The following is a 72,089-nucleotide window of genomic DNA, read 5'->3' on the forward strand; positions in this document are numbered from 1 at the left end:
GCATGAACAAATACAAAGTGGAGTTGTGTCTTAAATATATATATGGAGGATAATTGAAATAATGAAATGGAAAAACTAATTCTATTGAGAGTATAAATGTTATAGCAGTAAGTTTCACTATCTTGTGCAACTCATGCAACAACATAAAGAGAGGATGCCAATGGTGCAAGGTCTTCAATCCAAACAAAAGGTATGTGTTTGTACCATGTGAGACACTGATTTGGTGATGAACATGGGAGGAACTATTTCATTATCAATCAAAACCATAGACAAATTCAATACAACCCATTGATAAATGATAGTTGACATCAAGGTGGCTAGTACATTATAACAAGTGTTAACAGATCTGTTTTCATCTAAACTTGTAGGATCTATTGATTAGGGGACACTGATATATTCTTGTTGTCAACAACAATGGATCATGCTACTAATGAACACAAGTGTGAACACCACAAATTAACTTATATTTATGTATGCAATGTAAGCATTATGATAAAAAGGAAAAATGGGCTGAGTAATGGGACAATGATTCCAGAGGGATGGGGTTATTACTTGTTGAAAATAATATTAATGTACAAAAATTAAAATGAGGGAATTTAAAAGTTCAAGGGAATTTGAACAGTCAGGAAGAGGAAAAAACTAGAATTGTTGGAAAAGATGGGAACAACAACAAAAAGAAACAAGGAAGATAAAGAAACAAATGGGAGAGATGGAAAAGGAGAGGAGAGAGTACACATAACAAGAGGATAGATAAATTTTAATACTAAGAGAGGAATAACAATAGAAAGGAATGAAGTTTTCAGTTGGCAAGGAGCAGGAAGAAATCACCAAGTGAGGAATTGATTGCCTCTCGAGTCCTTGATGACCTAGAGGGTGGAGATGGTGTTTCTTAGGAAATCCCTAAGGATTGGGGTGGAGGAATTAGTCCTGGAAAATTCAAGGAGGATTTTTGGATGCTTCCTTGTTATCTTTTGATTTTACTATGAGTTTTGGAATCCCTGGCTGATCAGGTGCTCAAAATTATGCTCAAAAATCAAAGTGTTAGAATATTGATAATTTTAGCTTTAGATTAAAGAGCTTATCATTCTGAATCCAATGGTGTGAACGACACTCATATCCGAGTTCGTATGCAAAAGTTAGAGCAAGTCAAAGTTCAAGTTTGACTTGTCTACAGGGCAGGATTGGATGACGTGGCAAAACCCTTCACAGATTGAAGAGGCACTAAGTGGAAGCCCTCCATTGGCCCTCGCATATTAAAAATCACAAGTCATAATCAGAAAGGTGTTACAAATCGGCTGAGGCAGGTTCAGGGTTGCGATGCGATAAGGCAATCACAAATTGCAATCACACATCGACAAGGGGAGAACAAGTTAGAATTGGCCCTTGGAAGTTACCAAGTTGTGATGTGATAAATAGAAGATCGAAAATCGCATGTCGCAGGAAAAAAAAATCCACTTATGAATGCCACTGGTTCTCCTCTGAGCTGTGGAATGTGATAAAGTACCTGGACGCGAGGTGTTTATAAATTCCAGTGAAAACTACCGTTAGGTCTGTTGATATTGCAATCGCAGTGTTCCACCATGTTAACAAGACCTTCAACCCACTAAACTTGACCGATTGTGATTTTCAATATGACCGACAGGTTATGGCCCGTGGCGTGGCTAAATATTCACCCAATTAGCGGATTTTCGAGAAAAAATGGGGGTTTCTGCCAGTTTTGGAGCAATTTGTGGAACAAATAGTGGGAGAACTAGGAGAAGTCATAACTTCTTCAGTTCTTATCCAAATTGGATGCAAAACGAGGCTAGATAGCCATTTTTTATGATTGTGAACTTAATGAGAAAGGTTTCAGAGGCATATGGGCATTGTAAACACAATTTTGTTGTAATTTGAGCATAATAGAGAGGCCCAAGCATTGGAAGTTGGACCAAGGAGACGTAGCCCAAGATGGGTCAACTCCTCATCAAATATTTTTGTTGTGTGTTGTTTTTTGATGTTCTTTGCTATTATTTTGTTGTTGTCCAACATCTGTTTTATGTTAAATTGTTTCTAACATTTACATAAGAAAATCTCATGGGAATCAATTAATTAAGGAAACATGGTGAATCCTTAAGCACTTGATAATCAAATGATAAGAAACTTGGGTTTTATTCTGAATGACGAATTAGAAATACATTACTAATCTTCTCCATTTCATATCAAGTTGGTATTAGAGCAATGGTTTTTGCTTTTTAGATTTTCTTTGTGAAAGAAGTATTTATTTTTTTTCAAGTTTATGTCATGCTTACAAGGTTAAAACTCAAAAGAGGAGAAGGGAAGTTGGTTGGAAGCCTTGAAGTTGGGTGAAGTGGAAGAAGAGCAAGGTTGCCAAGGTATTCTACATCAGTAGATCCTCAAGTTGCAAAATTTGCAGTTGAGTTTTCAGAGACCATCTCTCATGAAGGAGAACCTACAAACATGATCGAAGATGAGAAGACCTTCAGAAAGGCTTTCTTTGATATGACAAAGATGGTGAAGGTCCTCTATGAAGAGAGGAATAACAGATTGCAAGGAGAAATTTCCAAACCTCCCAAAGGAGAAGGTTCTTTAGGAGGAGGTAATGGAAAAGGAGGTAATGGGAATAGAGACAAACCTCCACCCTCTCCACCATCTTCTTCATCTTCTAATTCACAAGCATCTTGACACTCTTCCACTACGACAACCCATACTCATACTCATCACCATTTTGCAAAAGGAACTTGTAAATCACCTTTTCTAAAGCTTGATTTTAAATTATAGTTGCCTATGTACAATGCTAAAGTAAATGCAAAGAAGCTGGATAACTGGATTTGTCAGTGGGAGGTGTATTGTAGAATTCAGAACCTTCAAGAGGATGATATCAAAATTCAGTTGGTCTAATTGAGAATGGAGGGTGCATCACTCATTAGGTGGGAAGCAAGGACTCAAGAAGAGATCAAAAACATGGTAAGATCTCTATTACTTGGTCTAATTGATTTTCCGCTATGAAAATACAATTCTACCCTTTAGCCCATATGAAAAAATTTATCATGAATCAGAAAAATTTCAAATAGTTAAAAGGTCAAAATGTGCATGAGTATACTCAAGAGTTTAGGAGAAGAGCTCTTATGCTAGGAGTAGACTTACAATCACAAGACACTCTATTGAAATACATAGGAGTCTTTGTTTCTAGGAAAACTAGTGTCTTTTCGATCTACTAGCCCTCTAGGATTGGCAACTACCCTAGAAACAAACAGGTTAAAGTAATTTACGATTTCCTCTATGTATGATAAATAAGAGAGAGGCAAAGGAACCAACCTAGATCTTCTGCTTAACTCCTTGCTTGATCTCTCTCCCCCTTGACAGAGCTTGCAACTCCTCTCCATACTTATCCTGCTTAGAGAGTACCCGTAGAAACACAGTAACAAAGAACTATCAAAGCATCTCGATCTATTATATCATAAGCATTGCAGAATCAGAAATACAATTAACATACAATGGCATTCACAAATAACAACATTCACAAATACACAATTGTATGGAGGAAAACTCAAAGAACTTTATTAAATAGAAGGGAGAATTACAACCCAGCTGTTTGATCCAGCATCATCCTTCCAGCATCAAAGCCCTCTTCACCTCATAAAAAGCAAGATCACCCAACAATACAATGCTTCTTTCTCAGACACAAACTATCAACACTTCCTTACAAATTACAAAATTCCAGCCTCTAGATCCCTCAGATGAGGGGTCCATTTATAGATGTATGCAAGGGTGTGAGTCATCTCTGGGTTTTTGATTAGTGTCATTCCACTTATTGTTTTTGGTTCCACTTGGAGATTTCTTGGATCTCTTACTCATCCTTGAGCGAATTCAGAGAGGCAAGTGTCATAGGAGAAGTTTCTAGAATATTCCATGAGCATCCACTTAGCAAACTATCTCAGACATTTTTCCATTCTCTCTCATCGCACCCCACAGAAGGCCTCTTCAGTTTGCATCGCACCTGGCTAGTGTAGAAGTCAGTATGCATCGCACCCTGATAGTGGAGCTTTCAGTATGGTCCAGTTTAGGCCAATTCTGGATGGTTTTTCAGGTGGAACTTTTGGGGAATGATGTAATCAATTGACCATGATCTTTTAGGGTATGAAACAACACTTTTAGGGTTTAAAGAGCCCTAGTTTATCGACATATAAGTTTGGGGTTGCAGTGCCCAAATATGTCTATAACAGTTGCCCCCTAAAGCATGAAGTCGTAAATCTTTGATGTCGGGTGAAATGCTTTATCATGAGGATCCGAGGTTTTCGAAATTGGAAGTTGACTTGTATAAGGTACAATACAATACATCATAAAAATATATTTTTTCATGATCTAGTTGAGGCGGGCATTCCCATGCTCAACTTTATAAATTCATTTCATGTACATAGAACAGATAATCGTTTGCAGTTGCAGACTAGTGATTCTTCATATGTAGGGTCATCATCCCTGGCTTAGATGACCATCTGTGTAGCTTATGTGTACATTGATGTATTTATATCCTTGAATATATTCAAACCTGGATGGATGAAACTAGATCCAGGGTCTTCAAACTCGTTCAATCTTCGCTCAATGTACAAGTCGATCCATGTGAAAAGATGTTCTGAAGTCGAACATGGAAAGACATCGCCTGATTACCAGCCAATAATGTGAATTGTTAACAAACGTGAGAGGAATCACCGATAATGATGATGACCCTCAAGGTAGTACAATACAATTCACGTGGTGTGAATATATGATCCGATGTCGAACACCACGCAAAAGCTTTCAGTCGAAGGCCATTGATGTCAACTTGTCACCGGAAGTGAGAAACTTGCCATTGAGGCATGCAAGTTTCAAAGTACTGAAAGAGTTGTTTCTAAGTCGACTGCTTGGATAATGAGCTGATGTTGACAAGAAGTGACTCGTCGTAGGAGGGCCTTAATGTATCCCACATCTACGACATGAAATGAAGCAAATTATTTTCTGGAGGTGAAAACGATCAACGACACAAGGTTCAGGAATGGCGGCCATGAAAAATGGAGGTTGAAGGTATTACAGTGGATGAGGCATTGACTGGATGGTGAATTCTTGACTGAATGATTTCTCTTAAACATATTGGTGACACTGAGATGGATTGGTAGCGTTAACCCTAAAAATGGATGGTGCGAAAGACCAATGGTGAAATGACCGGTGAACGGAATAACCCAACCCGACTCAATCATGGTGATGGAGTGAAAGTGTCATGTTTAAGAGCGACCTGCTACCATAAAATTCTTCAAGTTTTCTTCCCTTTTTCCCCAGTCATTACTGACCAGTACCTCTTTATTTTTGTCAAGCTTGAGGAGGATAACATATGCTTGTTCTATAATCTTCCCTTCAGGAAAACCTATTGCTATGTTTTTAGCGAGTCTAGCGACAGTGAAACTCGTTCTTTTTTGTGTGGACAAGTTTGTCGCTATTGTTTTAACAAGTTTAACGACAAAGATAACTCGATCCTTTTCATGTTTAGAGAGTTTGAAAAGGGACGAAAAGGAAACTCCAGAAGTTCTTTTTCGTAGCACAATCCCTTAGGTCCGAAAAAGGTTAAAATAATACAAAAGGGATGACTTTTTGATCACTTTAGCGAGCCGAAAAAGACAAGTGCTCAAATTTTTTCGTGAGATAATCCCTTAGGTCTGAAAAAAGATTAGAATATATAGGAAGGATGGCATTTCTGACCACTTTAACGAGATGAAAGGCCAATTGCTCGACAATCTTTTCATATTTAACGAGTCTGAAATGGGTTTAAAGAGGACTCATTTTTGAGGAACGAGTGGTGTCTAGGGTAGCAACTGGTTCCAAGTAGGTTTGGAACTTCTCAAAACATGGTGATGTGAAGAGGTTGGCTAATAAGACCACTCGTCGCAGCTGTTCCTCAAAATGGTAAACAATCAAGTGGGAGTGTATGATCGGCCAAAAGGATGGAGGTGATGGAAGGAACACAACCAAGGATCAAAAGGCTGATGGCATGGAAATCACAAAGGTTTCTTACCGAAGGCAGGTTACCTTGCGGAAACTATGCTCAGTGGTAGGCGGGTTCATTTTTTAACGAGCTTGAACCTTGCGGAAACTATGCTCAGGGGTAGGTTTATTTTTTAACGAGCTTGAACCATGCGAAAACGTATGCTCAGTGTTAGTGCGGGTTCATTTTTTAATGTTATCAAGACTAAAAAAACTCATATGTGTATGCAGATATTGGGCCGGTGCGACAAGCGGCACGTCCACGGGCAGCAGCTGATGCTCCAGCAGGAGAGGCTGTAGGGAGGACCGTCCTTTAGGATCTGGACTTATCGAAGACCCTGGCAGTGTTGCAGGATCAGGTCGAGGGCCTCACTCTCGGTATTCAGGATGTCAGGACCGATGAGTTACCTTTGAGGTTATGGCGCCATACTACTTTTGTGCCGAGTCGATGAACCAGGCTTTTTCGCATGATCGCACAGACGATGATATGTTATCACTAACATCATTAGTCTAGGATGCTTCCCTTCATTCATTTTTGAGTTTCTTGCCACGTGACCGATTTTGTCTTGGACACAAAATATTTTGTAAAAACTATAAACACTTATATATTTTGATTTTCAAAGTTTTATTTTGGTTAAGTTGTGCAATCCTGATGCAAATGTTAATGTAAAATTCCTTCTTTACAAATGTTACAAATTTCTATCTAACACATAGTTTTCTAATGAATCAATTAATGTGTTTAAGTTTCTGGAAATGTGTTGATATTGAATGGAATCAAACTGTCTTTCCAAAATCCTGACTCTTAGGAACATACGATAAATAGCTGGGTACCGAACGAAATAAATGCTAGTAAGCTGTAGAATGACGAGCTGTGAATCTAGCCTGACAATAAATCTGCATATGCCACGTGAAATGGCATCAGAGAGAAGTTCAATCAATGCGCTATATTCAATGATGTTGTTTGTCGATCGGCCAATACATATCCCCCTGAAACTCACTAACTCACCGCTAGGAGCAAAAATGGCCTAGGCTACATAATATAGGTTATGCATACTACGACTAGCTCTGTCGACGTACCCAACAAATGGTTCCAAAAATTTTGACATCTGCAACAAATGTGAAGTGGATTACCTAACCAAAATGACAACTCTAATAGAAAAAAAATGCAATAAAAACATATTTACAATGAGTTTACTACACTTAATCAAGCATAGTAACATTTAATATACAACCCTTTTCGGGGCTGTGATAGTGGAATCCCATCATAATCGACCAGCTCATAGGCTCCTTTTGTCAATACTTGTTTAACAATGTAGGGGCCCATCCATAATGGTTCGACTTTACCTGCTCCTAATTTGTCAGAGTCCTGATCGTAAAGCAAGACCAGGTCACCTTCTAAGAAGACACGAGGCTTGACATTTTTGTCAAATTGTGCCTTGATATTTTTCTTATGTGCTTCATTAGCTAATGCGGCATCACGATGGGTTTCATCTAGGTGGATTAGTTCCAAGAAACGAGCCTCTTCCTCAGAAGTTTCGGGAAGTAGACCGATTGCAAGCTTGAGGGATGAGATTTCGCATTGAATTGGTAAGACAGCTTCCAGACCATACACCAACTGAAAAGGCGTAAATCCGTTCGCATTTCTCACCAAAGTCCTAGATGCCTATAGAGCTGAGTACAGGATTAAATGCCAATTTCGTTTGTGGACTCCAATCATTCTCTCCAACATGCGCTTTAGGACCTTGTTGATATGGAGTAGAACTATCGTGGGAAAGTCCTAATTTGGCACTCAATTCAATCATCATATGATTGCGAAAATGAGACCCATGATCTGTGATTATATCCTGTGGAACACCAAATTTAGAAACTACATGATTAAAAAAGAAAAGAGCAGCTATTTTGCTGCTGTTGTTTAATGTAGGCATTGCCTCGGCCCATTTTGTAAAATAGTAGATAGCAACTATAATATACCCATGCCCCCCGACCGAGGTGGGGTTACATGTCATGAAATCAATGCCCCATTTAGCAAATGGCCCAATAGCAACTACTGGATGTAGTGGTGCAGGTGGTAATCTAGTTTTGCAATCAAAAATATGACAAGCATGGCAACTTCTGACTACAGTTATGCAATCTTTGAATATGGTGGGCTAGAATTAACCTGCTCGTAAGATCTTTTGTGCAGTAGCGTAACCAAATATATGTCCCCCACAAGCACCTGAATGACAATCATTCAAAACTTTTTCGGCTCCTCATGCGTGAGGCACCTTCGTAGAACTGTATCGACACCACGATGATAAAGCGTATCGCTAATGATTAGGTAGTCTTTGGCTTGGTATCGAGTATGTCGTTGTTCAGAACGAGAGGTGTTATGCCTAAATGTTTGGGTTTGGAGATAGACCAGTATATCCCCATACCATGGATCGCTTGACGATATCCGAAACAGAGTCTCATCCATGATCGATGCTTTGGATGTTAAATCGTTGGATGACGAGGGAAAGTCACAAAGTAACTCCGCAAAGATGAGAGATTTATTTGATTTGGATTTAGTGAATTCTAGATCAAACTCCTGCAAAATATCTATCCATTTGGAATATTTCCCCCGCCAACAATTGACGTGACAGAATGTAGGTCATAGGGTTGCAATCTAACACAATGGTAGTTTTGCGAAAGAGAACGTAGTGTCGGAATCTCTGTACTTTTTGAACGGCTGCTAAAGCCAATTTTTCAACATAAGAGTACTTGTTTTCTGTATAATTAAGATTTCGACTTAAATAAGATATAGGATGTTCGATTCCATTATCTTCTTGCACTAAAACCATGGCGATGGTCGTATCTGCAGCGGCGAGATACAGGTTAAAGTCTTTTTGATAATAAGGAGTGCCATAATGATGCTTTTATCAGGGAATCTTTTAAAGCATCAAAGGAAGCTTGCGCAAACTGATCCCAGTGGAAGGGTACTCATTTTTTCAAAAGACGCGTATAACCTTTAGTGAGTTCAACATAATGTGGAATGAACCTCCTGAAAAAGTTTGCTTTGCCTCAGAGTCTGTGAATCTAAAGTAAATTTGAAGGTGGAGGCATGTCAAGGATTGCCTAAACCTTATATGGGTCAAGTCGAATTCCGTCCTTAGAAACCACGAAACCAAGTAGTCGACCAGAACCAACACAAAACACACACTTGTGCGGATTGAGTCATATCTTGTAGTGTCAGCAACGTAGAAATATGGCTCTCAAATGCTGTGGATGATCAGTTTGCTTTCGCGAATGAGCCAGTAGATTGTCGAGATACGGTTGAATGATTTGTTTGATGTCATGTAAGGCGTAGTTCATTGTTCTCTGAAAAGTTTCCCTTGTGTTCTTCAAACCGAAAGGTAATTTCTGATACGCGAATGTGCCCCACGGACATATAAAAGCAGTCTTCGACTGGTCTGGTGGGCGGATATTGATTTTATTGTATTCGGAAAATCCATCCATGAATGAAAAGATTTCACATCTGGCACATTCATCAATTATCTGGTCGATGAAGTGTGTAGGATAGTTGTCTTTCAGACACGCTTGATTTACATCCATATAATCGACGCACACTCTAATTGTTCTTTGTTTTTTCATTACAGGAACAATGTTCGATACCCAATCAGTAAGAGGAACAGGGTAAATGAAACCAGCATGTAAAAGTTTTTCAACTTCTGCCTTAATGGCAGTGGCTTTCTTTTGATGGACAGGTCAAAGTTGTTGTCATACTGGTTTGACATCTGGATACATCTTAATTTCATGTTCAACAATTCTCGAGTCAATGCCTGGAATTTATTCATATGACCATGCAGAGACATCTCTGAATTCGGGAAAGAGAGAGAAATAATTTTCCAATTCTGTTGGAGAACAAGATTTGCCAACATGAATATTCTCTACAACATTAGGTTTGGTCAAGATATTAATGGTGATAGTTTCTTCAATATTGGACAGATTTCGCTCAGAATCCATTGTATTTACAGTATTTGATAGAAAATAAAAAACTGAAGGATGATTAAGGTCGCTTGAATAATCTTCATTGTTATCTTGAAGGTGGGAATGATGGTGGTAATCTTCCCATGGCGTCTCTCCTATCATCATTGACTGGATGATTCCTTTGTCTGTAGAATGTACTAGAGACCAAGGATCGGAAGAGGTACCATACTCTAGAGACCTATCTATCCAAACACTCGTTGAGTGTTGATTTGGGTTCGCTGCCCAAGCCCAGAATATTGATTGCTACAAATATTCTATGGGGCTTGGGGGCAACACCTCGCAGTGATCCACACTATCAAAATGGTCAGAGTTCTTATTAATCTTAGATGATGTAGAAGATATCATATGATAGGTTTCCATTGTGGCCACTTCTGCAAGTCCAGGTGGAGGCGGGAGGGCAAAAGTACCCATTAAGTAAGGGTCTTTTAAGAGACCTACTCCGAAATTTTGAAGTGATTGAGAGTTTCCATGGATCAATGGAATGCTTCCAGTAGCTTGTGAACTGTTAGGAAAAAGGCTAATTGGTCAACGATTGTAATTCTGCCTTGGAAGGGAAATGCAATCTTTCTAAAATATGTAGACACAACGGCAGCCATAGCATAAATCCAGGGTCTTCCCAGTAAGATATTGTAATCAAGGTTTCCATCAATGACCTCGACTTCAATCTCTACTGTCTTGCCCCCCAGTTCAACTTGCAAGTTACTTAAAATCCCATATGGCGTGTATGTTCTTCCATAGAATGCCTTTAATGTCTTTGATGATTGCGACAAGGGTGGTGAACCTAAATTTTTCCAGCAACTCATTGAAATAATACAGGTAGATGCCCCCTCATCAATGATTGTTTGATGAACAGTTTTATTGAGGGCTTTTACCTGTATAAGGAAAGTGAGTTGGGCTGGTAACTGAGTTGTATATCCTTTATGATTAAAGGCCACAAGATTGGAATCTGTTGGGTCAATCCCACCTATTGCTGATAACAAATCTTGCTTTTGGGAGGGGCAATTTTGCAGTACTTCAAGTGTCGACATAGCGGATGGCGATTGAGCCAGATCCTCCACTATATTATAATTCTATGTAGCTCGTGCATGAGGATTAAATGTTGATTTATGAACGACTCCCTTTGGTGGCTTTACTATTAATTTAGGAATGATGGGCGGAACAACTTCAAGCGAAGTGGTTGTCGAACTACTGGGTTGATCTGTAGCCTTGTTGTTTGACGACAGTGGATTCCCGCAATCTTTATTCCTTGTTGATATCAAAGCATCATTTTGTTGTTTTGAGATGGATATCATAAGCACTTGGGATGGGGAAGCTTGATTGATAGCAACCAGATTGGTTTCTGGGTTCAGAAACGGATCATTCAACACTACTGAGGTATTTGAAGTCTTTAAAAATTTCACAACCTTAGCTCGATGTGGACAATATTTCATGAAATGCTCATTGTCGCATATGAAACATGGATAATGAGGTTTCTTTTGCCCAGTAGGGTTTCCAGAAGATTTTTTAGGAGTTGCATTCTCATGTTTCTTCTTATTATTTTTCCTTTTCTTCTTTCCCCCTGGTTGCTTTGGATTTTTGCCCTTGTCAGATGACATGACATTAATCTCCGAGGCAAGAGGTTTTTCATTTGTTTTTTGACTAGAAACTACAAGGGATTTTTTAGATGAAGCCTTTGCGGTTTGCGTTCTTGTGTCACCTATCACACCATCACCAGTGTGAGAGTCCCTGTTTGATTTAGGAGGGGGTAGAATGGAAAATTCTTGTCTAGAAGCGTCAGGAATTTTGTCTTAGAGTGTGCCAGACTGATAGATCAAGTATAAATATTGGGCACGAACAATGACTTGCTCTTCAGTGACAACTCCTCCTTTTGCCATGTCCTCAACTATAGAAGGAAATAAGGACTTAATAAACCACTCGACTAAAAGCTGATCAGGAACATACGTCTTTACCATTCGACGACGACATCGCCACTCATGAATATGATTGGATATGTGAGTGGCCGTGGTCTATTTAAAATTGGTAAAGAGTTCTGTTCCTGTTTCGTACCTTATGGGTAACTGAAAGTAGGTTAGAAAAGTAGTGGCAAGGATGCTGAAGTTATCGAATGAAGCTCTAGGCAATTTAATGTACCATTTTGCTGCCAGACGAGTGAGCGTTCTCTGAAAAAGGTGAAGCCTAATCGAATCATCATTGAGGGTGTTAGATGAGCACCACAAATGAAAAGTCATTACGTGAATCGATGGATCTTCACCTGATTTCCATTGAATTTAGGAATATCGGAGGGAAGTTTATGAGGAATCGTTGGCCACCAAGGGGCGTATGCAATTGGATCATTAGTCAGCTGATTCAAATCTGGTAATTCTAGAGTTGCTACAAAAGGCAATTGTTGATTCAGGTTAGGCGAATCATACCCAGGATAAGATGGAATCTCATTTTGTTGTTTTGAGATGGATATCATAAGCACTTGGGATGGGGAAGCTTGATTGATAGCAACCAGATTGGTTTCTGGGTTCGGAAACGGATCATTCAACATTGCTGAGGTATTTGAAGTCTTTAAAAATTTCACAACCTTAGCTCGATGTGGACAATATTTCATGAAATGCTCATTGTCGCATATGAAACATGGGTAATGAGGTTTCTTTTGCCCAATAGGGTTTCCAGAAGATTTTTTAGGAGTTGCATTCTCCTGTTTCTTCTTATTATTTTTCCTTTTCTTCTTTCCCCCTGGTTGCTTTGGATTTTTTCCCTTGTCAGATGACATGACATTAATCTCCGAGGCAAGAGGTTTTTCATTTGCTTTTTGACTAGAAACTACAAGGGATTTTTTAGATGAAGCCTTTGCGGTTTGCGTTCTTGTGTCACCTATCACACCATCACCAGTGTGAGAGTCCCTGTTTGATTTAGGAGGGGGTGGAATGGAAAATTCTTGTCTAGAAGCGTCAGGAATTTTGTCTTAGAGTGTGCCAGACTGATAGATCAAGTATAAATATTGGGCACGAACAATGACTTGCTCTTCAGTGACAACTCCTCCTTTTGCCATGTCCTCAACTATAGAAGGAAATAAGGACTTAATAAACCACTCAGCTAAAAGCTGATCAGGAACATACGTCTTTACCATTCGACGATGACATCGCCACTCATGAATATGATTGGATATGTGAGTGGCCGTGGTCTATTTAAAATTGGTAAAGAGTTCTGTTCCTGTTTTGTACCTTATGGGTAACTGAAAGTGGGTTAGAAAAGTAGTGGCAAGGATGCTGAAGTTATCGAACAAAGCTCTAGGCAATTTAATGTACCATTTTGCTGCCAGACGAGTGAGCGTTCTCTGAAAAAGGTGAAGCCTAATTGAATCATCATTGAGGGTGTTAGATGAGCACCACAAATGAAAAGTCATTACGTGATTCGATGGATCTTCACCTGATTTCCATTGAATTTAGGAATATTGGAGGGAAGTTTATGAGGAATCGTTGGCCACCAAGGGGCGTATGCAATTGGATCATTAGTCAGCTGATTCAAATCTGGTAATTCTAGAGTTGCTACAAAAGGCAACTGTTGATTCAGGTTAGGCGAATCATACCTAGGATAAGATGGAATCGCCTGAGCAGTAGGTCTTTGCATATTAGCATAATGTATTTTATGCTGGTAATTTTGATAAGGTTGTTGGACATAACCATTATAGTATGGTTGTTGATAACCGTTTTGAAAATGCGGTTGTCCATTACCTACAAAGCCTTGTTGCTGAGGTCCTTGATAGGTTTGCTAGAATTGCGGTTGTTGGTATTGTACCAGCTATGGTTGTTGGACCATTTGTTGTTGCCCAATACTGGAAGATTGACCAAGATGCAGAGTGATTATACTTGTTATAGCCTGAGTCATCCCAAGTAAGGAAGCACTAACCTGAGGTTGTGATTGAGCCATAGAGACAAGAGGTTGTTGTATTGCAACCTAAGAGACTTGAAGTTGACACACAACAGGCAGTTCTTGTACTTGCGACACAGTCACAATAGCAGGTGTAGTGGGAATATTTGACACAGGTTGGATCAGTTGCATTGAATATACAACCCTTGGTTGTTGAGGTAGTATTGGTACCCATCCGCTGGATGTAATTCCAGTTTGACCTGAATTTTGTTGTAAACTCTCATATGGTTGTTCTCTAGGAGGGAACAATGAAAAATCATATTGCCCTCCATATGGTGGTAGTCCAGTGTTCAAAAGATATATCAGTCTTTGAAGACTGGTCTTCCCAAATTGATACTGGCATGCCGGATCAACATGCTGAGTTTCAACATAATAAATACCAGACGAGACTCCTTATGAACAAATAGGAACAGACCATGTTGTCGAAACAACCCCTGAATGGACTCCAGCTAGTGATTGGTAACTAGCCGGGACAGATGGTATACCAACAAACATTGTAGGAATGGCAGCAGGAAGCTCTGCCGTAGCTGTATCAGATGACACATTCCTAGATGTTGATGGTTGCTCAGACATATTTAGTCTATCCAAAAGATTTTCTAGCAATTTGACAAGAACTTGCGATGAAGGATGATTAAAAGAACCAAACTCAGGAGTAGAAGGATACAGATGAATCCCAGTTCCAAAATGTAATGGGGTACTGGTTTGAGGATCCTCTACTATCTCCTCTATAGCAATCAGACCAGGAGGAAGAGGTAGTCCGTCAGGTCTGTAAGATATTTCTGGGGCCGATGAAGGTATAGCTTCTGCAGTGACAGATACTGGAGGGGTGACACCTTTTGAATTTTGGAACTCAACTTCCAGATGTTCAGCCAAGTGAACTTCAATTTCTGGATCAACTTTAGATGGAGTTGTTTTAGGTATAGAAGTGTCTACCATTACACTAGGATCGGTTCGAATGTCCTCTTGTAACTGCGGAACTTCTTCACTAAAGGCAGATTTACTAGAAATGATCGGAGTAATTGTAGTCTCTGATGATGTTGAAACAAAAGTTTCAAATAAACCAGATGAATTTGACTCGCTAGTCTGCGTGAACGACGGGGTTTTGATTGACTTTCTTCCATGATTGCGATTACTTGATTAACTCAAAATTAATGGGGAAAAGATGTTATTCCAAATTAAACAAATTTTAATGATGCTTTGACACAACTTTGCTTTTTCAATTTTTAAGAGTCGAGAAAAAGCTAAAGATTACTCTAGTCCCCTTCTATTTTTAATGAGCTTGAAGTGATAAGTGCTCAGATGGACCTTTTCTTTTAAAGAGTCAAAAAGGAACGAAAGTGACTACTCTGGAAATCTAGACAAAGGGATTACAAAACCAATCGCAAAACTGCAAAATACACCTTGGTGATAAATTAAAGAGAAAATACCAAGTACTTATGTACGACAGTCAATCTTCTCGAATGTTGTGTTCAGTGCATTGCTATTGATAGGGTGGCAAACATGACTTCTTATGTATAAAGGATATAAGCCTATTGTGGTTTCCCAATATATACTCAACGATACGGGGAGCACAAGTTCGTGCTAGCATGTCGTATCAAGGAGGAGGAATCACCCAACCTTCAATGAAAACGATAGCACTAGATTTTACGACGCCGGAACACGTCTCTAGCCTAGACCTCTAGATGTGTTGCATTAAGTTCCAAAGCATTGTTAAGTTCATTAAATTTTATTTTAGAGTTGTTTAAAAGTTTTCCTTTGAATGGTTCACCACGTGATGTTGATTTGAAATTCCTAAAAATGCAATATACAATGACAAACAATCGTTGTTTATTTTGATCAATCAAAATCCTAGCTACTAAGGAAAGAAGATTACAATTCTTTCAAACAAAGAGCAAAGAACACACACTAAATGCACTTTTCCTAAATCATTTTTCACACACAGTCTAAATGCAAATGCAAATGCATGTATTTGTTTTTCATTCCCCTTAATGTGAAAAATGTGAAAAAAGGAAAAATAAGTAGAGCAAAGATCTGAAATATTTTTACTCAAAGCGATATTTTGACAATTTCTTTTTCAAAATAGAAAGGAAGACTAAACGACACTTTTCAATTTCGAATAGAAAATGCTTTCGACACTTCAAATATCAAAAAATCAAATCAAATACATGACAAAAAGTTCAATTAAATATCCAGGGAAGGAAGACTCAACGACACTTCTCTTTTTGACACAAAACGACAGTTACAACACTTTTTGTACCAAAACGACATATCGATTTAAGAAACTTTTCGACAAAGGACTGTAAATGATGGACAAATACATAAAAACATTTACTAATCCTAATCAATGGAGGCTGATCTATCTGATGCAAGGAGGCTTCAGTAATGAGGTACTGTTCATAAGCAGCAAAACAACTAAACAGAGCTGAAAACAAGGACAAAAACCCCAAATTTCAAGAATGGAAATAGGTTCAGTTAGTCATCGCACCTAGGCTTCACAGAAACAGTGATGCATCTCACCTTTTAGACTCGAGAGGTGCGATGCATACTGGTAGACAGTGATAGACAATGCGATGGGCCAGGGAGCGCAACTGAATTGGGTTTTGGCTCAAATTTGCAACTAATTTTAGTGAGTTACGCTGAGCTATGATGGACAGTAAAGAGAAAAGTACAAAGGAATGATCTTGAGAGGTTACTGAGCTACCAAAAGGGCATCTAGAATGCTTGTAAGTCAACTGTTCAGTTCATAAACTAAACCGGAGATTGACTGAAGCAACATTCATCTACTATGCAATTGTAGAGCAAGGGCAGTTTGAAGGCTATCTAGCTAACTTCAGGCTTCTTCTATAGTTTAGAAAACAAACAATAATAACAAACAAACATCTATTCGCTCCCCAGTGGAGTTGCCATTTTGTTTCTGGGAAAACTAGTGTCTCTTTGATCAACTATCCCTCTAGGATTGGCAGCTACCATAGAAACAAACAGTTTAAAGTAATTTCCTATTTCCTCTATGTATGATAGATAAGAGAGAGGCAAAGGAACCAACCTGGATCTTCTGCTTAACTCCTTGCTTGATCTCTCTCCCCATTGACAGAGCTTGCAACTCCTCTCCGTACTTATCCCGCTTGGAGAGTACCTGTAGAAACATAATAACAAAGAACTATCAAAGCATCTCGATCTATTATATCATAAGCATTGCATAATAAAAAATACAATGAACATACAATGGCATTCACAAATAACAACATTCACAAATACACAATTGTATGGAGGAAAACTCAAAGAACTTTATTAAATAGAAGGGAGAATTACAACCCAGCTATCTGATCCAGCATCATCCTCCTAGCATCAAAGCCCTCTTCACCTCATAAAAAGCAAGATCACCCAACAATACAATGCTTCTTTCTCGGACACAAACTATCAGCACTACCTTACAAATTACAAAATTCCAGCCTCCAGATCTCTTAGATGAGGGGTCCATTTATAGATTTATGCAAGGGTGTGAGTCATCTCTAGGTTTTTGATTTGTGTCATTCCACTTGTTGTTTTTGGTTCCACTTGAAGATTTCTTGGATCTTTTACTCATCCTTTGGCGAATTCAGAGAGGCAAGTGTCATAGGAGAAATTTCTAGAAGATTCCATGAGCATCCACTTAGCAAACTATCTCGGACATTTGTCCATTCTCGCTCATTGCACCCCACAAAAGGCCTCTTCAGTATGCATCACACCTGGCTAGTGTAGAAGTTAATATGCATCGCACCCTGACAGTGGAGCTTTCAGTATGGTCCAGTTTAGGCCAACTCTGGATGGTTTTTCAGGTGGAACTTTTGGGGAATGATGTAATTAGTTGACCATCATCTTTTAGGGTATGAAAAACACTTTTAGGGTTTAAAGAGCCCTAGTTTATCGACATATAAGTTTGGGGTTACAGTGCCCAAATATGTCTATAATAGTCTTGCATAGCTATCTTTGTCATACCATTATTATGTTTAATCCCATGAATCTTGATGAGGTCTATGTTCAAGCTACACACCTCGAAGCAAGAAGGAAAAATGTATAAGAATAAGGTAATAAGAAGCCATTCCAGAGTGGTGAAAAAGGGAAGAAATTTAGAGGAAAGTAGAAGAAAAATGATTTTGTTAAGATATAAGGGGAGAAACCCATGTGAAAGAATTGTTCCAAAGAGGGCCATGATGAAGCGCATTGCTGGAAGCTTAATCCAGAATTACGACCAAAGAAATCTAACAATAAAAGGAAATAGAGGACAAACATTGTTGTACACAAGACTTGGGTTCAGACTCAAGAGATGAAACAAAAATCACAGCCACAGTCACTAAGGGAAAATCCATGGAAAAAACAAGCAAAGAGGAAGTTGTTGAAAGCACTAGCGCAGCACATAACTGCAATAGTGATTCAAATGAGGAAAATTGAATAGAGTTGTTCCATATCCGAGTTATTTCCAAACACACAAAAATCGATATGCTGTTTGACAGTGGATCTCATGCAAATTTAATCTCTACAGATTTGGTCAAGAACATAAATCTAGAAACTGTGCCTCATCATAAACCGTATCCGTTGGATGGATAACCAAGGAGGCCAATTTGCAGGTAACACATAAATGTGTTTTTAGGTTTGCAATCACTACCAATTTTGTTGATGAAGTCGAATTAGACATTGTGCCAATGGACATTTCTGGAATTGTGTTGGGAAGCCCGTATTTGTATGATAGGAAGGTCGTTTTCCATTGATTTGAGAACATATATAATCCGTTCAAAGGAAAATTGGAGTACATTGTAAGAGCCCATCACAGGAAGTGTAATATGTCTTTGGCAAGCATAAGGCAAATGAAACGACTGGTCAATTCTAGCAAGTGTCTCATTCTCCCTATGATCAAGAAGAAGAATGACACGGAGCTTGAATCCTTTGCAAGTTGTGATGTAAAGTTGAAATATGAACTGGTTGATGTGGTCAATCAATATTAAGACATGTTGCAAGAACCAAAAGGATTGCCGCCGAAAAGGGGAATTCAAAATGAAATTCACCTACAACAAGATTGTCCACTCCCAAACATCAGTATGTATCAAATTTCAATTATGGAAAGTTTAGAAATTAAGAAACAAGTCGAGGAATTGTTTGAGAAAGGAGTAATTCGTCCCTCTACTTCGCCATGTGGTTCACAAATTGTTTTGGTACCCAAGAAATATGCAACTTGGTGCATGTGTGTAGATTATTGAGCTTTGAATAAAATTACCATAAAGAATCGATACCCACTACCCAGAATAGATGATTTTCTAGATCAGTTGAAGAATGCAAAATATTTCACAAAATTAGACTTGAGAAGTGGATAGCATCAAGTTAGAATAGCTAAGGAGGATATTTGGAAGACTACTTTTAAGAACAAATAAGGATTGTTTGAGTGGCTGGTTATGCCTTTCAGTCACTGCAATGCTCTAGATACATTCATGAGAGTTATGAATGATGTTTTAAGATCCTTTCTTGATGAGTTTTTAATTGTCTATTTAGAAGATATTTTGGTATTCAATAAATCACGAGAAGATCATGTTAAGCATGTGAGGAAAGTGTTGGATGTCTTGAGAAAAGAAAAACTATTTATGAAGATGTCTAAATGTGAATTCGGGAAAAATTCCTTACTATATTTGGGCCACATAGTTGGAGGAGGTGAGATGAAGATTGACCCCTCTAAAGTTTCGGTCATTGTGAATTGGAAAAAATATCCAAATCAGTTACAAAAGTGAGGATATTTCTGGGAGCAGCGTAGTACTAGAGGAAGTTCATTGCCAATTTTTCTTCCATAGCAGCTCCACTACGTGCTTTGACCAACGTGAAGGTTGTCTTCCATTGGGGAGCCAAACAACAAAAAGAATTTGATGCTTTAAAACAAAATGTTTGTTCAACCCAAGTTTTAGCATTGCCAGATTTGAAACAACCATTTGAAATACAAACAGATGCGAGTGACTACGCCATGGGTGCAGTTCTTTTACAACATAGTAAGCCCATTTCATTTCATTCTGAGATTTTTAGTGGTGTTGTTATTAACTATCCTACGTACGATAAAGAGATTTATGCATTGGGGCAAATTGTGAAGAAATGGAAGCATTACTTGACGGGAAAAGAAACCATTATTCACACCGATCATCAACCTTTGCAATATCTGCAATGTCAAACAAAATTTCAACAATAAAGGCACTTTCGTTGGATGGGATTTTTACAGCGATTCCACTTAGTAATCAAGTACATGAAAGGTATTTATAACAGAGTTGCTGATATGATTTCTAGACCGAGTATTAATGCAGCCATTTTACTCAAGAATCATTATGTTTTTCCTAAATGTTATGTTGAGTAATATGCACATGATGCTGACTTTGAAGAGGCATATTTAAACTTGAGTCAAGGCCACCAAGTTGAGGAATTAGACTACCATGTACATGATAATCTATTGCATCATTTGGGAAAACTTTGTATTCCATAGGGAGAGAGAGTAAATGTCACAAGGGAAGCGCACACTTCTCTTATTGCTAGACATTTCGGTGTAAGTAGAACAACGGAAAATCTTTAGAGATATTTTTACTAGCCTCGTATGCTTGAAAGTGTGTCACATTTTACCACAGGTTGTTCATTGTGTTCAGTCAGTAAGCCTAGTAATAGGAAACTAGGATTGTACACTCAATCCAAGATCGTTTACTTAGAGATGCATCCGAATTACATATAACAGAGTTAATTAACCATGGAACTTAAAATCATGTAAACAGTGCGGAAATAATCAGAAGAACACAAAAACCATGACACATTGATTTGATTACGGAGTTTGTCCAATTTGGACTACATCTCCAGGCCCTGCTCAATAGTGGGGAGGGCTTCTTTTTATTAGTGGCATAAAAGAGATAAAAGTACAACAAAAATCAATTTCAACCCTTATACCTCCAATCTGATATATGGGAAGATAATGGAGAGCTCATCTTTGAAAACAGACAGAACCACTGAACTCTTGGCGAAAACTAGTGCAAAAATGCTTATCCAAACTCCCAATTTGGATAATCGAGCCTTTTGCAACCTTCTCAAAACCTACTTGCTACTCAAGGCAAGGTTCCAGCTTGCTGTATGCAACAAAATTTGTGTACTCATCCAGTCCTCTACTGCATTTCTCCGACACAGCAATTATATGTATAATATCATGGTGGCATCCCTCAAAATCGGGGTAGTTTCAACATAATACCCAAGTTTAGAAGGTGGGAGAAAGGCTGAAGAATTCATGGCAACCAGCCTTCGGCAATAGTAATCCATTGTCCAGCAACCCATTTCAACGGTGGGTTCATCTGCGGTTCCAACTTATTGGCGAACATTCCAATGCCTAGACACAACATCCTGTGATAACTATGGACCCGACATGAAGATTCACCATATAACATAATGTTTTTGTGTCTAACACTTTCGTCACATTATCGCCATAGGTGTGAAACCCTTGGCACAATGGTTAGCACTCTACAACATCTACGGACCCATCGGGTTTATTAATCACACTGTATAACATTTCGGGTTTGGGCCCATTATCACAGTATCACAATCAAAACTTTTCCCCTGAACTGTTTCACAAGCACCAACCCTTTCGTGCGATTGCGATATGTGATGTATATCACATCACAACTAAGTCCTACCGGGTCTGATTCGTAACTCCTCCGGCCTGCGATATGCAATATCACAACCGCAGCCAAGAATGCCAGGGGATGATTCTTCCTTAAGTGCTCCTCATTTTTATCGATATGTGATATGCAAGGTCCAGTGGCATCCTGCCACGTGGTGCTCCCTATGCCATGCCATCTTCTCCTTACTACCTGGACAAGTCAAACTAAAACTTTGACTTTCTCTAACTTTGTCATCTGGACTTGGATTTGAGTGCCATTTGTACCGTTGGAATCCGAATGATGAGCACTTCAATCCGATGCTAAGATTATCCAGATTATGCCAGTTTGATTTTTGAGCCTTTTGTAATGCCACTAATACTTTTCTGAAGATCAACCTAGATCAATCCTCCCCACTAAGATCTTTGGACCACCAAAATACTTTTTAGTTAATTGGTAACTGAGTAAATTTCTCCCTCACTTTTTCCTTATCCATCCATCGAGATCTGCTTGGATGCATACCTTTGAAGCCAATACAGATGTACTCCACATCTCCCCATTGGGAAGTTTTGGTCCTCTGGTCGAGTATGATATCTTCGGGCAACTTATATAGATACTCGGGTGCAAAATCATCCACTGTAGGAAGCTGTTCAACCTCCTCGATATCCATAATTAATGGAGGTTCATAAAGCTCCAGGTTTTCCACATTTACCACAGAGTACGTTTGCATATAAGCAGGAAAGTCAAGACGAAAAGTATTTTCTCCAATCTTTGCCAATATGGTGAGGGGACCATATCTAATGGGTCTCATTTTCTTCCTTTCTCCATTTATTCTATCTTTTCTAATATGGAGCAATACCTTCTCCCAACTTGAAACTAATGGTCAACTTGGTGCTTATCATGTTGAGCTTTATACTAAGCTTGACTCTTCTCCAACTGCTCCTACATTGCTTGATGAATTACTTGTATTTGCTGAATGAACTTTTGTTGTTTGCCCCTATCATCTCATCCATTTCCATCTTCCTCTTTCCTAAAGATCATGTCCAAGGGATCCGTGGGTAGATAGCCAAAACATGTCTCGAACAGTGAGCTCTATGTAGATGAATGTGATGCTCGATTATATGCATGTTGCACATAAGGAAGTTGTTCATCCCACAACTTGGGATGTTTCCCGCAACTTGGGATGTTTCCCACAACTTGGGATTTTTCCCGCAAATTTGGATGTTTCCCACAACTTGGGATTTTTCCCGCAAATTGGGATGTTTCCCACTATAGCCTCACAACAAGTGTACCATAGTACGGTTGACAATCTTTGTCTGTCCATTGGTCTGTGAATGAAATGTTGTACTTCTTTTCAGCATAATTTCCATCATTCTCCACAAGCTAGTCCAAAAATCCCCAAGAAAGCAGGAGTCTCGATCTGACACAATAGATGTGGGCAACCCAAAATGGAACCAAACACGCTGAAAGTAAAGAAAAGTAGTCTGATCAGCAGTGACCTGCTTTTTACAAGGCATTAAAATACAAATTTTACTAAACCTATCCACAATGATATACAAATAGTCGTGACCTTTCCTAGACATAGGAAAACCTCCTACAAAGTCCATGGACACACTTTCCCATGGTCAACTCGGAATAGGGAGTAATGTGTAGAGCCCAAGTTTTCTATTAGAATTCTTTGAAATAGAACACAACACACAACCCTTTACAAAGCGAGTCACAATGTTTTTCATATCAGGCCAAAAACAAGATCTCTGCAAATGACATAATGTTTTCTCAATTCCAAAATAACCAGACACTAGAGAGGTATGAGCCTCTCGGATTACATGAACCCTCTCATTATTGGGTATACACATTTTTCCAAGGTGGTACAATAGATTTCCCTGCAAGTAATAATTATCCACCTGTGATCCATGAGTCAGTTTTGCATAGATTTCTTTAAAATCATTATCGTTAGCATATTGTTCAACATAACTTTTTAATGACAAAGAAGCATTTTGAAAAACTACAGATGCAGAAATAGGAGGGCGATAAAACATATATTCTACTTTGTTACTAGCGCCCTTCTTATATTTTATTACCAAATGAAACTGTTGGAAGAATCCCATCAATCTGAAGTGACAGGCTTGCCAAAGCTTGGTCTGTCATTGAAGATAATGCAAGGGATGATGATCCATGTGGATGATGGTCTCCTTTATGATCATATAGCGTTTCCACTTCTTTACCCTATGGACCAAGGCGTACAACTCCTGGTAATAACCTGGGAGAAAGTCTCTGAATGGTAACAAACATGCTTTCATTGATGCATCAATACAACACCCATGGCATATCCACTGGCATCTGTTTCAATTTCAGAAGGCTGTTGAAGGTTTGGTAAGGCAAGCATTAGTGTTGTGTTGATCTTCTATTTCAGTGTGTCGAAGGATTTCTGTTGTTTTCTTCCCCACTGAAAGGCCTGCTTCATGCTAGTCAAGGTGTGCAAGGGGGATGCGACAATGGAGAAGTTCGCTATGACCTTCTCCAATACTGCATCGCGCCCAAAAACATCGAATTTATATGACATTCGTGGGTTCAGGCCACTTCATTATCTCCTCCACTTTAGAGGGATCTATCGTAGCGACTACATAGCGCTGAAGCCTGATAGGAATATCATCCATAGTAGTCTCAGGCATATCCGCCGTCAGACGCTCTAGATCATGCTCCAACTCAGCCAGTACCTCTGCAGCCGCCGCGTCCTGTGGGGCCGGTACCGGTGCAACTGGATGTCTCCTCTCAAAAGGCCGGAGGTTGGCTGGGCGCTGTGGACCAACATCTGCATTTTGAAATTTTTTACTGTCAGTTTTGAGACGATATATATAAAAACAAAAAAAAAATATACATAATTTGAAAACTTGTGAAAAATAAAGTACCTCTGTCATCCCATTGTTCTCCCTGTGGAAGAACCATGTCCGGATCATGTCGAAAATCTACTCCGTCATACGGAAAGTCCTGGATCGAGAAAACCTGGTCCTCCAACCAGTGAAAGTAACTATTAGAAAATCGAACAACTGCCGCGCCCTTGTCAGGATGCCGGGCCATCACCGCAACCCATCGTACCAGCTTTGGCTCCCGAGGACCCAAGATATCAACAGTGAGTTGCTGAGGGATCAGCATCGGAACTCTCTCTAAGGTAAAGCTCATGACTAAAGGCCCATATCCAAAAGTTTTTAGTCGTCCGTTCTTTGCCTTAGTCAGTTGGCTCTTCACATTAGCCGACACAGCATCACACCAGTTGAAAATGGTGCCTTGGTAACAGTCAATTGCCATCCGCATTTGGGACCCGGAAGCAATGTGTAAAGCGGTTGCGCCGCAAATTCTGGTAATCGTGAACGCTATAACTTTGAGCTCACGCAGAGAGATGTGTTTGATCTCCACGCCTTTCGAATGGTGTGCACCAATCTTCCCGGAGACTAACAAGGGATTGGCCACCCGGCCTAGTCCCAGCTAGATTGAGTTGCTTGCCTCTATTTGGAAAGCCAGTGAGAAAGTATATATCAGAGGGCTCTATCTCGAGCTGGTGCCCTCCGATGTAAAAGCATTGTTCTTGAACGTTCCATCTCTCAACCAGCCATTCCAAGAATCTTACCTGAGCCCTCATGCCCGGTATGGCCCAGTATTTATATAACCCGCACGCTTTTAGGGCATCCAGGGAAGGTTGATGTTCGATTGCAGCTTCATCAACCTCCTCGTGCTCTCTTTCTCTCCAATCCAGCATGGTAAGTGCCCTACACATGAATAAATAGGCATTAGAATTAATTTTGGGAAATTTGAATGGTTGATTTTGGAGTTTGGGGTTTCAAAATCCGCGTTTTGCGGAGGACGCACCCCGCGTTTAGAACACAGGGCGTCGGGACGCAGCTGGCCTGAAGGTGGGCTGCGTCCCCCGACCTTTTTTCTGTATAGGAAAAAGTCAGGGGACGCAGGTCACTCGAAGGGCACCTGCGTCCACCGCAGAGCGCATTTTGAAACCTAAAACCCCCCAAAAATCAAAACTAAAACCTAAAATACAATTTTAATTGGATGAAATTGAAGAGTAGGATGTTGTAAAATACCTGGAAGAGATGGCGTTCGATTCTGACGGTCGGATTTTCCGCAGCAACCACGGGAAGTTTCTTGCCAAAAGCCCTTTTTTCAACCTCAACAGTGAAATGGTAAAAATGACATGGTAAAAAGTCTTTTTATAGGTTTTTTTGGATGAATTTGTTCATTTTTCACCACGGAAAGATGTTTTTCGATGTATTTTTGCCTATCTTAAACAGGTATGAGTAATGTGTTGCTTTTGTGCAGGACAAAGGGACTTAGAGGGAAAATTGTCATTTTTCACGAACCAAAATATCAGAGTCATCTTTTAAGCCCTTTTCTGACTCCTAAAAAATGAAAAGATTGCCGAGCGTTTCTTTTACACTCGTTAAAACGGAATTAAAAGACAGTCCCCTTATAGCTCTTTTCTGACCGTAAAATCAGGAAAAGATTGCCGGGTTTTTGTCGTTTCAAACTCGATAAGGAAATAAAACGGCATGTCCTTGATCGTTTTTTACTTTTCAGGTCAGTGGCACTAATTATGAAAGTACTCCTTGGTCGCAAGATCAAGCGGTTCCCCCAGGTATTATTTTATACTTTTTCGGGCTTGAGGGACACAAATCTACGAAAAAGTTCAACTTGGAGTCTTCTTAAGTTTTTCAGACTCTCTAAAATTGAAAAACGCCGAGTTTCTCCTATACTGGGCTCGTTAAACATTTCACAGTAAAGGACCTGTTCAATTACAAACAGGAACGAACCACTCCTTCCTAGGGTTCGAATCAAAACTAGGTTGGACTCATCCGAAGGATGAGCTTATAACTAAGCATATGTTATCCTCCTCAAGCTTGTTAAAAATAAAGAGGTACTTGCCAGAAATGGTGGGGGAAAAGAGAGAAGAATGAGCCTATTTGTTACCTTTTGTCTCAGAAGAAACTTTATTACCACTCTTGAACACGACACTTTTTCATTCACCTGGGTTGGGAAATCCTTACCTCACAGTTGATCAAACCACTTTGAAAGTCTTTAACCGGGTTCCGGGGATTAACTTTGAATTATTCATCACCAAGCCATCTGTCGTGTCGTTATGTGTTCAAGAGGTCTGCAAGTAAAACTTTCATCTGCAAAATACTTGTCATCCGTTTGACCATCCCTGAGTCAGTCCTTACAGCAACATTTCTTCAACTTGAACAATGATTTCGTGTTGCAGGCTTGCCTGCAACGAGTCGCTTTCTATCGACATCAGCACATTATCTAGAGAGATGACTTAGAGATCGTCAGTACCTTGAAGTCTGCATGCATCAATGGCAGGTTTCTCGCCTTTGACGTCAGTTTACATCATTGACTTTCGATCAAAGGATTCCGTGAAATGTTCGACATCAACTCATTCATTCACATCTCATGGATTGTACTGGGTACTTTGAGAACCATTGACATTACTGGTGGTCTCTCTCACGCTTGTTAACAGTTTACATCATCGACTGGTAATCAAGTGGTTTCTACCATGTTCGACATCAACTCATTTATTCGCATGGCTAGAATCGTACCAATTCGAGAAGTAGAAATGAAGACCCTGGATCTAGTTTCTACCATCCAGGCTGCGAGGAGTTTTGTATTCATTATCTAAGTAGACTAATCACAAACAGATGGCTGCGCCCATACTGTGTCTACAAAAGTCTATGATTATGATGTACTGCAAGATCATTCCTGTATCAGAGTAGTTAGTCTGTTAGTTAAAGTTTTAATCTGAGTATGGGAATGCCTACCTCAGTGATGATATAATCTTATACATGTATTTTGTGTTGAAAATTGCAGGTTCTGACTAGGCTCTCCACGAGATAATCCTTGAAATGATAAAGCGCTTCACCCTTCCTAGACAATACAAAACCCTAATCTATTTCAGGCTTCGCACTTTAGGGGGCAATCTGTTACACTAAAAAATGTCACCATGACTATTTACAGTTAGGATGACTCTATCAACAGTCATGCTACCCTCTTAGGCAAGTCTTATGCCTCTGCTTTCCATGTCAAACTCCAAAAAAGAGAGAGTCTTTCTAAATGTATTTATCTCTGGGGACGCAGGTTCTCTCAACCTTACCTGCGGGGACGCACCCAATGTTCACAAACGCTGCGTCTTTGGACGCTCTGTATGTAAAGGTGCAGGTGCGTCCCCCTGTAAAGGTTAAAATGCGCAAGTTTCATCTTTAAAAAGTCACTTGTGGTCATTTCTAGAGCATTCTAGAAGATTGTTCGACGTGTATTGAGCGCCTCCAGATGGTTCATGCACTCCTACCAAAGAGGAACTTATCCCATCAATGGGGGAGCTATCCCATCCAAAGAGGGGATTATCCCATTGATGGTGGACCTGATTAACTTCCTCTTGAGCACTATAAATACAGGCATTGGGCCAGAAGGAGAGGAGGTTGAAAGCTATACATTTCTAAGGGTAAATGCTGCAGGAATTAGGACTCCCATTTAGAAGCTTGTGAGGAGAGATTGCCATCTTTGCTTGTTCTATTTGGAAGTGGGTGAGCTTTGTCAAAGTAAAGGAGAACTCTTGATGGACCCTGGGAGGGACTTGCACAACACCAAGGCTCAGGTTGTATTTGTTCCTTTTGTTACCTATTAATGCAAATGAGTCCATTCTTCTCAATAACTTGTTATTTATGAGTTGTTTCATGTACTCCTTGGTCTATGTGTTAAATATGTTTTATTCTATGAGATTATCAAGTGCTATTTAATCATTTGATTGTTAGTGTATGCAGGTTTCAAAGTGAAGGAGGAGCTCATCCGGATCAGCGGAGCTGGACTGCTACAACAGCGTTGGATTATAGGTAGGATCTAAACACTTGATTTCCCATATAGTAAATGCATGTTTAGAGAAGGATTGCTCTTGTTTGTCTTGTTTGTCACTAGAGAGTCTTAGGCTCCTAGGGAGGTTGGTTGTGTCCGCACAATCGACTCTTTCCGCCTGACAAATTGGCGACTCCACTGGGGATTCCATTGATGTGAAAAGTCTTTTCCTTTGTGTGAACTTTGCTCTGAGAAAATTGGTTTATTTTTCTGGTTTTGGCTCTGTGACTTTGTCTGTGGGTGGGTTAGCTTAGGATTAGATTCTTTTTGGTTTTTCTTGAGTTTTTCAGTAGGACGCACCCTCTGAGTGTTGCACAGTGCGTCCTTGGACGCACTGTCGCTGTGTGCACAGAGCGGGCCCGCACCTGTGCTAACGGGTCGCCTGCGTCCCCTGCTAAAATTTGAGAAAATTCCATTTTTTGCATTTTTGCTCTTAGATTTAGTTTTTTCTTAGTTTTTACTGCCCAGATTCATTAGTCCTTTGTCAGAGATCTTCACCTGAACTTGTTTCGATAGCATTGAGTGTTTTAGTGGATTTCATGGAAGTTTAAGCCCTAGGGTTTGATTTTTGAGTAGGTCTTGTAGTGACTTTGGCGGTAGAAGTTGTCAAGCCTTAGATCTCTCTGGTTTTGTCAGCATTCTAAGAAGTCAGACCTGTCGTAAAGTCTACCTGTGTGAGCAACTTACCATTGAGTTGTCTCTTTGGGCAAATTTCGAAGTGCTTGTTGTTTAAGTCTTGAATTCCATTTTACAAAAAGAACAAAAAGATTTGAGTTTTGTTTTGACTAGTCTTTTGATTCTGCATTAGCTGGTCCTTGATTTGATTTTGGTCAAGTAAAACAACCTAGAATCATCTTTGTGAGCTTTTGCCTTGTTAGGTTTGCTTAGAGTAATTTCCTTTTTGATTTGCTTGTGAGTCAAGTTTTCATAGTTTTTATAGCTTTTAAGATTGATTTTCGTTACAATAGATTTATATGCTTTATTAAAAAGAGAAAATACAAAAACATCTCCTTTGAAAAGTTTTGTTTCAAGTAGCTTTGAAAAGTTTTGAAAGAAAAAGAGTTTTTTCGTGCACGTAAGGAGTGGTCATGTTTGTATGCTTGAAAAGATAAAGAGAATTGTTTCTTTGATTGTCTTTATTAAGAAAGTTGTTTTCTATAAAATTTGCATTCTCTCAACTCTCTTAGTTAAGAATTTCATTGAAAAAGGAAAAGTAGCGTAAATCATCTTAGGTGCATCTTTGTAGTGGTTTGAGTCGAGTCTACACACCATTGGTTTCACTTCCGCTACCTTTTGTCTTTAAGAAAAACCATAAAATTAACGCTTAAAGTAAAATCGACGTAGTAACTTTTATTTACTAGGGCTCTGAAACACCAATTTAGATCAGGCTAGTGTCTTGGAGTAGGTGAGTAATTAACTCTCCAAGACAACAAAACCAAACAAGTAGCTTATCTTGTGATAGAATAAATCCAATTGTCTCATTTGTACTCTGGGAAAGCTCCTCTTAAAGGAGAAGCACGAGCTCGTGTCCGAACCAGTGAGGGGATCAATCCCCCCTCGTTGGGAACGACGCCAGACACGCACGTATTACAAACGGTAAACCTCGGATTAACCATTGTCGAGGAGCCAGGGGTCACTTGTCGGTAAACCTTGGATTATTGTCAAGGAGCCGGCAAGGGGATTGAGCTTGCTACTCTGCCCTTGCGTGCTGTCGGAGTTTAGACTGTTCCCCCAGGTGCATTTGTTGCGGTTGGTAACCTTAGTGACCATTATCTTTAGGATTCTACCGAGGTGACGGTGGAGGGAAGGTCCCACTGTACCTGGAGCAGACGTCGGCTAGACTCACTTGGATTTTCTGGGGGGTTCACTTCACTCGAGACGGTTAAAGTGGAGGAACTTGGTCCAGTCTATTCATTAAGCAGGTTGCCGGGGTAACTGTTCCACCCGCCACTTCTGTACTGAATCCAGCGATGTTGGGTTTCATCACCAACTAGCGCTTTCGGTCTGGAAGGCTACTGTTTGTGCTTGGTTTGACGCCCTAGATTCTTTAGGCGTGTGATTCAAATTTGTTTGGTTCTTTAGAGACTTTAGGTGGTTTGATTTGAAATTTTATTTTGTTTTCGTGTGTAGTAGTTAAAAGTTTTTAGCTGTGGCGGAATTACCGAGACAGTCCCGTAGACTTCGGGGCAAGTCACCTGAAATTGTTACCGGAACAGATTTGTTAAGAAAACTCCGTAGATCGCGGGGTGGATCTCCTGAAGACGTTCCGGGTCAGTACGAAGGGTTGAAGGTCCTTGTAACTCCTCCTAGTGGCAGTAGAGTAGGTTCACCTGAAGAAGGAGAATCTTCCTTGGTAGTCCATCCAGATTACCAAAGTTTAGAGACAGGTTATAATCCCGAAGCTGTTACAGTTTCTGAGCTTGTTGGTAGTTTTTCGTCTGCTAGTGATACAGGCGAAGAACCAGAAATATCTGAACCTGTTACTCCGACTTCTAGTGTTCCTGATTCACCGAGAATAGAAAGAATTATCACCGAAAATCTTCCTACTGGTTTGATTGCTATTGAAGAACTTGCTCCAGAGGAAGAAATAGGCGTCTCTAACCTTGAAGATCAACTTACTATTGATCTAAGGGAGCGTGAATCTATCTTTTACAGTCCTCCTAGAAGTACTACTTGGTACCTTTCGTTAACCAATTATTTAGACAACTTTGGGCTAGGTTTTTCTACACCTCGTACTCCTTTTCCACCTGGAGGTATTCATACTCCTGTAAATATGTCTGGTCAGTCGTCCGTGTTTACTCAAAGTCCTGAATCTTTCTTACACGGCGGTCCTTCTGTTCCCACTGGGTATCAATCTCTTTCTGGTACCTTTGCGGGGGCATCTCCTCAACCCATTGATCATGGGTTATTAGTTGGAAACAGTGGTAATATACCATTGGGTGTAGGAGACATTTACATGATGTCAGGTTCAGTTCCCGTTTCCCAACCTCAAGGTGGCCAATTACCGCCTGGGGGGCAGCCTCAGTTAACGCCTGGGGGGCAACCTCAAGGTACATCATTTGTGTCTGGGGGGCAACCTCAAGGTCAGTACGCGCCTATGGTGCAATACATACCTCAAGGTCAACCCCAGCCTCAATATGTACCCCAGGGTCAACCTCAGTATCAATATCAACCTCAAGGATGGCAACCTCAAGGATGGCAACCTCAAGGGTATCAACCCCAAGGGTATCAACCTCAAGGGTACCAACCTCAAGGTCAAGGTCAACCCCAGTATCCGTATTTACCTCAAGGTTATCAACCTCAAGGTCAATACTCAGGTCAAGGTTATCAACCACCTCAAGGTCAATCATATGTTCCAAGTATGGGAACTGCACCTTACAATTATCAATCCTATCCTCAATCCGGTTATGGATCTCAGTATCCTCAACCTGTTACGGGTCAATACCCTGGAATGTTAGTGTGGGATCCATCACAGGGTCAACAGGTGTTGCAGCCAAGTATACAGTTGGTACCTCAAGCTGGACAACCCGTAGTTTCTGGTCCACCCCAGCAACCGCAACCTGTCCAGTCAAATGTTCAAACTTCTGTAACTTCGGTAGTTACTCAGCCGCCAATTGCACCTAGTACTCCATCTCAAACGGCTGCTGCAACTACCGCCACATCTACCATACTTACTTCTGGAGTATCGACGGCTCCGGTTTCTACTGTCTCTGTAACCACTCCTCAGACATCTTTACCGTTGTCTGGATCTACGATTCAAACCACGGTCCAGATGCCTGTAGGTCAGCCTGGTATAAGTACGGTTGTCACTACTCAACCTCAATTTGTTCACCAACCGTACCAGGGACAGTACCAACCTGGGCAAGCTGTCCAACAACCGGTTTACCAGTATCAACCGTATCCTGGGTACACTTATCAACAACCTCAACAACCCCAGTACGGTCCGGTTAATCCTGGTTTTCCAGGAGGATATAATATCCCAAATGCGACTCCTGTTCCTAGTTATCCTGGATATCCTCCTCCTGGGGCCGGTATTGTGACCCAGAGTTTTAGAGATCCTAACCGGCAGTTACCGTTTATCGCAACTTTGGATTTACCAGACTTGACGCGCCTAACGAACGATCCAATTCAATATCTTCAGTTCTGGCCGCCAATGCCAAATAAGTTGCCCAGTGATATACCCAAGTTCGAAGGTAAGTCTGGAGAGGATCCGTCCAATCACGTGATGACTTACCACCTCTGGTGTGCTTCAAATTCTATCTCGGATGATTCGATCCGCTTACGTCTTTTCCAGCGTACACTCATTGGTCTCGCGGCCAAGTGGTACATTGAGTTACCACGGGCCTCTTTTTACAATTTTAGCCAGTTAGCTACCTCGTTCTTAACTCACTTTCAGTTGCCGGTCAGATACGATAACGGCACGGAGTTATTAACTTCACTAAAACAATCAACGTCCACGTATATTTCTGATCACATTCATGAGTGGAGACGTCGAAGAAGGCTAGTGAAAGTTTTTATCCCGGACCAAATCTTAGCTGAATGGTTTGTTAAATCATTATTACCGAAGATTACTGAAGATGTAGCTAAGGCCGGAGTAGTTACTGAGGAGCAAGTCATTGCTCAGGCGCAATACCTTGACTTAGTTTATACTCAGTCGGGTACGTTACACGAGAAGATTCCAGATCTTCCAAAGTCGAATCAAATCGCTGCTGCTCCTTCGGGATCTCATGCCGCTGATGGTATGATTGGTATCGTGAATACAAAGAGCAAGAAGAAGTCTTCCAAGGCTTCAACTACTCCTATTATCACTTTGCCTGATTCCCCGACAGGAGAGTCTTCTCCTGAACTTACCGCCGATATTCACGCTGTAGAGTCATCTACGGCCAAATCAAAAAACGGTGGAAAGAAGAAAGGAAAGAAGAAGGCTAAAGCAGACAAGGCTCCGAAGGAGAAAACGGAAAAGTCGGAAACCAATGACGAAAAGCGCAAACCTCGATATCCTTGTCTTATTTGTGAAGAGGATCATTTTACGAGAGATTGCCCTCATCGGGCCGAGGTTGTGAAAATAGTCAAAGGTTCTCCCACTCCTGCTGTGTTAAAAAATCCATTTCCGGAGCAGGAGAATAAGATGATAGGTTCTTCCTCGAATGCCAGTGAAGAACCCATTTTGATGATGTCTCATGTGAGGATTGCGACTCGATCGCAAGATTATGGTAGTAAGAATCCTGTTGATGGTAAGGAAGCAGAATCTTCTCATTCTAACCCATCAACCTCAGCTCCTGGTTCCGATCCACTACAGATCGAAAAACCTAACCCGGACTTAGTAATTAAACCGCCCGCCAAGGGTGTACTTCGAAGGTCTGCTTTCAATCCACATGCGAGAGCAGCCCAGAATTACAACATTGTTGAGGACTTAGCTGTTTCACCCTCAGCAATGTCGGCGTTAGAAGTGCTGCAATCATGCCCAGCACAACGAAAATTACTTTTGTCGGCTATCGGAGCTGTTGATGTTCAGGACCCGAACCTGATAATCTTCGATCTAGAAAATAGTACACCACGTCTCCCCCATCAAATGGCTTTCCAAATTCCAGTGATAGTAAAAAACAGGCCTATTCATCGGACTGTGATTGATGAGGGAGCTTCTACGTGTATTATGTCGATTCAATGTTGGAGATCTCTTGGTTCTCCTTCGTTGAACCAATCCCCCACCATCCTTAAGGCCTTTGATGGCCGTGGGTTCCGTCCGTTTGGTATTCTACAGGAATTGCCTATAGGGGTAGAAGGTAAAACCGTTAGTCTGGATGTGGAAGTGGTTGATGCCCCTCTAGACTACAACCTTCTTTTGGGTCGAAGTTGGTCATATGCTATGACAGCGGTCGTTTCATCGGTCTTCAGAGTAATTAAGTTTCCACATAACGGTAAGATCGTGACTATTGATCAGCTGACATACTTTTCATCCGACCCAGCCTCTTCAGAGAGTATCCAGCATGTCGGTAAGACGACAATCCCTTATAGGGACGTTGGTGTAGGTTTAGTTAAAGATTCCGGTTTACTGGGAACTTTTCCTCTCCCTCCACTCAGCGTAGATCCTTCATTTGCAACAATTCATATGATTACATCAGAAAACATTATTTATGATGATCCTTGGATTGTCCCATCTGAATCTGAGATAGACTCATTCGGTGATGCTATGCCTTTGAGTCCATATGAAATTGCTTATGAAGCTGTCATGTCTTTTACCGACTCGCGTTCAACCGAAATCGACCAAATGAATGTGGTCAGTGAAGAATCACTTTTCACCTCAACCTTAGAACGGATAGCGTTTCCCGAAGTCGTGTCATCTGACGAACAACTTCGCGAAATCCTAAGTGTAGACGATCTACCATGGGAAGATCTCCATCACAGATCTTCGTTTTTACCTAAGGATGATGCATTTGAAAATGATTTTTCATCTATCTTTACCGCTGAATATGTCAAAGACGCTCAGGATCCAACGAAACATTCTGATTCAGAGTTGAATTTAGGGAATATTTCTCGTACTATTCCCATTGATATTTCAGTGAAGCCCGGAATTGAGGAAAACATTCATATAGGTGCCGCATGTACAGAAGATGAAATCCAAACTTACAAGGCCCTATTCCAAGAATTCCGCGATGTGTTTGCCTGGTCTTACGAGGAAATGCCGGGAATCGATCCTGCCATTGTTGTTCATGAAATAAAGACCTACCCGGATGCTAAACCCGTCCGGCAACGGTTGCGTCAGATTCACCCTCGAAAAGCGGCTGCGATTAAAGCAGAAGTCGAAAAGCTGTTGAAAGCAGGTTTCATTTATCCGATCCCGTTAACGGATTGGGTATCGAATATTGTTCCGGTCAACAAGAAACAAGGAACAATAAGAATCTGTATCGACTATAGGGATATAAATCGAGCTTGTCCAAAAGACAACTATCCTACGCCTTATATCGATCAAATTATTGATGATTGTGCCGGAAGTGAAATGTTTTCCTTTATGGATGGTTTTTCGGGCTATAATCAAATCAATATTCTACCTGCCGACCAACCAAAAACGGCATTCATTTGTCCATGGGGGACATTTGCTTATTGCAAATTACCTTTTGGGCTTAAGAATGCCGGGGCCACTTTTCAACGGGCGATGTCTTACGCATTTCATGACATCAAGCACATTGTGCAACCGTATCTCGATGATTTGCCTGCTCATTCTTTACATCGAGCTGATCACCTTGTCCACTTACGAGCAATCTTTATGAGGTGTAGGCATTATCGAATTCGGTTGAATCCCCACAAGTGTGTTTTCTGTATAGAAACAGGTCGATTGCTGGGATTTGTTGTTTCAAAAGCCGGCATTCGCGTCGATCCCTCGAAGGTCGAAGCTATCATCAAATTGCCTCCTCCTTCGAGTTTGCGCCAACTCCAAAGTTTGCAAGGGAAAGCGAACTTTTTACGCCGATTCATCCCAAACTACGCCGAGGTCACTAAAGGTTTTACACGGTTGTTGAAACAGAACGCTCAATTCTTTTGGGACGAGATTGCCCAACAATCTTTTGATGCACTTAAACACGCGTTGACCCATGCACCGTTGTTGCATCCTCCCAACTACAACCAGGACTACTTCTTATACCTCGCAGCTTCGCATTCCACCATTGGAATGGTGTTAGTTCAAGAAGATGAATTCGGAGCGGAACATGTGATATATTATCTTAGTAGGACCTTAAATCCCACTGAGCTAAAATATTCGCATGTGGAGAAATTGGCCCTGGCAGCCGTTCAAGCTGTCCAGCGTTTTCGTCACTACATTCTTCTCCGTAAAACTACAGTTATTTCGGATTGCAACCCTATGATTTATATTTTGACAAAACAACTGCTAGGGGGCAAGTACTCTAAATGGATCGTTATCCTGCAAGAGTTCGACTTGGAGTTCGAGAAGTCCAAGTCTAAGAAATCCTTAGTTTTTGCGGAATTGATGTGTGATTTCCCGTGTGCTGACACAGAGACTGTGGCAGAGGAGTCCATTGCGGACGAATCTTTGTTTCTTATCAGTACTTTAGATCCGTGGTACGGGGATATAATCATCTATCTCCAAACCCAAACCTTTCGGCCTGAAGCTTCCAAAGCGGACGTCGAAAAATTCGGTTTCAATCCCAGCAATACAAAATTATTGGAGATACACTTTATCGCCGGGGGGCAGACTTAGTTTTTCGACGTTGTTTAACTCACGAAGAGGCTGAGAGGGTTTTGAATGATTGTCACTCTGGAGCATGTGGCGGTCATATGTCTGGGTATGCCACAGCTCAGAAGGTGTTGCGCGCTGGTTACTTCTGGCCATCTATGTTTAAAGATTGTATCATTGCAGTCCGGAAGTGCCACAACTGTCAAGTGTTTGATCGAAAGATGCGCGCACCACCTGCTCCTCTCCACCCTATAATTGCCGTTGGTCCATTCGCCAAATGGGGTATCGACTTTATTACTTGTAACCCTCACTCGGCCGGGGGGCATGCGTATATCATCCTCGCGGTTGATTATTTTACTAAATGGGCCGAGGCGATGCCTACATTCGACGCAAGCGGCAAAACAGCTGCAGTTTTCGTATTCAATCATATTATAACTAGGTTTGGTGTCCCACAAGCAATCATTACTGACCATGGGAGCCATTTTCGAAACATCATGATGACTGAGCTTACAAGCCAGCTTGGTTTGCGCCACGATAGCTCTACTCCTTATTATCCGCAAGCCAACGGTTTGGTTGAGTCTATCAACAAAGTTCTGGTTATCATGATCCGACGAACCATTGGTATTCATCGGTCGAATTGGCACAACATGTTATTTTCAGCGCTATGGGCATACCGAACCTCAGTGAAAAATTCAACAGGGTTCACTCCTTTCCAGCTAGTTTATGGCTTGGAAGCTGTGTTACCCATTGAATGCGAAATCCCATCACTTCAAATGGCTGTCGAATTACTCCCAGCTACTTCCGAAGAGGAGAAACGTTTATTATACTTAGCTAAATTAGATGAGACTCGACGTGACGCTACATTGGCAATCGAGACTCACGCGAAGCGAATGAAAGCTCAGTATGATAGAAATGTGACCCCTCGAAGTTTTTCGGAGGGAGACCTAGTGCTATTATATGATCAAGCTAACGATAAGCTAGGTGCTGGAAAATTCGTTCCTATGTGGCATGGACCCTACATTGTAAAGCGAAAGCTAGCAAAAGGGGCTTATGAGCTGGTTGATTTTGATGGGGACTCTTTGGGTAAACCCAGAAATGGACTTTACCTAAAGAGGTATTATGCTTAAATGGTGGGTATGGAGAATTTTTTAGTTAGGTTAGGTTTTCTTTCTAGCTAGTATGTTTGTTAGTTAGTCAGTGTGCTTAGCTTAGAGAGTGTGTTTTTCGTCGTTATTCTGGCTTATCTTGGTTTTACTCTTGATATTGCAGATGTCGACGCCTCTCCAAACATACATTGGATTTGCTGATGGTGCTTGTCGTAGTACACGGAATATCTCTTCCGCAGCTTGGGTTATCTATTCACCCTCTGACGAGTTAGTTTCTATGCATGGGGTAAGCCTCGGTCAAACAACGAACAACATTGCAGAATACAGTGCAGTGGTTGAATTATTATCCGAATCTATTTCATTTGGAATTCGACGTTTGATAGTGAGGTTAGATTCTGAACTTGTTGTATTACAGCTTAATAGAGTTTATGCCATTAGAAATCCTGTGTTATTAAGGTTGTTTTTGAGAGTGCGTCTCTTGGAACGTGAATTTGATTACATTGAATATCAGCATATTCCAAGGTCTTTAAATACATTAGCAGATGCAATTGCTTCTCGAATGTTGGACAGACATTTACGATAATCATGCAAGTAAATTTAAAAACATTTCATCACATATGTTAAACAAGATAAGCCGGTAATAGTGATATATATATAGATAGGAGTGTGTCAAAAAATATACATCGTCTTCGATCATAGGTTGAAAAACACCTTATGATCGGCAAAAATGATAGAGTACAAAAAGTCAAAAATGTCACATGTGTCTACAAAGTGACTAGCCAATCACTGGTGGTGCTCCCTATACGACACCACTGCACGGGCTACCTTACGCAAAAATCTCCTAAACGGTCCAGGGACTGCGACTACATAGCGCTGAAGCCTGATAGGAATATCATCCATAGTAGTCTCAGGCATATTCGCCGTCAGACGCTCTAGATCATGCTCCAACTCAGCCAGTACCTCTGCAGCCACCGCGTCCTGTGGGGCCGGTACCGGTGCAACTGGATGTCTCCTCTCAAAAGGCCGGAGGTTGGCTGGGTGCTGTGGACCAACATCTGCATTTTGAAAATTAAAAAAAAAAAAAAAATACATAATTTGAAAACTTGTGAAAAATAAAGTACCTCTGTCATCCCATTGTTCTCCCTGTGGAAGAACCATGTCCGGATCACCTCGAAAATCTACTCCGGCATACGGAAAGTCCTGGATCGAGAAAACCTGGTCCTCTAACCAGTGAAAGTAACTATCAGAAAATCGAACAACTGCCGCGCCCTCGTCAGGATGCCGGGCCATCACCGCAACCCATCGTACCAGCTTTGGCTCCCGAGGACCCAAGATATCAACAGTGAGTTGCTGAGGGATCAGCATCGGAACTCTCTCTAAGGCAAAGCTCACGACTAAAGGCCCATATCCAAAAGTTTTCAGTCGTCCGTTCTTTGCCTTAGTCAGTTGGCTCTTCACATTAGCCGACACAGCATCACACCAGTTGAAAATGGTGCCTTGGTAACAGTCAATTGCCATCCGCATTTGGGACCCGAAAGCAATGTGTAAAGCGGCTGCGCCGCAAATTCTGGTAACCGTGAACGCTATAACTTTGAGCTCACGCAGAGAGATGTGTTTGATCTCCACGCCTTTCGAATGGTGTGCACCAGGTGTGCACCAATCTTCCCGGAGACTAACAAGGGATTGGCCACCCGGCCTAGTCCCGGCTAGATTGAGTTGCTCGCCTCTATTTGGCAAGCCAGTGAGAAAGTATATATCAGAGGGCTCTATCTCGAGCTGGTGCCCTCCGATGTAAAAGCATTGTTCTTGAACGTTCCATCTCTCAACCAGCCATTCCAAGAATCTTACCTGAGCCCTCATGCCCGGTATGGCCCAGTATTTATATAACCCACACGCTTTTAGGGCATCCAGGGAAGGTTGATGTTCGATTGCAGCTTCATCAATCTCCTCGTGCTCTCTTTCTCTCCAATCCAGCATGGTAAGTGCCCTACACATGAATAAATAGGCATTAGAATTAATTTTGGGAAATTTGAATGGTTGATTTTGGAGTTTGGGGTTTCAAAATCCGCGTTTTGCGGAGGACGCACCCCGCGTTTAGAACACAGGGCGTCGGGACGCAGCTGGCCTGAAGGTGGGCTGCGTCCCCCGACCTTTTTTCTGTATAGGAAAAAGTCGGGGGACGCAGGTCACCCGAAGGGCACCTGCGTCCACCGCAGAGCGCATTTTGAAACCTAAAACCCCCCAAAAATCAAAACTAAAACCTAAAATACAATTTTAATTGGATGAAATTGAAGAGTAGGATGTTGTAAAATACCTGGAAGAGACGGCGTTCGATTCTGACGGTCGGATTTTCCGCAGCAACCACGGGAAGTTTCTTGCCAAAAGCCCTTTTTTCAACCTCAACAGTGAAATGGTAAAAATGACATGGTAAAAAGTCTTTTTATAGGTTTTTTGGATGAATTTGTTCATTTTTCACCATGGAAAGATGTTTTTCGATGTATTTTTGCCTATCTTAAACAGGTATGAGTAATGTGTTGCTTTTGTGCAGGACAAAGGGACTTAGAGGGAAAATTGTCATTTTTCACGAACCAAAATATCAGAGTCATCTTTTAAGCCCTTTTCTGACTCCTAAAAAATGAAAAGATTGCCGAGCGTTTCTTTTACACTCGTTAAAACGGAATTAAAAGACGGTCCCCTTATAGCTCTTTTCTGACCGTAAAATCAGGAAAAGATTGCCGGGTTTTTGTCGTTTCAAACTCGATAAGGAAATAAAACGACGTGTCCTTGATCGCTTTTTACTTTTCAGGTCAGTGGCACTAATTATGAAAGTACTCCTTGGTCGCAAGATCAAGCGGTTCCCCCAGGTATTATTTTATACTTTTTCGGGCTTGAGGGACACAAATCTACGAAAAAGTTCAACTTGGAGTCTTCTTAAGTTTTTCAGACTCTCTAAAATTGAAAAACGCCGAGTTTCTCCTATACTGGGCTCGTTAAACATTTCACAGTAAAGGACCTGTTCAATTACAAACAGGAACGAACCACTCCTTCCTAGGGTTCGAATCAAAACTAGGTTGGACTCATCCGAAGGATGAGCTTATAATCAAGCATATGTTATCCTCCTCAAGCTTGTTAAAAATAAAGAGGTACTTGCCAGAAATGGTGGGGGAAAAGAGAGAAGAATGAGCCTATTTGTTACCTTTTGTCTCAGAAGAAACTTTATTACCACTCTTGAACACGACACTTTTCATTCACCTGGGTTGGGAAATCCTTACCTCACAGTTGATCAAACCACTTTGAAAGTCTTTAACCGGGTTCCGGGGATTAACTTTGAGTTATTCATCACCAAGCCATCTGTCGTGTCGTTATGTGTTCAAGAGGTCTGCAAGCAAAACTTTCATCTGCAAAATACTTGTCATCCATTTGACCATCCCTGAGTCAGTCCTTACAGCAACATTTCTTCAACTTGAACAATGATTTCGTGTTGCAGGCTTGCCTGCAACGAGTCGCTTTCTATCGACATCAGCACATTATCTAGAGAGATGACTTAGAAATCGTCAGTACCTTGAAGTCTGCATGCATCAATGGCAGGTTTCTCGCCTTTGACGTCAGTTTACATCATTGACTTTCGATCAAAGGATTCCGTGAAATGTTCGACATCAACTCATTCATTCACATCTCATGGATTGTACTGGGTACTTTGAGAACCATTGACATTACTGGTGGTCTCTCTCACGCTTGTTAACAGTTTACATCATCGACTGGTAATCAAGTGGTTTCTACCATGTTCGACATCAACTCATTTATTCGCATGGCTAGAATCGTACCAATTCGAGAAGTAGAAATGAAGACCCTGGATCTAGTTTCTACCATCCAGGCTGCGAGGAGTTTTGTATTCATTATCTAAGTAGACTAATCACAAACAGATGGCTGCGCCCATACTGTGTCTACAAAAGTCTATGATTATGATGTACATTCCTGTATCAGAGTAGTTAGTCTGTTAGTTAAAGTTTTAATCTGAGTATGGGAATGCCTACCTCAGTGATGATATAATCTTATACATGTATTTTGTGTTGAAAATTGCAGGTTCTGACCAGGCTCTCCACGAGATAATCCTTGAAATGATAAAGCGCTTCACCCTTCCTAGATAATACAAAACCCTAATCTATTTCAGGCTTCGCACTTTAGGGGGCAATCTGTTACACTAAAAAATGTCACCATGACTATTTACAGTTAGGATGGCTCTATCAACAGTCATGCTACCCTCTTAGGCAAGTCTTATGCCTCTGCTCTCCATGTCAAACTCCAAAAAAGAGAGAAAGTCTTTCTAAATGTATTTATCTCTGGGGACGCAGGTTCTCTCAACCTTACCTGCGGGGACGCACCCAATGTTCACAAAAGCTGCGTCTTTGGACGTTCTGTATGTAAAGGTGCAGGTGCGTCCCCCTGTAAAGGTTAAAATGCGCAAGTTTCATCTTTAAAAAGTCACTTGTGGTCATTTCTAGAGCATTCTAGAAGATTGTTCGACGTGTATTGAGCGCCTCCAGATGGTTCATGCACTCCTACCAAAGAGGAACTTATCCCATCAATAGGGGAGCTATCCCATCCAAAGAGGGGATTATCCCATTGATGGTGGACCTGATTAACTTCCTCTTGAGCACTATAAGTACAGGCATTGGGCCAGAAGGAGAGGAGGTTGAAAGCTATACATTTCTAATGGTAAATGCTGCAGGAATTAGGACTCCCATTTAGAAGCTTGTGAGGAGACATTGCCATCTTTGCTTGTTCTATTTGGAAGTGGGTGAGCTTTGTCAAAGTAAAGGAGAACTCTTGATGGACCCTGGGAGGGACTTGCACAACACCAAGGCTCAGGTTGTATTTGTTCCTTTTGTTACCTATTAATGCAAATGAGTCCATTCTTCTCAATAACTTGTTATTTATGAGTTGTTTCATGTACTCCTTGGTCTATGTGTTAAATATGTTTTATTCTATGAGATTATCAAGTGCTATTTAATCGTTTGATTGTTAGTGTATGCAGGTTTCAAAGTGAAGGAGGAGCTCATCCGGATCAGCGGAGCTGGACTGCTACAACAACGTTGGATTACAGGTAGGATCTAAACACTTGATTTCCCATATAGTAAATGCATGTTTAGAGAAGGATTGCTCTTGTTTGTCTTGTTTGTCACTAGAGAGTCTTAGGCTCCTAGGGAGGTTGGTTGTGTCCGCACAATTGACTCTTTCCGCCTGACAGGTACCAACACAATTGGTGAGCCGCAAGGAGGAGAACTTGGTCTGATGACTCCTTGATTTAATAGTTCCTGCACCTATTTCTTGATCTCCTCCATCTCGATAGAAGCCATCCTGTACATGCCAACATTTGGTAAAGGAGCATCCTGTTGCAAATGGATCTCATGTTGGATTTCCCATTTAGGGGGAAATCCTCTCGGTTCCTGAAACAATTCATCATAGTCAGAAACAATTTCAAATAATTCCTTCTTATGATCAGGATCACAACCTCTGAAAGCGTCAGCCGTCTCAGCTTATTTCGCCCTCACTACCATGAGCATGCACCCTTTACTGGAATTAACCAGTCTTTTAATCTGTCCTGCACTGACAAGGCTAGCACTAACTTTTGCATGATGAGCTCTGACTATATACTCTACCCCATCCTTTGTGAGGTGGTATTTGTTTTCATGTCGAAAGAAAACGACCTTTCTGTCATATAAATATGGGCTTCCCAAGATGATTCCACAGATGTCCAAAGGTACTACATCTAACTCTACCTCATCAATTAATTTAGAAGCAATTACAAATTTGGCTCGACACTGTTTGGTGACCTGCAATTTGGCTTTATCACTTACCCAACCAAGTGGGTATGGACTCAGATCAGTTTTAGTTTCAAGGCCTAACATTTTCACTAAGGACTCTGATATTAAGTTTGCTTGGGAACCTGACAAACATAGTTTCCACCTTTGTATGCTTTATGACAACTCTAATGTGGAACAACTCAATTCTCTTTCGCTCACGACTCACAGGCTCATTCAAATAGTTAATGCTTCCAACCAAATCAGAACTATCATTAATAGAAAGAGTACCTCTTGTGCCCACGACTGTGATCAATGTCTCATCGCCTGAATCTGATGCAAGGTCTTGCACTGTTGCCACTGTCTTCTACTTTCCCTTTCCACTGAATCTCTTCGGTCTCAGTTTCAGATGTAGCTTCTAGTAGTGGCCCTCATCATGCCCATATTTCTTGCATTGAGTGCACAATGGTGTTGCTTCATCCCCCTTCTTGGCTGTGATGGTCTTCTTGCCCTTCCTATTTCCTTTCTTCTGGAATTTTCCATGTTGAGCTTTGAATGACATCTTTTTGGTTTAGTCATCTTGATCGTTCATGCCTCAGTTTTCAAGATGCATAGATTTCACACTGGCCGTATCAATTGAAGTAGGCTCGAACAATAATAACGAGTGTTTGACGTAACTATGTAGTGTACCTATGTACATAGTTACAGTTTTGAGTGCATCTAATGAGATGCCCATATTTAGTGCTTGTTTCCAAAATTATTCCATGAAGCTTTTTACATTCTGGCCCTTACCTTGCCTTAAATATTGCTAGTCCATAAGTGCCTTTTTCTTATAACCCACAGGGTAGAATTGGTCTTTTAATGCAGAAATAAAACTAGACCAAGAGGACAGAAGGTTACCTGACTTCGTACTGCCCTTATGTGACTTTATCTCCCACCAAACGAGAGCAGTCCTGCTCAGCCGAAGAGATGCTAACTGGAATTTCGCCTCATCTTCTTTGATCTACTGGATTCAGAAGTAAATCTCTATCTGTCTGATCCAATTATTGAGATTTTCTACACTACATATACATGGGCAGGTCAAACTTCACTTCTAACTTGAAGAACGGTTTCGTAGAGGTCTATTTGGAATTTCTATGAGAGTGATGAGAAATTTCACTGGAAGAAAGAGAGGGAGGAGGATCTTCTCCACCACCTTCCTGGTTTCCTAATCCATGATCATCAGTATCCTTCTTCTCATGCCCAAGTGGCTTCTCATACACTGGTAACAACTCATCCACTTTTCTTGACATATTGTAAAATACCTTTCAGAAATTTTGTTCCTCTTCCCAATGATCTTCTTCATTGGACATGTTCCTTCTTCGCTATGCACGCACTACTTCAGGATCAAAGGAGTTAAGTTTTCCTTCTCCTCTTCGCAGCTTGTTCCAGGTTAGCATAAACTCATGCAATTCACATCTACAATGACATGCTTTGATACCAAACTTGATCCAAGATCTTTTACTTATAGATGCATTAGAATTAAATATAACATAGCTAATTAACCATGGAACTTAAGAGAACATAAATAATGTGGAAATAATCAAAAGAACACAAAAACCATGACACAATGATTTGATTACAAAGTTCGTCCAATTTGGACTACGTCTCCTGGTCGTGCTCAATAGTGGGGAGGCCTTATTTTTATTAGTGGCATAAAAGAGATAAATGTACAACAACAATAAATTTCAACCCTTATACCTCCAAGCCAATAGATGGGAAGGGAATGGAGAGCCCAAATTTGAAAACAGACAGAACCATTGTACTCTTGGTGAATTTTTTTGCAAAAACTCCTATCAAAACTCCTAATTTGGATAATCGGGTCTTCTCCAACCTTATTGGAACCTCCCTCATACTAAAGGCAAGGTTTTGTCCTACTACCAGGGTCAAGGTCTGCTATATGTAGTAAAGTCTGTGTATTCGACAACTTGTCTCCTGCCTTTCTTCGGCACAACAATCATATATATAATATCATGGTAGCATCCCTCAAAATTAGGGCAGTTTCAACATTGTTATAGACATTTTTGTGCCTTACAGCATCGAGCATGAAATGTCCATAATCCAAGGGATCCAAAGTCCCTAAAAGAGTTGTTCCTGCCCCTAAAGGAACAAGGTCAACCCATGACAGCTTCTCCCAGAAGTTCTCCACCAGAAACCACTCAGAAACAGTCAATTCAGGATCAATTCAGAGGCTCCACTAGCTGCCTGCGTTGAAATGCAGGGGCTACACTGGCTAGGTGCGTTGCAACGCAGGTGGAAGCACTACCAGGGTGCGCTGAGCGGGAAATGACAAATGGCAAGCTCATTCAACGAGGTGGAAAGACCCTGGAAGCTTCCAGAATCTTCTCCAATGACACTTGCCTCAATGAATTTGACTAGTGATGAGTAAGAGGCTCTCAACCTCCAAGTGGAAACAAGAACTGACAGAGAGAAGCCACAAGTCAAAACATAAGCTGACTCATCCTCTCTGCTTACATCTATATATGGATCTCTCACCCAGAGGTTCAGGGAGGCTGGAATTTTGTACTTTGCAGAGAATTGCTGTTGGTTTGAGATTGAGATTAGTACATTGGGTGATTTATGCTTTGTTGGAGGAGAGGAAGGGATTCCTTTGCTGGGAGGTAGATGCTGGATCGGAACTCACTTGGTTGTATCTCCTCTTGGACTTTTTTATTTTATCAATAAACTATTTGAGTTTCTCCTACATGCTGTGTACCAATGATGTTTTGTTATGCTTACATGTTTAGCTTAATCTGATCTTGAGCTTTTTGTGAATGTATATCTGTATCTTTGTGTAGTTTCTCTCTCTTGTGATCTTGCAGGAATTTGGTGAAGCTGGGGCAGTGAAGGAGCAAGAAGCTGGGAGCTACTGAAGAGAGGAGTGATTTGGATCGACAAACTAGCGGAAGACACAGGTTAGTTACATCCTTGCTCCTCATTTACATTTCATAAAGAAGAATACTCAATTAGTTTACCTTGTTTGTTGCTAAGGCACTATCACACCTTAGAGTGGGATAGGGGCATTCCGAATTTGATACTTTTCCCAACAACAAGTTGGCGACTCCACTGGGGACCGTATCTTGTTAGTTTATTTGTGTTTCTATTGTTGTTCTTCTCATAAACTCAGGAGTGCCGAATCGAAATGCATTTGCCATTTTCAAATGCAAAGTAGAGATCTGCCACTCTAGTCCGCTCACTAGACCTGTTTTTATGATCTGAACAAACTGATCCACAAGTGCTCTAACAGCCCCTTGTGATAGATCTTAGTCCTCCTTTAAATCATCCTCCTAATTGTACCTAATTGATAGCTTTTATCCGGCCGAAAACTGTAGATTAAACTGCAAACCGTAACCCAGAACCCATAGACATTTCTCGTTTCTGCTTCAGAGCAGACTCTGTGAAGAGGTTCTGCATTTCAACGCAGGTCCCGTGAAGGATACCTGCGCTGAAGTTCAGTTTCTCTGTGCTGAGGGTGCGCTGATCAGCCTTTGCCTTGTGCAGCTGTGGTTCCCTGCTTCCTTTTGCTCAGTTTCATCTCTGTTTTTTGCAGCCTGTTATCAGTCAGTGTACCTATCTGAAACCCCTTTTCTTTGCCTCAATTCCGCCTCAGTTGTATAAAGAAACTGTATTTGTTCTTTGTGTATTTGTTACATCATTCGCAGTTTCCCATTACAAAAGTAAACTAGTCATACTGTCGCCCTTATATCTAGACCTGTCGTAAGTGTCGTTTTGATCTTAGGAGTAAGTTTGTTTGCTGTTGACAGTTGATTTCACTTTTACTTTTGTCTTTTGGTTTGAATTTATGCATTTCTAGTGTCGAAACAAGTGCTTACTTCAAAATCATAAAGTGTCGTAATCGTCTTTTTGTTTTCAAAAAGAAACTTGTTTATGTTTTCACTTGAAATCGAATTCAAATTTGTACAACAGCTTTCTTTTTAGGCATCAATATTAAGAAAGAAAAAACAAATACATGCATATGTGCATTTTCATTTTGGCAGTTTGTATGTGTTGATTTAGGAAAAGTGCATTTACAGTGTGCTCTATGCTCTTTGAGAAAAGTTTGTGTCTTCCTTTTCCCCTTGTAGCTAGGATTTTCATTGTTGAAAAGATATAAAAGCTTGCTTATCATCTTTAGACTGCATTTAGGAATTGTATCATACATCTCGTGGTGATCCAAAAAGGCAAACTTCTAAGAAAGATCAACCTAAAATAAATTGAATGAACTTAACAACGCTTTGTAACTTAACGCACAACATAGAGGTCTAGGTTAGAGACGTGTTCCGGCGTCATAAAACCTGGTGACTGTCGATCTCGCTGATGGTTGGGTGATTCCTCCTGAGAGACGATAGCGCCAGTACGGATTGTGCTCCCACGTACCGTCGAGTATATATTGGGAGACCCCTATAGGCATAAAACCTTTATCCTTAGGAAGCCGTGTCGGCCGCCCTACTGATCGCAATGCACTGAACACAGCATTCGGGAAGATTGACCACCCGTACCTTAAAAAGTATTCTGCGGTTTTGCGAAAAGTTTGGCACACCCTCTACCTAGAACTCCAGAGCAGTTCCTTTTGGCCTTTTTCAGACTCTATAACGGAAAAAGTCCATCTGAGCATTTGTCACTTCGGGCTCGTTAAAACATCGAAGGAGACTAGAGTCATCTTTTGCTTTTTCTCGACTCTTTAAAATTGAAAAAGCAAGTTGTGTCTAAAGCGTCTAAAATTCATTTAATTCGGAAACATTTTCCCCCCTTTTGTATTTTGGTTGATCAAGTAATCTGCAATCATGGAAGAAAGTCAATTGAAACCCCTTCGTTCGCGGAGGCTTACGAGTCAACCGTCTTTGTCTCCGGAATTGAAAACAGTACGGACAAAGCGGACTCGTTTAACCGGTTCGAAATCTCCTATCAAAGTTAGAACAAGTGTTCCAACAACATCTGAGATTCCGGTTACTCCAAACATTTCTGGAAACCCTGCCTCTACAGAAGAAGTTCAACAGCCACAGAGGGACAGTGATACTGATCCTAGTCTGAGAGCAAACACTTGTGTTACTGAACCAGTTCCATCTGTAACCGGTTTAGAGAGTCTTGTTCCTCAAACATCTGTCGCTGTCGATTCAACCCCTTCTTCGGCACCAGAAATATTTTACGGACCTGACGGTCTTCCCCTTCCACTTGGTTTGATTGCGATAGAGGAAATTGTAGAAGATCCGCAAGCAAGTACTCCAACACATTTTGGAGTCGGGGTCACTCTATTTCCTTCGACATCAGAAGTTAGTCTACCACAAGTGGAAGTTCCTGTAGAATCGCTAGGTAATCTTTTGGATAGACTCAAAATGTCTGAACAACCGTCAACATCTAGGACTGTGTCGACTGACACAGCGATAACAGAACTCCCTGCCGTCACTCCGACAATGTTTGCCGGCGTACCATCTGTCCCGACTAGCTCACAACCACTAGAAGGAGTCCATCCAGGGACTATTTCGACAGTATGGTCTGTTCCTGTTTGTTCCTCCGGAATAATATCCGGCAACTCTTATGTTGAGACTCGCCAAATTGATCCATTTGGAGGTCAATTTGGGCAATCCAGTCCCCAAGGGCAGACAATCCCCTTGAGTTCCGGATTGCCACCGTATGGGGGGCAGTATGCCCTTTCATTACCCCCTCCGGGAGGATATCCATACGGGAGTTCACAACAGTATTCAGGTTATACTGGAGTTACATCAAGTGGTTGGGTACCTATACTACCCCAACAACCAAGGGTTGTGTATTCTATGCAACAATGTGTACCTATGTCGAACATCCCGACTACACCAGCTATTGTGACAGTGTCGCAAGTTCAAACGTTGCCTGTTGTATGTCAACCTCAGATTTCTCAGGTTGTAATGCAACAGCCCCTTGACCCTGTGACTCAACCACAATCGCTGACTGGTGGGGCGACACAGGTCCAAACGGGTACAATTACCCCACACCTTGGTCCAACGGTTAGTATAGCGCAACAGAACATGGCTTCGCAACCGTGGCTGGTGCAATATCAACAACCACAATTCCAACAAGTATACCAAGGTTCTGAGCAGCAGATCTTTGCGAACAGTGGACAACCGTACATTCAAAACGGTCAAAATCAACCACTTTACGGTGGTCATGTCCACCAACCGTATCAGTCATACCAGCATCAACTACATTGTGCTGGTATGCAAAGGCCAACTGCTCAGGCAATTCCATCGTACCCTGGGTATGCTTCGCCTAACCTGAATCAACAGTTACCATTCGTGGCAACTTTAGAGTTACCTAATTTACACCGGTTAACAAATGATCCAATTGCTTACGCCCCTTGGTGGCCAGCAATCCCTCATAAACTTCCATCAGACATTCCTAAATTCAATGGAAATCCAGGTGAAGATCCATCGAATCACGTGATGACATTTCATCTATGGTGTTCATCAAACACCCTAAACGATGATTCGATAAGGCTTCGCCTTTTTCAGAGGACGTTAACGGGTCCAGCGGCAAAATGGTATATTGAATTGCCTAGAGCTTTGTTCGACAACTTCAGTACCTTAGCCACGACTTTCTTAACCCACTTTCAATTACCGATAAGGTATGAAATGGGAACTGAAATCCTAACCAACTTCAAACAGACAACGGCCACTCACATATCTGATCATATACATGAGTGGCGACGTCGTCGTAGGATGGTAAAAACTTACGTTCCCGATCAGCTATTAGCTGAATGGTTTATCAAGTCGTTACTTCCTGCTATAACGGAAGATGTGGCAAAGGAGGGAGTCGTAACGGAAGAGCAAGTTATCGCTCGTGCGCAATATCTAGACTTGGTCTATACTCAGTCTGGCACGCTCTACGACAAAATACCTGACGCCCCTAGACCGGAATTCTCAATTCCTCCTCCTCCTAAATCAAACAATGACTCTCACGCCGGCGATGGTGTGATTGGCACGACAAACGCGAAATCGACAAAGGCTGCGTCCAAGAAAGCCCGTAAGATTTCAGATCAAAATGAAAAAGATGATATTCTTGCTTCGGAAGTAAATGCCGTATCCGCAGATAAGGGCAAAGAAACCAAACAACCAGGAAGCAAGAAGAAACAAAGCAAAGGGAAGAAGAAGAAACAGGGTGAGTCATCTCCTGAAAAAACTTCTTCAAACCCTCCTGGAAATAGGAAACCACCCCCCTCAGGGTGTCAGATATGTGATGAGGATCATTGGACAAAAGAATGTCCATACAAAGCTGAGCTTAAAAGGTTCTTTAAGAGTTCGCAAACCTCAGCAGTGTTAACTGATCCGTTTCCAAATCCAGGAACAAATCTGGTTGAAAGTGGAAATGCTTCCCCGTCGCAAGTGCTAATGTTGTCGATTTCGAAGCAGCAAAATGATGCTTTGATTTCGACAAGGAACAAAGATTACGGGAATCTGCAGCTGTCGAACGGCAAGGATAAAGATCAACCGAGTAGTTCGACAACAACTTCGACAGAAGTTGTACCACCCATCATTCCTGAATTAACAATAAAACCGCCAAAGGGAGTAGTACACAAGTCGACATTTAATCCTCGCGCCAGAGCAGCGCAACATTATAACATAGTGGAAGATTTGGCCCAATCGCCATCCGCTATGTCGACTCTTGAAGTACTACAAAATTGCCCATCCCAAAGGCAGGCTTTGTTATCAGCCATTGGTGGGGTTGATCCTAAGGATTCCAATCTTGTATCCTTTGACCACAAAGGATACGATCCTCAGTTACCAGCTCAACTAGCTTTCCTTATCCAAGTGAAAGCCCTCAACAAAACTGTTCATCGAACAATTATTGATGAGGGGGCATCTACATGTATTATGTCGATGAGTTGCTGGAAAACTTTAGGATCTCCAACCTTGTCGCGATCCTCGACAACATTAAAAGCATTCGACGGAAGGACATATACCCCATATGGTATCCTAAATAACTTGAAGGTTGAACTAGGGGGAAAAACAGTAGAAATAGATGTTGAAGTCATCGATGGGAATCTTGATTACAACATCCTACTAGGAAGACCGTGGATCTATGCCATGGCAGCTGTTGTGTCGACCTATTTTAGGAAGATTGCATTCCCCTTTCAAGGGGGGATTACGATCGTCGACCAACAAAACTTCCTCCCTAATGGTTCACAAGTTATAGGAAGCATTCCCATGATCCATGGAAGCCCCCATTCGCTTCAGAATATCGGAGTAGGCCTACTAAAAGATCCTATACTAATGGGAACTTTCGCTTTTCCACCTCCAATTGATTTGGCGGAAATAGCGTCGATAGGAACCTGCAATATGATATCTTCCACAGAGATCTCAGAAACCGATATCAACATGGATCATGCAATGGTTTTGCCCCCAAGCCCAATAGAAATATTGTAGCAATCAATGTTTCTGGCATGGGAGGCGAACCCAAATCAACGCTCATCAAGCGTTTGGGTAGATAGGTCTAGAGAATATGGTACCCCTTTAGATCCTTGGTCGAGAGTGCATGGAACTGACGAAGGAATTCTACAATCAATGTTGATTGAAGGGACACCATGGAATGATTGCCACCATCGTTCCCTTCTTCCAGAATATGAAGAAGATACTCAAGATGACCTTTATCACCCTACAGTTTTTGAATTCCTATCAAATACTGTAAATACGGTGGATTCTGAGCGAAACTTATCCAATATTGAAGAGACTATAGCCATAAATATCTCGACTAAAACAAATGTTGTAGAGAATATTTATGTTGGCAAAGGTTGTTCTCCTTCAGAACTGGAAATATATAACGCTCTTTTTCGCGAGTTCAGAGATGTCTTTGCTTGGTCATATGATGAAATGCCAGGCATTGACTCGAGTATCGTTGAACATGAAATTAAGATGTATCCAGATGTCAAACCGGTACGACAACGGCTCAGGCAGGTGCACCCCAAGAAAGCCGCTGCCATTAAAGCAGAAGTTGAAAAACTTCTCCATGCTGGTTTCATCTACCCGGTTCCTCTAACCGATTGGGTATTGAATATTGTCCCTGTTATGAAGAAACAAGGGACAATTAGAGTATGTGTCGATTATAGGGACGTAAACCAAGCTTGTCCAAAAGACAACTACCCTACACCCTTCATCGACCAGATAATAGATGAATGCGCCGGATGTGAAATCTTTTCATTCATGGATGGATTTTCTGGGTATAATTAAATAAATATTCGCCCACATGACCAGTCAAAGACTGTATTCATTTTTCCGTGGGGCACATTCGCATATCGAAAATTACCCTTTGGTTTAAAGAACGCAGGGGCGACGTTTCAGAGGGCAATGAATTATGCCTTCCATGACATCAAGAACATCGTTCAACCATACCTCGACGACCTTCCGGCTCATTCGCGAAAGCGGACTGATCATCCGCAGCATTTAAGAGCGATATTTCTACGTTGCCGACACTACAAGATACTACTCAATCCGCACAAATGTGTATTTTGCGTCAGTTCTGGTCGTTTACTTGGCTTTGTAGTCTCCAAGGATGGGATTCGTCTCGACCCTTGCAAGGTCCAGGCAATCATCAATTTGCCTCCACCTTCGAATTTGCTTCAGATTCAGAAACTCCAAGGGAAAGCAAACTTTCTGAGGAGGTTCATTCCAAATTACGCTAAACTTGCTAAAGGTTATACACGTCTTTTGAAAAAGAGGTACCCTTCGTCTGGGATCAGGTTGCGCAAGCTTCCTTTGATGCTTTAAAGGATTCCTTAATAAAAGCATCATTAATGTACGCACCCGATTATCAAAGAGACTTTAACCTGTATCTGGCTGCAGCAGATACAACCATCGCAATGGTTTTAGTTCAAGAAGTCGATGGAATTGAACACCCTATATATTATTTAAGTAGAAACTTAAATGATACAGAAAGTAAATATTCTTATGTTGAAAAACTAGCGCTTGCGGCTGTTCAAGCGATACAAAGGTTTCGACACTATGTCCTCTTTCGGAAAACTACCATTCTGTCAGATTGCAACCCCATGACTTATATATTGTCGCGACAGTTGCTGGGGGGCAAATATTCAAAATGGATAGCAATCCTTCAAGAGTTTGATCTGGAATTTGTAAAATCCAAATCAAAGAAAGCTCTAGTTTTCACAGAATTATTGTGCGATTCCCATCGTCGTCCAACGATGAAACATCCGAAGAATCAATCGTGGATGAGAATTTGTTTCTGATATCTACAAGCAATGAGTGGTATGGAGATATAATAATTTATCTCCAAACCCAAAAGTTTAGGCCTAACACCTCTCACTCAGAACAGAAACGTATACGATACCAAGCAAAAGACTACATGATCGTCGGTGATACACTTTACCGTCGTGGTGTCGATACAGTTCTGAGAAGGTGCCTCACCCATGAGGAGGCCGAGAAAGCTCTGAATGAGTGTCATTCAGGAGCTTGTGGGGGGCATCAATCTGGTTATGCTATAGCACAAAAAATCTTACGAGCAGGATACTTCTGGCCAACAATGTTCAAGGATTGCATAACCGCAGTCAGAAGTTGCCATGCTTGTCAAATTTTTGATAGCAAAACCAGAAGACCACCCGCACCTCTACAGCCAATAGTTGTTGTTGGGCCGTTCGCCAAATGGGGCATCGATTTCATGACATGTAACCCCACCTCGACCGGGGGGCATGGGTATATCATAGTCGCAGTTGACTATTTTACCAAATGGGCCGAGGCGATGCCTACATTAGATAACACTGGTGAAACATCTGCCCTTTTCTTTTTCAATCATGTAGTCGCCAGATTCGACATACCACAGGCTATAGCTACAGATCATGGATCACACTTTCGCAATCACATGATGGTTGAATTAGCTTCCAAGCTAGGGCTATCTCACGACAGCTCTACTCCGTATTATCCGCAAGCCAACGGACAAGTTGAAGCGATCAACAAGGTCCTAAAGCGTATGTTGCAAAGGATGATCAGAGTTCACAAAAGAAGGTGGCACCTAATCCTGTACTCAGCCTTGTGGGCTTACCGAACATCGGTAAGGAATGCGACCGGGTTTACACCTTTCCAACTGGTATATGGCCTGGAAGCAGTCTTACCAGTCCAGTGCGAAATCTTGTCTCTTAAACTCGCAATTGATCTCCTCCCTGGAACTTCAGAAGAAGAGGCCCATTTCTTGGAATTAATCCAATTGGATGAAACCCGTCGTGATGCCGCTTTGGCTAAAGAAGCCCATAAGAAATGAGTCAAGGCGCAGTTCGACAAAAATGTCAAACCCTGTGTCTTCTCAGAAGGTGACTTGGTCTTGCTCTACGACCAAGAATCCGATAAATTGGGAGCAGGAAAATTTAATTCTTTATGGATGGGCCCCTACATTGTTAAACGAGTGTTAGCAAAAGGAGCCTACGAGTTAATGGATTATGACGGAATTCCACTGGCGCAACCTCGTAATGGGTTGTACCTCAAGCGTTACTATGCTTAAATAGTAACCAATATGCTTTTGTTGTATTTTGTTTTCGCTAAAGTGGTCATTTTGGTCGAGTAATCCACCTTTTTACATTTATTTCAGATGTCGAACCTTTTGGAGACATGTGTTGGATATGCCGACGGAGCGAGTCGTAGTTCGCGGAACCTATCCTCCGCAGCCTGGGCCATTTTTGATCCAAGCGGCGAGTTAGTAAGTTTCAGAGGTGTATGTATTGGGCAATCAACGAATAACATCGCTGAGTATAGCGCGTTGATAGAACTGCTCTCTGATGCCATCACCCATGGTATATGCCGACTAATTGTCAGGCTAGACTCACAACTCGTAATACTACAACTCAATGGTATATATTCCGTCCGAAATCCAGCCATTTATCGCATGTTCCTAAGGGTTAAGATTTTGGAAAGACAATTTGATTTTATTCAATATCAACATATTTCCAGAAACTTAAACACATTAACCGACTCATTAGCAAACTATGTGTCAGATAGACATTTGCGACATTTATAAAAAGAAACACATCATCAATGTTTTACATGTGGATCACATAACTCAACCAGAATAAAACCCCGAAAATCAAAATATATATATAAGCTGTTTATGGTTTACATATAATTTCTGTAACCAAGACAAAATCGGTCACATGACCCAAAAACTCAAAATGCTAGGGGGCACCCTAGTCTAGTGATGCTCGTGATAGCACGTCACAGCCTGTGCGATCATGCGTAAGAGACGAGTCCATCGTCTAGGCACACCAGTAGTATGCCGCTGCAACTGTAAAGGTAACTCGTCGATCCTCACATCAGGAATACCGAGAGTAAGGCTCTCAACCTGCTCCTGCACAGCTGTAAGGGTCTCGGCCACATCAAGGTCACGAAGGATAACCCTCCTGGTAGCCTCTCCTGCTGGGGCAGCGGCTGGCGCTCTCAGGTGAACTACTGGACGAACAGGACCAACATCTGCATGCACACATGAGTTTGATCAAAGTCTTGATAGAATAAAGCACAAGGACATTATGAATAAAAACAGTAAACAGTGATATGGTCGAAGATTTTACCAATAACGCCCCACTGCTCGCCGTCCGGCAGTACTAAATCCGGATCACCCCGGAAGTCCATGCCAACATATGGATACTCGGAATAGACCATCTCCTGACGCTCAAACCACCTGAAGAAGGTATCAGAAAAATAAATCTGAGATTGACCAGCATGCCTAGACATGTGGTCAACCCATCTCTGCATGCGTGGTTCAGTAGGAGAAGGCGAGTCGAGTGCAATGTACTGTGGCTGCATCAATGGTATCTTCTCCAAAGCAAAGGCAGTCAAAATAGAACCGAACCCAAAGTTCTTCAACCTCCCGTCCTTTACCTTGGTCAACTGACTTTTCATCTGGAGAAGTACTGCATCACACCAGTTGAATATTTTCGGTTGGAGGCACTCCAAGGCATGCCGCATATAGGATCTGTTGGCTACATGAAGAGACGCACTACCGGCCATCCTGCCAATAGTGTACAGGATAGACCTAAGGGACCTGTCAGCAACCTCACGGATAACGATCTTGTCGTCTTTACTCGGCTGAGATCCTTCCCTGCAATACTGGCGGACATAATCTCTCACAGAGTCACTCCCTCGGGCCGAACCTGACAAAGAGATGGTGGCACCCCGCCTCGACAAGCCAGTCAAGAAGTAAATGTCTATTGCGGTCAAGGGGATAGATTTTCCCCTAATCTGGAAAACTTGGTTGATAGGATCCCAAGCATCAAGCAGATACTGCAGTAGGTTGATCTGCTGTCTCATGCTAGAGATGCGGAAGAACTTCAGCAAACCACAGTTCCGCAGCGCGTTCACCGTAACCGAATCATGTAGGGCAATCATGTCCTCTTCTTCATGTTCTCGTTCTCGCCATGTAAGGGTCATTTTGCTCCAATACCTCTGAAAACCAAACATGAGATGAGTTAGATCCTGGTTTTGATGAGAAACAGGCAAAAATTTTCATCAAAAACTGTGCAACAAAATCCTTTTCTGCTCCCAATGCACCTGCACAGTGTTCCACCTGCATTGAAGGTCAAACTGCCTTCATACTGCTTGACATTCAGCGCAGGTTTCGAGTGCCCAAGGTGCGCTGATGGCAGAGCGACCCCATCAAACCCCAGGGGCTCAGAAAAACAGGAAATCAAGCACAAAATGCAGAAAGGAAACCATGAAATGAAAGAGCTCAGGTTTAGCTCCTACCTGGTCCAGATGGCGTTGAGAATCGTCCACAGAATCTCCCGAAATCAGCTGATGAAAATCAAGGGGGAAGAGGCACCTCCAAAGCTCCAACAAACCAAGTTCAAACGAAATGGTAAAATGAGAGGTAAAAACACTTTTTAATAGCTTTTTACGTAGTTCAAAGTGAAAAATTAGTTTTTTAATCTCATTTTCAAGCAAATGTTATTAATTTCTAACTAGTTTGATGCAGCAATTGAGGGTATAGTACTATCTTTGAAAAAGGCAAAGATATTTATGGTAAAAAATCAAAACTAGGCCATAAGATCGAGCAGTTTTAGCACATAGTTCATGCTCGTTAAAAAATAAACATAAGACCGAGCAGTGTTTTTCCGCGTTTAAGCTCGTTAAAAAAATGAACTACCCTCCGGTAAATAACCACCGTGAATGTAACATTATCAGCCATTAAAGCCTTGGTCGTGTTTGCACTGTCACCTCCACTTTTCCATTGGTCGATCATTCACCTCCATTTGATTGTTTACCCATTTTGAGGAACAGCTGCGAAGAGTGATTTCACTAGCCATCCTTGTGACACTGCCGTGATTGGAAAATTCCAACCCTTACCTGGAATCAGCTGCTACCCGTTTATCACTCGTTCCTCAAAAGACGAGTCTTCTTTAAGCTCTTTTCATCTGACTCGTAAAATATGAAAAGATTGCCGAGTTTTTGCCTTCCAGCTCGTTAAAGCGACCGGAAGAGCTATCCCTCCTCTAGATTTTAATCTTTTTGGACCTGAGGGATTATTGCACAAAAAGATCGAGCGCTTGTTTTGTTCGGCTCGTTAAAACTATCGAAAATTCATCCCTTCTGTATTGTTTTATACTTTTTCAGACTTAAGGGATTAGATGACGAAAAAGGACTTCCGGAGTTAACTTTACGTACCTTTTCAGACTCTCTAAAAATGAAAAGGACCGAGTTATCTTTGTCGTTAGACTCGTTAAAAACATTAAATAGCGACAAACTTGTCTTTAGACGAGAACGAGTTTCACTATCGCTAGGCTCGTTAAAACATAGCGATGGGTTTGCCCGAAGGGCAAATTATAGAACAAGCATATGTTATCCTCCTCAAGCTTGACAAAAATAAAGAGGTACTGGTCAGCAATGACTGGGGAAAAATTGGGAAGAAACTCAAAGAACCTTTATTGGTAGCAAGTCGCTCTTGAACATGACACTTCCACTCCGTGCCAGAGTCGGGTTGGGTTGTTTCATTCACCGGTCACATCACCATGGTCTCGCCATACCATCCACCTTTGGGGTAAATGCTACCAATCCATCACATAAGTGTCGCCGATATGTTCAAGAGAAGTCATCCAGAGAAGTCAACCGTGTCCCATCCACTACCATACATTATCCTTCATCCTTTCATGACTGCCACCCTGAACCATATATCATCAGATCGTTTTCACCTCCATCAAAATCATTTGCTCCGTTCCGTGTCACTGATGTGGGATACATTAAGGCCCTCCTTTGACGGATCGCTTCTTGTCGACATCAGCTCATTATCCAAGAAGTTGATCTAGGAACACCCCCGTCAGTACTTTGAAGCTTGCATGCCTCAATGGCAAGTTTCTCACTTCCGGCGACAGGTATACATCAATGACCTTCGACCGAAAGATTTTGCGTGGTGTTCGACGCCAAGTCCTTTATTCACACCACGTGAATTGTACTGCAGTACCTTGAGGGTCATTATCATTATCGGTGATTCCTCTCGCGCTTGTTAACAGTTTACATCATTGACTGGTAATCAAGCGATGTCTTTCCATGTTCGACTTCAGAACATTTCTCACATGGATCGACTTGTACTTAGAGTGAAGATCGGATGAGATTGAAGACCCCGGATCTAGTTTCATCCATCCGGGCTGCGATATATATTCAGGAAAAATAAAGACATTGACATGTACAACATTGCAGCACAGATAATCATCCTACCAAAAGGATGGTGATTTCATCACAATCATTAGTCTACCATCAGACGATTGTCTGTCCTATGTACAGAAAAATGAATTTATAAAGCTGAGCATGGGAATGCCCGCCTCAGCTAGATCATGAAAATAGTATGAAAAATAATGTATTGTATTGTATCTTATTACAGGTCTCCTCCCAGCATTGGAAGAACTTCGGATCCTCCTAATAAAGCATTTCACCCGATAAACGGGCTCGCACTTTAGGGGGCAACTGTTATAGACATTTTTGTGCCTTACAGCATTGAGCATGAAATGTCCATAATCCAAGGGATCCAAAGTCCCTAAAAGAGTTGTTCCTGCCCCTAAAGGAACAAGGTCAACCCATGACAGCTTCTCCCAAAAGTTCTCCAACAGAAACCACTCAGAAACAGTCAATTCAGGATCAATTCAGAGGCTCCACTAGCTGCCTGCGTTGAAATGCAGGGGCTACACTGGCTAGGTGCGTTGCAATGCAGGTGGAAGCACTACCAGGGTGCGCTGAGTGGGAAATGACAAATGGAAAGCTCATTCAACGAGGTGGAAAGACCCTGGAAGCTTCCAGAATCTTCTCCAATGACACTTGCCTCAATGAATTCGACTAGTGATGAGTAAGAGGCTCTCAACCTCCAAGTGGAAACAAGAACTGAGAGAGAGAAGCCACAAGTCAAAACATAAGCTGACTCATCCTCTCTGCTTACATCTATATATGGATCTCTCACCCAGAGGTTCAGGGAGGCTGGAATTTTGTAATTTGCAGAGAATTGTTGTTGGTTTGAGATTGAGATTAGTACATTGGGTGATTTATGCTTTGTTGGAGGAGAGGAAGGGATTCCTTTGCTGGGAGGTAGATGCTGGATCGGAACTCACTTGGTTGTATCTCCTCTTGGACTTTTTTATTTTATCAATAAACTATTTGAGTTTCTCCTACATGCTGTGTACCAATGATGTTTTGTTATGCTTACATGTTTAGCTTAATCTGATCTTGAGCTTTTTGTGAATGTATATCTGTATCTTTGTGTAGTTTCTCTCTCTTGTGATCTTGCAGGAATTTGGTGAAGCTGGGGCGGTGAAGGAGCAAGAAGCTGGGAGCTACTGAAGAGAGGAGTGATTTGAAACGACAAACTAGCGGAAGACACAGGTTAGTTACATCCTTGCTCCTCATTTACATTTCATAAAGAAGAATACTCAATTAGTTTACCTTGTTTGTTGCTAAGGCACTATCACACCTTAGAGTGGGATAGGGGCATTCCGAATTGGATACTTTTCCCAACAACAAACATAATACCTAAGGTTAGCAGGTAGGGGTGGGCCTGAAGGATACACGACAACCACCCTTCCGGAATAGTAAGCCACTGTCAAGAAACCCATTTCAATGACGTATGACTCTCGGCGGTGGGTTCATCGGTGGTTCCAGCTTGTCGGCAGACAATCCAATTCCCATACATAGCATCTTACGATAACTATGGATCTGATAGGAAGATTCACCATATAATATAATGTCTTCACGTCCGAAACTCCCGTCTCATTATCGCAATCTGCATGAAACCCTTGGCGCAATGGATAACACTTTGTAACACCTATAGGCCTGCTGGGTTTATTAATCACATTGTATAACATTTCGGGTATGGGCCCCTTATCGCAGTATCACAATCGACACTTTTCCCCTAAACCATATCGCAAGCACCAACCCTTTCGTCAGATTACGATATGCGATGTATATTGCATCACAACTAAGTTTTTTGGGGCCGATTTGTAACTCCTTCGTCCTGCGATATGTGATATCGCAATTATAGCTGATAACGCCAGGGGCTAATTCTTCCTTAAGCGCTCCTCCTTTTCACTGATATGCGGGGTCCAGTGGCATCCTGCCACATGGCACTCCCTATGCCATGCCATCTTCTTCCTGCTACCTGGACAAGTCAAGCTAAAACTTTGACTTCCTCTAACTTTGTCATATGGACTCAGATTTGAGTGTCGTTCGCACGATTGGAATTAGAATGAAGAGAATTTCAATCCGATGCTAAGATTATCCAAATTCTTCCACTTTGAGTTTTGAGCCTTTTGCCATGCCACTGGTACTTTTCTAAAGATCCACTTGGATCAACACACCACTTCTAGTACCTTCACGCCGATGGGAGATTGTTTCTGTGGATTTTGTAGGAGGTCTTCATTTATCAAGAAAATTCCATGATTATTTGTATGTAGTTGTGGACAACTTCAACAAGATGTTCATATTAATTCCTTGTAAAAAACAAATTACAATTGAACAAAAAACTCAGGTTTTCTTTCAAAATGTATGGGTTCATTTTGGATTACTTACTTCTATTGTAAGGGATCGTGATTCTCCATTTGTTGGGAATTTTTGGTCAAGTTTATGGAACTTGATGGACACCAAGTTGAATAAAAGTAAAGCCTTCCATCCATAAATAGCTGATCAAACTGAAGTGGTTAACAAAACAATTATTTATTTTCTAAGAGGATATTCCAGCAAGCATCCTAAGTTGTGGATGAACAGTTGTGTTATATTCAACATGCTTACAACTGAGCAAAACACTCTTCTACTCTAAATTCACCCTTTAAGGAATGTATGGGTTATTTCCCTAAACCTCCTTTGGATTTCATCTATGAGAAAGATGTAGATGTAGATGGACATAGTGACATAGATGGGGCAAATAAATTTATTAATAAATTGTAGTGGACTCACCAAACAGTTCAATAACAACTAGAAAAGAGTCAAGGCAAGTATAAATCAAGGCATGATATGCAACGTGTGGATCATTAGTTTCAGGTAGGTGATGAGGTTTGGCTCTACATTAGCAAGGAAAAGCTTGAAGGTGAAGGTAAAAAGCTGAAACCAATCCATTATGGTCCATTTAAAGTTCTGGAAAGGATTGGCAATAATGCTTTCAAGCTTGATTTTCCTTCATATATGCAAATTTATTTTGTTGTTAATGTTGAAAATTTGAGATTTTATAAGCCTCCTTTGATTTAAGATCAAGGAGAAAGTGTACATATTCCGTCAATTGAAGAATTTTCTCCAAAATTTCTTGATGTGCTTTAGCAAGACACTATACTTAATAGAAGAACAAGGACAACCAAAAGGGGAAATATTCATAATCTTCGAGTGGGTCTCAAAGGTAAAAATCCAACAAAGGAAAAATGGATTTAAGAGGGGAAGGTGAGGGAACAATACCCTCATATGTCAATAATTGAATGTAATATTTTGGGGTCCTAAAGGCTTCCAGTGGGGATGATTGATCAGGTGCTCAAAACTAAAAGTGTCAGAATCTTGATAAGTTTAGCTTCAGATAGAATATCTCATCATTCTGAATCCAACAGTGCAAACCACACTCAAATCTGAGTTCGTATGCAAAAGTTAGAGAAAGTCAAAGTTCAAGTTTGACTTGTCTACAGGGCAAGATTGGATGACATGGAAAAACCCTTCAGCAAATGAACAGGTGCCAAGTGGCAGCCCACCATTGGCCCTCGCATATCACAAATCGTAAGTCACAGGTGGAAAGGCATTATAAATCGGCCTAGGCAGGTTCAGGGTTGTGATGCGATAAGGACATCGCAAATCGCAATTGCATATCAACGAGGGGAGAACAGATTAGAATCGGTCCTCGGCAGTTACCTGGTTGCGATGCGATAAATCATAGATCACAAATCGCATGTCACAGAAAGAAAAAGTCTGTTTAAGGCTACCGCTGGTTCTCCACCGAGCTGGAAAATGCGATAAAGTACCCGAACGCGAGGAGTTTATAATTTTTGGTGAAAACTCCCGTTGGGTTTGCCGATATCACAATCGCAATGTTCCACCGTGTTAACAAAACCTTTAGCTTGCTGAAATTTTTTGATTGTGATTTGTGATACAACCGACAAGCTATGACCTGTGACGTAGTCAAATATTCACCCAGTTAGTGGATTTTGGAGTGAGAATGGGGAATTCTGCCGGTTTTGGAGCAATTTGCGGAACGAATAATGGGAGAACTAGGAAAAGTCATAACTTCTTCAGTTCTTATCCAAATTGGATGCAAAAAGAGGCTAGATAGCCATTTTTGATGATTCTGAACTCATTGAGATAGGTTTAGAGGCATCTGAGCATTGTAAACACACTTTTGTATTAATTTGAGCATAATAGAGAGGCCCAAGTATTGAAAGCTGGACCAAGGAGACGTAGCCAAGGAGGGGCGAAATCCTCATTAAATATTTGTGTTGTGTGTTGTTTTTTGATGTTCTTTGCTGCTATTTTGCTATTGTTCAACATTTGTTTATGTAAATTGTTTCTAACATTTACATAAGAAACTCTCACGGGAATCAATTAATTAAGCAAACATGGTGAATCCTTAATCACTTGATAAGCATCTTGGGTTTTATTCTGAATGGGGAATTAGCACAACATTACTATTCTGGTCCATTTCAGATCACTGACTTGGGTGGAATTGTAGTGTTTTGTTTTGAAGGGTGGAGATAGTTGGTCTTTAGAATCCCTATGTGTTTTGTTGGTTTCAATTAAATTGGTGGGTGAAGGTTGTTGAATCTATGGGATGTCTAATTTAGCTAATGAATGTATTTGATCCGTAAAGAAAAATATCCCTCAACCTCCAAAATCTAGCTCAGGGGTGACAGCTACACGTGAGACTCGGTTGTAGTTGCCTATATTTCGGTGGAGAGTCATAGTCCCAGACTCAGTTGCCCATTAATTTTTGGATAAGCATCTCTTATGTTCTCAAGAAATCAAGGATATGTGTGTGTGTGTGTGTATGCGTGCGTGTGTGTGTGCGCACGCATGTGTGTGTGCGTGTGTCTATTTTCATTGTTGGTCTAAAAATGATGTTTATTGATGGCATGGTTCATGATTTATTTAGCTTTATGATTTACCAATGTGTTGTTGTCACTATGTAAAAGGCGATGGAACATCATATGGAAGGATTGATTTAGTTCTTGCAATGACTAGCATGCAATCTTCCTTATTGAAATGATATAACTTTGATTAAATTACAGGACTATGCATGTTTACTATATAAATTTCAAGCTACATAAGGATGTGAAAACATAAATGCATGAGATGCATTATATTAAAATCTTGGATGCAAGGGTTACATCATTATAATAATGATGGGTTGCATTGGTAGAAATGAGTGCCCAATAGTGTTAATGGATAGTGTGGAAAGATTTGAAATCTTATGTTCTTTGCATGCTTAAATTGCTATATATGTAATGGCATATTTGTTGCATGTTAATGAGTACATTTTTTATTAAAGGGAAGGAGGCCTTATTTCCATCCCTTGTCACATACTGGCTCTGTTGACAGGGTTGTTGAGCCAAGAAAATGAGTTTTTTGCTCAATTAATGAGCTGTTACAACTCTCTATATTTTGGAAGAAAGGCACTTGGAAATGTTGTTATATTGTTATCATGCATATGATTGACTGTTTATTAATTTTTTTCATGAATTCCTTATGAATTTGTTAGCCATTAGCTACTAGAAGAATTGTTTCAAAGGGTTGAAAAGTTAGAAAAATAGAAGCACTATCAAAGTGTTGGAAAACTGGAAAAATTGAAGTTAAAATTTAAATTTTGTTTAGTAGCTCAGGCAGGTCAGAGGTCGGAAGGTCGGCCTAGAAAGTCATAACTTCTGCAGGATTTTCCACTTGATCTCCAGTTAGCCGACCTGACTCTGTGTGCATGCAGGTCGAGAGGCCGAGGGTCAGACTACCCAACCCATTTCAGTTCAACAACGAAATTGGGGGTTGACCTTGACCTAAGTCCAAGGTTGGGGGTCGGGCCTACCTGTAGTTAAGTGAGTGCGTCACCGAAGGAGGCAAACCCTGCCCTTCCTCAAGGTTCATGGCTGCCATGTGGGACCTCCACATTTGTGCGTCATGTGCCACGTGGGTGTCAAGATGATGTGGTGAGGTGTAATTGGCTAATCTTTAAAGGGCTATCACTTTTTTTTACGTAAGTGAGATTGAGAAAAAATTTATATTGTTGGAATCAGATCGACGAAACAAACAAAATGACATTGTTTGTTTAAAATTCTTGAAAAGTTGAGAAAATAAAATTTTAACTCTTGTTCCCATAACTGTAATTTGGGAGCCAAAAAGTAGATCAATCACATCCTTCTAACTTTGGTAGGGCTTCGGGTTAGGAGGGGTGTGTTAAAAGTTCGTATCAGAGAATCCAGGTTCAAAACTTGGACTAGATGGGCTCTACCATGAGTAAAAAAGAAGCATGTTTAGTTGCTTGTGTGAATGATTGAATCCATGATTAATATGTTTTCACTATTATTGATGAGCTAACGATTTGTGTTGATATAAATATGTTGGTGGAGATGCATAGATGGTTTGTTACAACTGGCCTTATTATGACAAATTTGAAAAAGAAAGTTCATGGCATGATGTATCGCTATTTATTTATATTGTGATGTGTATACCAATTGCATGTGAATGATAGCATATCACAAGAAACAAAAGACATGGAATGAAAAAGAAATGAGGACAGAAATGGTACAATACAACTCTAATCAGTCACAACATGGGCATGAAGAAGTAATGATGGATAAAGAAGAAATATCAATTTACCAAGGGGGAGGGATCATTTCTCCTGATTGGATTGACACCTTGAGAAGCCTGAAGGCTAAAATAGATAATGAAAGGTTGATAAAGGCTCAAGAAAAGTAGGCAGTGGTGAATGGAGTCATACTACAAAGCCTCTTATATTTGCAAAGACAAAGGAAACATGAGCAGGGGACTAGTCATAGAGGCAAGCAACACTCTGTGGTAAGAAGAGAAAATAAATGGGGAAAATGGTGGCAGGTCCAGGAAGAGGCACAAAGGTGAAAGTGAGGACACCATGAGAGGAGATGCACCATTGAGCACACAAGAAATAAAAATCAACAATCATGGGCATCACTCTGATAAACATTCCTTCTCTACTACAAGGAGATATCATCACCCTTTTCATCATTACCATCATCAAGGAAGAAGAGAAAGGGACTATATTCCTGAAGAATTTAGGAAGGCCAAACCACCTATATTTGATGGAGAGATGAAGAAATTTGAAGATGCAGAAGCATGGATTCCTGGTATGAAGAAATTCTTCAAAATACATGATTATTCCAAAAACTTGTTAGTAAAAGTGGTCACCTATAGTTTGAAAGGAAACATAGATATATTGTGGGAAGATATGAAGAATGTTAAAGGCATAAATAAAGAGATATTGACATGGAGCAAGTTTGAGAGATTATTCAGAGACAAATACTTATCAAAAATATATTATGACAACAAGGCAAAGGAGTTTTATGAGGTGAAAATGGGATAGTTGACAGATGAAGAATACATTACCAGATTTCTGGAATTGTTGAGATATGTGCCATATCTCAAAGAGGAGAAGGAAAAAGTTCAATGATTTATTAGTGAGTTTCCTTTGTCATTTAAAGAACACAAAGTTTTATGAACCACAAAATTTGGATGAAGCCATAAATAAATTAAAGCATTGTTACAAACAAGCAAAGCGTAGGCTTGGATTTAAAAGTGATTGGAAAGCAATGAACAATAGTGAGGATAAGAAGAAATGGACCAAGAAAATTTTGGATAAGAAGGAATGAATGATTTCATCCAATGAAAATTGATTTAAGCAAAAATCTAGTCCAGATGTCAAAAGTAGTACGCATCAGCAAGAAGGTGGAAAACACAGTTTTGAAAAAAAATATCGATTGAAATGTTGGCCTTCTGAGGAAAATCATCGAAAGAGGGATTTCCTGTTCTGAGAATATTTAGTGTTCTTGGACAAACGCCTAACCCTCTAGACTTAGTAGCAGGTCTAGAAACAACAGACAAAGTAATCTCTACCTTTTCTATAATCAATAGATAAAACAAGAGAGAAGAGAAACCTACTTGTAGTTTTCGCTAGCTCCTTGTCTCCCTTGACCGATCTTGCCACTCCTTTCCATACTTAAGCCGCTTGAAAAGTACCTGCACAAACACAGAGACAAAAACCCATCAAGGCAAATGATAATGATCTATTTCTTATAAATAACATGGAATCGAGAACATGATATACATATGAAAGCGTCAACATATAACACAAGCATAAGGAAAAAGTTTTGAAGACTTTATTGATAAGAGGAAGAATTACAACCCATATGTGCTCGATCCAGTGACACTCTTCCAATTCAATCCCTCTTCACCTCATGACAAGCAAGACACTTCAACACTATTACAATACTTGCAATCAATTCTAATCTCATATCACCAGCATCTCCCTACAATTCAATATTTTCCAGCCCCCTAATCTCTTAGATGAGTGATCTTTTTATAGGTGAATGAAGGAGGTTATGTCATCAATGGTGATAATGAATGCCTTTCTAAATTTAGAAATTAGTTCCATGGAAGAAGGGATAGGGGATTGATGTTTCCTAATTACCTTCCTTATCCAAATGCGAACTCAAAGGAGTAGGTGGCATTGAGAAACTTCTAGGGGCTTTCAATGGATAATGAATCTTCAAACCCTTACAGAAGTTCACTCAAATTCGCTCAGTGTAGGCCAAAGAGGGACCAAGTGCGCTGCATAACACCCTGTCAATGTATGGTTTGCATTGCAGCGCACCCTAATGAAGGCCTACCTGCGCTGATCTTCTTAGAGGTAGTTTTTGGATGTTTTCAGTGATGGAAATTCTTGGGAAGTGAGGCATTCTGATGACTAACTTCTTTAGGGCATGTAACAACTACATTAGGGGTTGATGGGCCCTAATAGTATCGATCTGTAAGTTGGGGTTGATGTGCCCAAATGGATCTGTAACAGTTGCCCCCTAAAGCATGAAGTCATAAATATATAAATGTCAGTTGAAATGCTTTATCATGAGGAGAGGAGGTTTTGAAATGGCAGGTGACCTGTATTAATTACAATACATATATAATGATAATTTTATTTTTCTCATGAACTAGCTGAGGGAGGCATACCCATGCTCAGCTTCTAAACTTTCATTACATGTATAAATATAGTCATCTACAGATATAGACCCATGAATGGTTGACCATGAATGTAAATCCATTGTACATTTGATTTAGTACTCCTAAAAATATCACAACCCGGATGGATGAAACTAGACCGGGGTCTTCAATATCGTTTAATATTTTGCTCAAGTACAATTCTAACCACGTGAATAGATGTTCTGAAGTTGAACATGGAAAGACATCGTCTGATTACCAGCCAATGATGTAAGTCGTTAACAGATGCGAGAGGAATCATTGATAATGATAATAAACCTCAAGGTACTACAGTACATTTCACATGGTGTGAATAAATGATTTGATGTCAAACACCATACAAAGTCTTTTGGTCAAAGGCCAGTGATATCGACCTATCGCCGGAAGTGAGAAAATTTCCATTGATGTATGTAAGCCTCAAGGTACTTAAGGGGTGTTTCTAAGTCAACTTATTGGATGATGTGCTGATGTTGACAAGAAGTGACTCGTCACAAGAGGGCTTTGATGTTTCCCACATCTACGGCATGAAACGAGGTAAATGATTTTGGAGATGAGAATCGACTGACGACACAAAGGTTCAGGAATGGCGTACATGAAAATGAAGGTTTACAGTATTGCAAAGGATGAAGTTTGAACTGAATGACTTATCTTGAACATGTCGGCAACACTAAGATGAATTGGTAGCATTGACCCACAACAAAGTAATGGATGGTATGTTAGACCAACGGTGTGATAACCATCAATTTGAATGACCCAACCCACATAGTCACGGTGATGAGGTGAAAGTGTCATGTTCAAGAGCGACTTGCTACCATAAATTTTTCTTGACTTTTTCCCATTTTCCCCAGTCATTGTTGACTAGTATCTCTTTATTTTTATCAAGCTTGAGGAGGATAACATATGCTTGTTGTATAATTTCACCCTTCGGGCGAATCCATCGCTATTTTATTCTTTAACGAGTCTAGCGAAGGTGAAACTCGGTCTTGTCTAGATGGACAAGTTTGTCGCTATTTGATGTTTTTAAAGTTTTTTAACGACAAATATAACTCGATCCTTTTCATGTTTAAGGAGTTTGGAAAGGGACGAAAAAGGAAACTCGACAAGTTAATTTTCGTAAGTGAATCTCTCAAGTCTAAAAAAGCGTAAAGTAATACTTGAGAGATATTGTTTCCTATCCTTTGACAAGCTGGAAGAGACAAGCGCTCGACAATATTTTCATATTTAGAGAGTTTTAAAAGAGCTTAAAGAGGACTCCATTTTGAGGAACGAGTGGTGTCTAAGTTACCAACTGGTTCCGGTGATGTTGGAACTTCTCAAAAAATGTTGATTTATGTGAAGATGCTGGCTAATAAGACCACTCATTGCAACTGTTCCTCAAAAAAGGGTAAAACAACCAAGTGAAAGCGTATGATCGACCAAAGGGATGTTGGCGATGGGATCAAGACAACCAAGGTTCATCTGAGTAAAGAGGCTGATAGAATGGAAATCACAAGGGTTAAAATGGAAATGGGTTCATTTTTACACAAGCTTGAACCATAGGGAACTATGCTTGGATTCAGTTTCATGTTTACACAAGCTTGAAACGAAAAACTATGCTTGCATTTAGTTTCATTTTTACAGAAGCTTAAAATGAAAAACTATGCTTGGAATTGGTTTACATGCCCCAGCATGATGAAAGGGAGAGTCTCCTGTAACCAGATGGAAGTCACTGCGGTGAAGCAGGACGGTTATCCAACACCTTTTTGGCTTTGTCTAGATAGGGACAAAGGTTAATGGGGTGATTCCCTTCACATAACCTATAGGGAATCTTAACTTTACTATTAGGTGCATGCCCCCCAAGCTTCATTACATTCACCTAAATAGACTACTCGTGGCTATGAGGTGGATGGAATGAAGGTTCTTTTACGAGATCAAATGAAAGACTCGACTGGGATTTTACGATATTTAACCAAAGACTCGACTTGGAACTTGGGACCTTGTTTCATTTTCTAATGAGCTTGACACAAGACAATGAAATCTGCTCATATTCCTTGTTTCATTTTTTAACGAGCTTGACACAAGACAAGACAGTATGCTCATACTCCTTGTTTCATTTTTTAGTGAGGTTGACGCAAGACCAGGAACTATCCTCATGGACCTGTTTCATTTTTTAACAAGGTTGACACAGTAAAAGAACTATCCTCATATTCTTAGTTTCATTTTTTAACGAGGTTGACACAGTAAAAGAACTATCCTCATATTCTTAGTTTCATTTTTTAATGAGGTTGACACAAGATAAGGAACTGTCCTCGTGCTTATTTCATTTTTTAATGAGGTTGACACAAGACCAGGAACTGTCCTCATAGGGTTTGTTTCATTTTTTAGTGAGGTTAACACAGTAAAAGAACTATCCTCATATCCTTGGTTTCATTTTTTAACGAGGTTGACACAAGACAAGGAACTATCCTCAAAAAAGGTAAAACAACCAAGTAAAAGCGTATGATCAACCAAAGAGATGGTGGTGATGGAATGAAACAACCAAGGCTCATCTAATAGAAAAGGCCAATAGAATGGCAATCACAAGGGTTAAAAATGGAAATGGATTTATTTTTACACAAGCTTGAACCATAGGGAACTATGCTTGGATTCAGTTTCTTGTTTACACAAGCTTGAAACGAAAAAACTATGCTTGGATTCAATTTTATTTTTACACAAGCTTAAAATGAAAAGCTATGCTTGGATTCATTTACATGCCCCTAGCATGATGAAAGGGAGAGTCTTTTGTAACTAGATGGAAGTTGCTGCGGTGAAGTAGGATGGTTATCCAACACCTTTTTGCCTTCGTCCAGATAGGGACAATGGTGAATGGTTCTTTTACTGTGTCAACCTCGTTAAAAAATGAAACAGGTCCATGAGGATAGTTCCTAGTCTTGTGTAAACCTCACTAAAAAATGAAACAAGGAGTATGGGCATAGTTTCTTGTCTTGTGTCAAGCTCATTAAAAAATGAAACAAGGAATCTGAGCAGAGTTCCTTGTCTTGTGTCAAGCTCATTAAAAAATGAAAGAAGGTCCCAAGTTCCAAGTCGAGTCTTTTATTAGATCTCGTAAAATCCCAGTCGAGTCTTTCATTTGATCTCGTAAAAGAACCTTCATTCCATCCACCTCATAGCTGCAAGTAGTCTATTTAGGTGAATGTAATGAAGCTTGGGGGGCGTGCACCTAATAGTAAAGTTAAGTTTCCCTATAGTTTATGTGAAGGGAATCACCCCATTCACCTTTGTTCCTATCTGGACGAAGCCAAAAAGGCGTTGGATAACCGTCCTACTTCACCGCGACGACTTCCATCTGGTTACAGGAGACTCTCCCTCTCATCATGCTGGGGACATGTAAACCAATTCCAAGCATAGCTTTTCAGCCCCTGATCTCTTAGATGAGTGATCTTTTTATAGGTGAATGAAGGAGGTTATGTCATCAATGGTGATAATGAATGCCTTTCTAAATTTAGAAATCAGTTCCATGGAATAAGGGATAAGGGATTGATGTTTCCTAATTATCTTCATTATCCAAATGCGAACTCAAAGGAGTAGGTGGCATTGAGAAACTTCTAGAGGCTTCCAATGGATAAGGAATCTTCAAACCCTCACGGAAGTTCTCTCAACTTCGCTCAGTGCAGGCCAAAGAGGGACCAAGTGCGCTGCATAGCACCCTATCAATGTATGGTCTGCATTGAGTGCACCCTAATGAAGGCCTACCTGTAGTGATCTTCTTAGAGGTAGTTTTTGGATGTTTTTAGTGATGTAACTTCTTGGGAAGTGAGGCATTCTGA

Source organism: Pinus tabuliformis, chromosome 6, assembly GCF_031772625.1.
Source record: "Pinus tabuliformis cultivar Carrire ecotype Pingquan chromosome 6, CPIR1, whole genome shotgun sequence".
Taxonomy (NCBI): domain Eukaryota; kingdom Viridiplantae; phylum Streptophyta; class Pinopsida; order Pinales; family Pinaceae; genus Pinus; species Pinus tabuliformis.